Source organism: Geotrypetes seraphini, chromosome 15, assembly GCF_902459505.1.
Source record: "Geotrypetes seraphini chromosome 15, aGeoSer1.1, whole genome shotgun sequence".
NCBI lineage: Eukaryota > Metazoa > Chordata > Amphibia > Gymnophiona > Dermophiidae > Geotrypetes > Geotrypetes seraphini.
Window position 1 is genome coordinate 72,031,105 of NC_047098.1, and position 72,089 is coordinate 72,103,193.

The 72,089-nt window shown below is 44.7% G+C and overlaps 1 protein-coding gene across 1 annotated transcript; it reads left to right on the forward strand.

The window, feature by feature from the left end:
* Positions 1–15,332: 15,332 nt before the first annotated feature.
* LOC117348859 (scavenger receptor cysteine-rich domain-containing group B protein-like) lies at positions 15,333–46,905 on the forward strand. Its single transcript, XM_033921419.1, has 5 exons — positions 15,333–15,583; positions 16,451–16,768; positions 31,186–31,228; positions 44,612–44,634; positions 46,589–46,905. Exons 1-5 carry the CDS (start codon positions 15,463–15,465, stop codon positions 46,903–46,905), a joined length of 822 nt encoding a protein of 273 aa, XP_033777310.1. The 5' UTR covers positions 15,333–15,462.
* The last annotated feature ends 25,184 nt before the right edge of the window (positions 46,906–72,089 follow it).

Consider the following 72,089-nt stretch of genomic DNA (forward strand, 5'->3'; position numbering starts at 1 on the left):
ATCAGGCGTCAGATACTTATCTTAAAATAAGCCCTGACAAGATAGGTACTGGTGATGAGAAAAGCTGGTTGACATCTGCCCAAAATCCTACTTGTGATGAATGGTATCCATTTTCCATAAAATGAGAAGTTCATAGCTTCAGGGCTCATAATCAAAACTTAAACATGTCTATAAACCTGCCCAAATCAGCACTTGGATAACCTAAAAGACTGATAACACCAGTCTGCATTTTAAAACTTTTACTCAGATGATTTCTTAAAAGTAGTTGTTCTTGAATCAATTTTGTATGCTGATTCTAGAAATGACTTCCATTTTTGCCTATCACATCAGGTTGTTACACAAAATAAGAAGTTATGTTTTCACGATTTTAACTGTTGTAAGCACAAATGCATTCGAACACCATTTCACACAAGGTCAATTTTTATTACAAACACATTTTTAAAATACTGTAAAGAACTGCCCTAATTTATTTTGTGACTATTCTTTAACAAAACAATTTTCTCCTCTTTGACATCCTTGCAGATCCTTGAAGATCTTGACTGTCTCTCTTCAACCCCCAACAGTAGTTGGCCATCATAGTTTCATTCCATCTTCCCTGGTACCTCCTCTCCATCTCCTTAATATCTTCGTGAAAACGGTTACCTTGCTCTTCACTATAATGTCCCAGATTTTCCAGAAAGTATGGAAAAGTCGATATGGGAATGTAGAAAGTGAACTTTTACACCCAACTTCTTGAAATTTTCTACAATGCAAAAAAATTCGATCACGTCTCCCCATTATTAATTGACGCACATTGGTTACCAGTTAACCATAGGATCCTCTACAAGCTGATGTTCCTAATTTTTAAGACCCTCACATTCAGCGAACCACAATTTATTTTAAAATCACTTATCCCATACAAACCCCAAAGATCTTTGCGCTCATCTAATCAAAACTTATTAACTGTGCCATCATTAAAAGTCATCGGAACAAGAAGAGCTGAAATGTTTACTGTTGCAGGGCCACAATGGTGGAACTCCCTTCCCCATTACATCAGAATTGAAAGTGATATCCTAACATTTAAAAAGCTTTTAAAATCTTATTTATTTAAGGACGCCTTTGATTTATAATTTAACTAAAGGACGCCTTTAATCAATTTTTATGCAAGAAAAACTTTGAAAATTTTACCCTACCTTTCGTTCTTTCCTGGTTTTTTGTTTTTTTCTTCTCCCACATTGTAACTTTACCCTCCTTCTCTATCTTTCATGTGAGTCTTAATTGATTTTATTGTAATTAGGTTAAAGTTTCTATATTATATTATTATGTACATCGCCTAGAATTTCGAAATAGGCGATTCATCAAATGTGAAATAAAACTTGAAACTTGAAACATTGTTTCAACAATGACCCTACAATTTAGGATCTTTGTTATTCCCTAGAAAGTTTTCAGTAACAGATCGGAAGGCAGTCCATGCGTCTTTTTCTCTCTCATTCATCCTTCATCAGTTTCTTTATTTGAGGACCAAAAAAATTCCAGCTTTCAAATTTTCTTGTGTGATGAAGGTACTTTAAGCAGGGCCCATCCTGTGGCAGCACCTTCCAAACTGTTTCATCAAGCCCAATTTGATGTATAGTAGGATTTTTGGGGAGTCTACCAGTGGTTCATGCAGGAAGTTTTTAGTTCCAGATAGATGATTTAAAAAAAAAAAATTCTAGACATATTTTTTGAAAATGGGTATTTTTTCACTGCCGACTTTGGGCGTCTAGCACCATACGTCCAAATTGGACATAGACATATGTTTTGATTATGCCCCTCCTCATGTTTATCATTTAATTTGCACCCCCATATAGCCAAAGTTGCTTGAAATTCTTTCTGGCAACACCAGATTATTAGAAAATTTAAGCAATTTTTTGACAGATCTAGCTGTCCCAATACAAAAAGCCCTGTTACCTAAGAAAGTATTAGAGTGTTTCAGTTTGTCCAGAATGCAGTAGCCTAGATTTCAGGATACATAATCATACATATGTATGAGATGTATGTATCTTTGATATGTATTGAGATTTGCATATATAATTTGGGGGCCACAATGGGGTTCAGGACAGTTCTGTGGGGAGTCACTGTTCTTGTAAAAGGTGGTCCCTGGTGGGAGAAGGCACGTTGCAAGACCCTCACTGCCTAACTTACAAAACCAGTTTCCAAAAATCTGCTTCACACCATTAAGGAAACAAATCAGTCTACAAACTGAGGACTTGTAATAACAATCACCATTATTATTAAAATAGCACACAAAACCACAAAACTCTTGATAGAGAACAAATACTTCAGTAACTCTATTACATTTTCATAGTTCAACTTGAAGTGATCTATTCACCTTTCTCTATTTGCTGTAGTTGGGTAGACCAGCTCCTGGATTCTCATATGACCAGCCTCTACCCAGACTGGCCATCTTTTGGAAGACCAGGGTTTGTTTTCCCAAGCTCTTCCTCTTTTCTCTGAAAACACTCAAAAGATACATTTGAATAGCAATCTCAAATTCTCCTCACAATATCTAGATTAAGTACCCTGGACCTTTTCTCAAAAATCCCCACAATGCATTGTCTCAGGTCCATGTCATAGGGAAAATCCTAAACTTCCAGAACACAAAAATATCATGAAACAGCTCAATAAGATTGTCATACTGGACAGACCGAAGGTCGATTAAGCCCAGTATCCTGTTTCCAACAGTGGCCAACCCAAGTCCCAAGCTAGATTCCAAGTAGTAAAACAAATTTTATGCTGCTTATCCTAGGAATAAGCAGTGGATTTCCCCAAGCCATCTCAATAATGGCCTTTTAAGAAATTATCCAAGCTTTTTAAAAATCTGCTAAACTAACTGATTTCATCACATTCTCTGGCAACAACTTCCAGAGTTTAATTACACGTGTGAAGAAATATTTTCTCCAGTTTGTTTTAAATCTCCTACTTAATAGCTTCATCACATGCCCCCCTAGTCCTAATATTTTTAGAAAGAGTGAACCAGCAATTCATATCTACCCTTTCCACTCCATTCAGTATTTTATAGACCTCTATCATATCACCCCTTAGCCGTCTCTTCTCCAAGCTAAAGAGCCCTACCCACTTTAACCTCTTTTCTTAGGGAAGTCATCCCAAACCTTTTATCATTTTCATCACCCTTCTCTGTACCTTTTCTGAAGTATTTAGGTAACTGACCTGTAGTTTATCAAGTTTATTTAAAATATTTGATTTAATCACAAAATCCAAATCCAATGCGATTTACATTTAGTTAAAAATTAGATTAAAATAAAAATAAAAAAAACAGGACAATTAGTACTAATTATCTAATATAATAAAAGGCTAAGCCACGCATGCGCACGCCCATCGCGTGTTCCGTTTTCCGTGCGCTTTAGGACACTGCAGATAGGAGTGCGCATGTGCGCGAAACACTCTCTCTCCTCCCCCGAGGCGGATGTTGGACACGGCGGCTGTCGGCAGTGCTGTTCTTCGGTCTGCCCTGCTCCTTGCCTGAAGTCCTCTCTCCTCCCCCGAGGCGGATGTCGGACGCGGCGGCTGTCGGCAGTGCTGTTCTTCGGTCTGCCCTGCTCCTTGCCTGAAGTCCTCTCTCCTCCCCCGAGGCGGATGTTGGACGCGGCGGCTGTCGGCCATGCTGCTCGGTCTGCCCTGCTCCTTGCCTGAAGTCCTCTCTCCTCCCCCGAGGCGGATGTCGGACGCGGCGGCTGTCGGCAGTGCTGTTCTTCGGTCTGCCCTGCTCCTTGCCTGAAGTCCTCTCTCCTCCCCCGAGGCGGATATCGGACGCGGCGGCTGTCGGCAGTGCTGTTCTTCGGTCTGCCCTGCTCCTTGCCTGAAGTCCTCTCTCCTCCCCCGAGGCGGATGTCGGACACGGCGGCTGTCAGCAGTGCTGTTCTTCGGTCTGCCCTGCTCCTTGCCTGAAGTCCTCTCTCCTCCCCCGAGGCGGATGTCGGACACGGCGGCTGTCGGCAGTGCTGTTCTTCGGTCTGCCCTGCTCCTTGCCTGAAGTCCTCTCTCCTCCCCCGAGGCGGATGTCGGACGCGGCGGCTGTCGGTAGTGCTGTTCTTCGGTCTGCCCTGCTCCTTGCCTGAAGTCCTCTCTCCTCCCCCGAGGCGGATGTCGGACACGGCGGCTGTCGGCAGTGCTGTTCTTCGGTCTGCCCTGCTCCTTGCCTGAAGTCCTCTCTCCTCCCCCGAGGCGGAAGTCGGACGCGGCGGCTGTCAGCCATGCTGTTCGGTCTGCCCTGCTCCTTGCCTTACTATATTTTTAAGTTGAAAGACGAGGCAGCGGCTCCTCTCAGGATCCCCACCTGCGTCGGAAGTCCGATGTAGTCGTGGATCTTGAGAGGAGCCGCTGTCACCGCGTCTTTCAACTTAAAAATATACTAAGGCAAGGAGCAGGGCAGACCGATCTTCAAAATGGCCACAACTACAAAGTTAACATCCTGCTGTCGCGGACTATACCTTCCCTCTCTGCACATACTAACAACAAACATTCCACTTCAGAACTTCCCCCGGGGTCTTTTTAAAGTTCCAACCACTCTCCTTTTCCCTCTCAGGAGGTGAGATGGAAAAGGAAGAGTTATAAGACTATCTGGAGCATTCCCAATGTAGCCGAGGCTGAAAGGGTTCACGAGGCACGTTGCCATTTGCGATGCAATACAGGAGAGGATAAGCAGTGATGCGGTAGGTTGGTTATGGTTTGATATTTTGTATTTTGCTTATGAGGATATGCTAAGGGTTATTTTACAGCTGCTTTAAATTGTTCATGAGGCCAGTGACTAGACCGTGCAGGGGGAGCAGGAAGGAGGTGATGATGGACAGGGGGAGGTAAAACAAAGGGAGAAGGGCTGCTGCTGGATAAGGTGAGCAGTGATAGGGTGGTGGAGGACACAGGGGAGGTAAAAGGAAGGGATAATGGACGGGGAGCAGGCAAGGGGTGGTTGTGGACAGCCAAGGAAAAAAAAAAAAAGAAAACACAGAAAGCGGCTAAGGAGAGAGAAAAAGAAATAAAGACAGACACACACACATATATTCTAGCACCCGTTAATGTAACGGGCTATAAGACTAAAATAATATGATTAAAAAAGGGAGGCAAAAAAAGTGGCTTAAATACAATTCAAAAACAAATAAAAAGGGATAGGTAAAGAAACAAGAGGTTGGGGAACGTTACCCACTTAATTTTCACTTGGCAGTGTTCCTAGTCCAATGTAAAATCATAAAATTTAAATAAATAAGTTAAAAGCGTCCTTAAAAAGCCAACTTTTTAGGAGGCTTTTAAACTTGCTGAGTATTTTTTATTCTCTTAAGTTGATCGGGAGCGAGTTCCAAATTTGAGGGGCTCTAACAGAAAAAATCACATCCCTCCTTGAAGAAATGAATTTTAACGAGGGGACTACTAGCAAAGATTTATCTTCAGATCTTAAGGATTTTGTGGGAATATATGGTATTAGAAATCTTTCTAAGAATGCAGGAGCTTTGTTTACTAATATTTTATGTGTGAGTAATGCTATTTTATATGTGATTCTGTGATTTACAGATAACCAATGCTTTTCCTTTAAAAGTGGAGTTACATGATCAAATTTTTTTCTTTTCGTAATTATTTTTATTGCGGTATTTTGAAGAATTTGCAGTCTACGTATTTCTTTTAAGGTAGATCCCTTGTACAGGGTGTTGCATTAGTCAATTTTTGATATGACTAGTGAATGTATTAGAATATTCAACAATGATTCATCAAGAAAAGCGGATAGTGATCTGATCAACCTTAACCTATAGAAGCAGGTTCTTCCAAGTGAGCTTATTTTATCATGATAACTAAGCTTTTGGTCTAATATGACCCCGAGTATCTTCATCTTAGTAACTACCTTAAGTGTAGTTGTATTTATGGTTATATTGGCTCCTAATTCCTGACCCTCCCTACATGGAAATCTCTGATTTAAATGTGTTGAGCGCCAACTTATTGTCATGTAACCATTTAGAGGACCTACAAAGGGACCTAAACAAACTGGAGGAGTGGGCGAATAAATGGCAGATGAAATTCAATGTAGGGAAATGCAAGGTCATGCATATAGGGAGAAAAAACCCGATATTCAGCTACCAAATGGAGGGATTAGTATTAGAGGGAAGTAACCTTGAAAGAGATTTGGGTGTACTGGTGGATACAACAATGAAGTCAACGGCGCAATGCGCAGCAGCCGCGAAGAAGGCAAACAGAATGTTGGGTATTATTAAAAATGGTATTACGAACAGAACAAAAGAAGTCATCCTGCCGTTGTATCGGGCAATGGTGCGCCCGCACCTGGAGTACTGTGTTCAGTATTGGTCACCGTACCTTAAGAAGGATATGGCAATACTTGAGAGGGTCCAGAGGAGAGCGACACGAATGATTAAGGGCATGGAAAACCTTTCATACACTGAAAGATTGGAGAGGCTGGAGCTCTTCTCCCTGGAAAAGCGGAGACTCAGAGGAGACATGATAGAAACCTACAAGATCATGAAGGGCATAGAGAAAGTAGAGAGAGATAGATTCTTCAAATTTTCAAAACATAAAAGAACAAGAGGGCATTCGGAAAAATTGGAAGGGGATAGATTCAAAACAAATGCTAGGAAGTTTTTCTTTACTCAGCGGGTGGTGGATACCTGGAATGCGCTTCCAGAGGACGTAATAGGGCAGAGTACGGTACTGGGGTTTAAGAAAGGATTGGACAATTTCCTGTTGGAAAAGGGGATAAAGGGGTATAGATAGAGGATTACTGCACAGGTCCTGGACCTGTTGGGCCGCCGCGTGAGCGGACTGCTGGGTGCGATGGACCTCGGGTCTGACCCGGCAGAGGCATTGCTTATGTTCTTATGTAGATATTTTAGATAGTTTGTCATTAATTGCTACAATTTCTACAATAACTGATCTCTTATAGGTTACCTGATTTTAACTATTTGTGAACCGAGTCGAGCTGTACCACAAGATGACCCAGTATATAAACTGAAGATTAGATTAGATTAACTTCTTCCTATGCCCTCTTATTCCAGAGCTTCCTTTCAAATGAAAGAGACTCGACTCATGCGCAATTATATCACATAGGTATTTAAACATCTCTATCATATCTCCCCTCTCCTACCTTTCCTCCAAAGTATACAGATTGAGATCTTTAAGTCTGTCCCTATATGCCTTATGACGAAGACCACACATCAAGAAAAGGATCTGGGTATCATCGTAGACAATATGATGAAACCTTCAGCCCAATGTGTGACAGTGGGTAAAAAAAGCAAGCAGGATACTAGGAATTATTTTAAAAGGGATGGTTAAGAAGACTAAGAATATTATAATGCCTCTGTGTCGCTCCATGGTGCAACCTCATCTGGAGTATTGCGTTCAATTCTGGTCTCCTTATCTCAAGAAAGACATAATTGCACTAGAAAAGGTTCAAAGAAGAGCGACCAAGATAGTAAAGGGGATGGAACTCCTCTTGTATGAGGAAAGACTAAAATGGTTAGGGCTCTTTAACTTGGAAAAGAGACAGCTGAGGGGAGATATGATTGAAGTCTACAAAATCCTGAATGGAGTAGAACAGGTACAAGTGGATCAATTTTTCACTCCATCAAAAATTAAAAAGACTAGGGGACACTCAATGAAGTTACAGGGAATTACTTTTAAAACCAATAGGAAATTTTTTAACTCGGAGAATAGTTAAGCTCTGGAACGTGTTGACAGAGGATGTGGTAAGAGCAGATAGCTTAGCTGGTTTTAAGAAAGGTTTGGACAAGTCCCTGGAAGAAAAGTCCATAGTCTGTTATTGAGAAAGAAACGGGGGAAGCCACTGCTTGCCCTGTATTGGTAGCATGGAATATTGCTACTCCTTGGGTTTTGGCCAGGTACTAGTATCCTAGGTTGTCCACCGTGAGAACGTGCTGCTGGGCTTGATGGACCATTGGTCTGACCCAGTAATATTCTTATTTTAGTAGCCTTCCTTAGGACTAATTCCATCCGTTTTATATCTTTTTGAAGGTGTAGCATCCAGAATTGTATATGCAGTAACACTTGCACTCTGATTGATGCATAAATGTCAAGTTCAATGATAGCAAAACAGCACAGGCCCTGCAATAAATCCAAACTGAAGGAAAAAGCCTCAGACAAGGGCCCTCCCACCTCCACTAAAGAGTGGTGTTACTTAAAGGTGGTTGAAAAAGACTCTGTGCTATATTGTTGAGGACATGAAACAAGATAGATGAAAATAATATCTATCGTGTTTCATGGCCTCAACAATACATGGATGGAGGGATTTAAAAGGGAGATATCTTAGATCCATGGTGGGAATAATAATAATAATAACAGTTTATATACCGCAGTACCGTGAAGTTCTATGCGGTTTACAAAAGAGTAAAAGAAGGTACAAATTGATTGAACTTAAAAGAGGTGAAAGCAAGTGGTTGATAGGTCAGGAGAACCGATATTGAGGAGAGAGAGAGATGAATGTGTCAGCTGTCTAGATACTTTAGGAATAGATGTGTTTTTAGGCTCTTCCTGAATTCCTCATAAGTAGTGGGCGAAAGCAATTGTTCTAGGAAGAGAGAGAGAGAGAGATACTAGAGAGAAGGAGGGAGTCAGGGCCAGATTAAAGGGTAGACCCAGTAGGCATGGGCCTAGGGCCCAAAATGGTCAGGGGGTCCCGCAGAATTGCACACAGTTTTCCAGATGGGGTCTCACCATAGATCTGTACAATGACATAATAACCTGGGGCTTACGGCTGATGAAACTTCTACAGATACAACCCATGATTTGCCTAGCCTTGGAGGAAGCTTTCTCCACTTGATTGTCAGTCTTCATGTCTTCACTAATGATCACGCCCAAGTCGCGTTCTGCTACAGTCCTTGCTAGGATCTCGCCATTTAGGGTGTAAGTCCTGCATGGATTTTTGCCACCAAGGTGCATGACCTTGCATTTTTTTGGCATTGAAACTTAGTTGCCAAGTCTTTGACCAATGTTCAAGCAGGAGTAGGTCATGCGTCATACTGTCAGGCATTTTGTCGGGCATTGTGCTGACGACCGATGAGCTTTTGCCTACAATGTTGCATAGTTTGGTGTCATCGGCGAATAATGTAATTTTACCTCGAAGCCCCTCAGCCATGTCACTTACGTAGATGTTAAATAGGATCGGGCCTAAGACCGAGCCCTGCGGCACTCCGCTGGTCACCTCCATCGTATCGGAGAGGGTACCGTTAACCACTACCCTCTGTCGTCTAACCCCAAGCCAGTCCCTAACCCATGCGATTAATGTTACACCCAATCCCATCGAAGTCATCTTGCTCAGTAACCTGCGGTGTGGGACGCTATCAAATGCTTTGCTGAAATCCAAGTACACGATGTCCAGGGATTCCCCTATATCCAACTTCCTTGTTACCCAGTCAAAGAAGCTGATGAGATTTGACTGACAAGACCTTCCTTTTGTAAAACCATGTTGATGGGGATCCCGTAGTTTCTCCTCTTTCAGGATTGTATCCAATTTGCATTTGATTAGCATTTCCATAAGTTTACTTATTATCGATGTGAGGCTCACCGGTCTGTAATTCTCAGCCTCTGTCCTGTTTCTCTTTTTGTGGAGTGGAATGATGTTAGCTGTCTTCCAATCCAACAGAACTCTTCCTGTACTTAGGGAAAGATTAAAGAGCGCGGATAACGGTTCCGCCAGGACGTCACTCAGTTCCCTGATCACCCTGGGGTGTAGTTTGTTCGGCCCCATGGCTTTGTTCACCTTGAGTCTAGATAGCTCATCATAGACACTACTGGGCGTAAACTCAAAATTTTGAAATGGGTCTTCTGAGCTTTCCCTTGTCGGCAGCTGAGGGCCGGATCCTGGCGCCTCGCAAGTGAAGACCAAGCAGAAGTATTCATTTAACAGTTTGTTTTTTTTGGAATCTGAGCCCACAAAGTTCCCGTCGGGTTTCCTAAGGTGTACTATCCCATCTCTGTTTCTTTTTCTTTCACTAATGTACCTGAAGAAGGATTTATCGCCCTTCTTGACGTTCTTCGCAAGGTCTTCCTCCATTCAGAGTTTGGATTCCCTGACTGCCATTTTGACCGCTTTAGACTTGGCCAGATAGTCTTCCTTGGTGTCTGGCTTCCCTGATTGTTTGTGGAGGATGAACGCCCTTTTCTTCTTTTTTATGAGTCTGAGATCTCCGTAGAGAACCATTGTGGTCTATTGTTTCTTCGCCGTTTACTTACTGATTTGACGTAGCGGTTGGTTGCCTCTTGTATGGTTGATTTGAGAGTTGACCACATCACCTCTACATTATTTGTTTCAGCTTGGTTTGCAGTGCCCTCTGGATGAAATCACCCATGCTTTTGAAGTTTGTGCCCTTAAAGTTAAGGACCTTGGTTGATGTATATGACTTTATGAAACCTTTCCTGAGGTTGAACCGTATCATGTTGTGGTCACTGGAGGCTAGCTTATTGCCTACCGAGACCTCAGTGACACTTTCTCCATTGGTAAGTATTAGGTCTAGTATCGCGTGGTCCCTCTAGTATCGCACGATCCCTTGCTCGTCTCTTCTGAGAGCTGTAAGAAATAATCTCCCCCCTGAGAACCGCTTATGCAGCCTCCCAAAACAAAAGAGGCTGCGAAACGTGGGCGCTATTATTCACCTGATAATAATTCTATTTACCAAGAATAAACATGTGTAACTTAATATCATAGTATAAAGCCCTAGAGCAGGGCTACCCAAGTCCGGTACTCGAGATCTACTGGCAGGCCAGGTTTTCAGGATATCCACAATGAACATGCATGAGAGAGATTTACATACCAAGAAGGCAGTGCAGGCAAATCTCTCTCATGCATATTCATTGTGGATATCCTGAAAACCTGGTCTGCCAGTAGATCTCGAGGACTGGACTTGGGCAGCCCTGCCCTAGAGAATCTCCATAGTCTAGCCCTGGGGATACTACCTGGCATCCGGAGGTCCAACCATACAAACGCATGGTCAGAGATACAATAATAATAATTTTATTTTTTTATATACCGCCAAAGCCACGATTGTTCGAGGCGGTTTACAACAAGAGGTGCTGGAGAATCAGCGAAATGGTTACAATACAAAGTCATCGAATATAAGGTACAGGTTGGGAGAAGTGATACACTATAAGATTCTTAGGTTACAATCGATTAAACAAATTCATTTTTATTGATTTTCTAAAATTGAAGTAGGATGAGAAATGCATGATAATGTTACCCAGCCAGTTGTTCCATTTACCTGCCTGGGAGGCAAGAGTTCTGTCCAGGAATATTTTGTAGCGGCAGTCCTTTAAAGATGGATAGGTGAACATATGAATTCTGCGTGTGGGCCTAATAGAACTGTCCAGATTAAATTGAGAAACCAGGTACATAGGGGCCAGGCCAAAAATTGATTTATAACAAAGGCAAAAAAATTTAAACAAAACTCATGCTTCCAGGGACAGCCAGTGAAGTTTTTGATAATAGGGACTAATGTGTTCCTATTTTCTCAACCCAAAAATCATTCGAACTGCCGAATTTTGAATGACTCAGAGTCTTTGGAGGTTTTATTTTTAAGAACATAAGAACATAAGAATTGCCCCTGTCAGGTCAGACCGGAGGTCCATCGTGCCCGGCAGTCCGCTCACGCGTCGGCCCCTCAGGTCCAAGACCTGATAGTGCTCATACCTTAAAACTGTCATACGCTTTTAAGGTTCCCAAATAAATGATGTTACAGTAGTCAAGTATGCCTAGAATGGAAGATTGAACCATAAACGGAATGATACTGCGTCAAAATATTTTCTGATGGTTCTGAGTTTCCATAATATCGAGAAGCATTTCCTAACCAATAAATCCGTGTGTACATTTAGGGTAAGGTGTCTGTCCAAAGTCACTCCCAGAAATCTTCAATAGGGAAGGCCTGACCATTCACAAAAAATGTTGTCTTTAATTTTGTCATTTGGGCTTGCTAAGAAAAATTTGGTTTTGTCTGAGTTGAGTTTTAATTTGAATTCGGTCATCCATAATTCGATCTGTCTTAAAATGAATGACAGAAGGGTCTTTGTTTCAGAGACGACAGGGTTGTAAGGGGGATGACTATAGTGATATTGTCTGCATAGATATAGAATTTGACTTTTAAGCTTTGCAATAAGTTCCCCAGTGAGGCAAAGTAAATGTTAAACAATGTTGGGGATAGGGGAGAGCCCTGCGGCACTCCGCAAGAGTTTACCCAGCTGCTGGATTGTATAATCACTATAGACTTAACATAACATAACTTTATTTTTCTATACCACCTTAATCAAAAGAATTCTAGGCGGTTTCCACAAAAGAGAAAAAACTGGACAATTAGTGAACTACAAAATAGTAAAAAGTGAATACAACCTATTGATACGATCGTTTCGTCAAAAAACCCTAAGAGGGACCAATCCCCGCCACATGCAAACAAGAGGACAAAGAGGAAGAAAATAGTAAATAATCTATACGAGATTGGGTCCCATGAGCTCTGAAAACATGGGTATAGTCCCACTCAGGTAGAGAAATCTCCAGGAGTCTCAACAGTTCTAAGGAATCACAGAGCAAAGGAACTCCCCTAGAGTAGTCTATGGGTGAAGCTCCAGCAGTATTAGATTTGTCTAGTAAGGGATCAAAACAGTGTTAAAGCTCCCCCCATAATACTTGCATGGGCAGGTAAATGTGTATGATGAATTAACTCCTTGAAAAAAGAGGTATCATAATTATTTGGAGCGCACACATTGACCAGCACCATTTTCTGGTTATTCAAAAATATATGAGCTATAATATATCTGCCCTGAGAATCCTTGTGTATATGATGTTTTTCCACAACTAAACCCTTTCAAAACAAGGTGAGAACCCCAGCCTTTTTGGAGTGAGTAGGATTCTTGATAAGATCCCCCACCCACCAGCTGCAGAGTTTAGCATGTTCCTTTGAGCTCAAATGGGTCTCCTGAAGCAGGGTGATACTAGTCTTGTGGTGTTGCAAGGCCTGCAAGATCTTAATGCGCTTAATTGGTGAGTGGATACCCCCCATATTCCAGGAAAAAATCTTAAGGCACATCAGCCAGTATAGCCGGGCTCACATACAGTGAAAGCGGGCAGGGCACCCCAGCCTATGCCCCCACCACCATACACATGCAACACACATACATCCTCCCCATCCTCACACAGTCAGCCAATTGAAGCCCTTCCACTGCATCAACCAAACCCCCCTCCCGTCCCCCACCCCCTACCCTCAAAGCTATAAGGTCTTCCTCCATTTTCCCACTCTCGTTCCCCACAATGAGCTAACCAAATTCAAACAGACGTCCACTTGCCCCCTTCAATGGCAATGTAACCAAGGAGCATCCTATAATAATCGCAGTCCAAGAACAGGATCTCCATGGGAGCAGGCACAAGAGAGCACTCATGTCCCATAGGTCCAGAACCAGAAAAAGGTCCCTGACCCTGGCTGTTACAGAAAAAACAGTACAAAAAGAGCACTACTCCTATACAATTGGAGTAGACCAAAGTTCAAGCCATGGGCATTCCAGATCCCATGGAATTCAAAAAGTCCAGAGCCTGACGTGGGGTCTCAAAAAACTGGTCACGGCCCTCGTAGTGAATTCACAGCCTGGCAGGGAATAGCAGAGAAAAACAGATTTTCTTATCCACCATCGTGGAACAGATAGGTACAAATTCCTGCCTGGCCACTGCCAGTTTGGCGGAATAGTCCTGAAAGCAAAGGATCTTGTGGTTCTCATAAGTGAGATCATTGCCCAACCGTAGGGCCCACAGTAAGACTTGTTTATGGGCAAAATGTAGAATACACAGGATAACTGCTCGTGGTTTAGTACCAGCTGGGTGAACAAGTCAACAGAGGGCCCAGGTGCGAGTCAAACTACACTTTCTCTGACAGCCAAGATTCCAAAAGGCGTGGCAATTCTCCCTATCTGGAGCTCTCAGGGATGCCCAGCAGCCGAATGTTGTTCCTCCTCAATCAATTTTCCAGATCATTGACTTTGTTTTCTAGCGCGAGGATCCGCTGCTGCAAAGCCACACTGGGCCCCTCCGAGGACGAGGCATGATCCTCCAGCATGCTCACCCAGGTTTGAATATCACCGATCTCCAGCCCAGACTGTCCAGGCGCTCGTGGGCAGCCTCTGCGTGATCATAGATTTTCTGTAGCTTCTTGTCCAGTGCTGCTTCCACAGCTACCGTCACCTCTGCAGTCCATGCGGCATAGACAGGGGTGGGCAGCACGGTATTAGGATCCGCCACCTTAGGCGCTCCCTTCTCTGAGTTTTGGCGGTCATACAACTGCAAACTGAGGATTGCAGCACAGAGACGTATGCAGGAGTGCAGCCGCATCCCGGGTAGGTGAAAGAGCAATAAAAAACTAGTTACCAAGCCGATTGATTGCTGATTATCAGGTGACAGTGCGGAGTTCAGTGTCCTTCCTACTGCATGACACTACGTGACCTCCCTGAAAACTTATCTTTAGAAAAGCTTTTAATATTCCTTCGGGATCGACTGAGTAGACTTGCAGGTACATAAACACATATATTATATAAAGGTATTTTACGGTTTTATTGTACTTGTTTGACTGTATTTCTTTACTTTTAATTTTTTTAATGTTCCTTTCTGTAAGCTGCTATGACCTATTTCACTAGCAGGAGATCAAATGAATAATAAACATAAACATACTTGTTTCTGACCTCTTCAGATACTGAATTTGAATGTCAACATATGCCAACCATTCTCAGCTCCTGATTTTTTGTTACAATGCATATTCTCAAAACTGGATAGGAATTTTGGTCAGAGCGGTTAATGTAGCTGGTTTAAAAAAAGGTTTGGACAAGTTCCTGGAGGAAAAGTCCATAAACTGCTGTTGAGACAAACATAGGGAAAGCCACTGCTTGTCTTGGATCGGTGGCATGGAATGCTGCTACTATTTAGGGTTTTGCCAGATTCTTGTGACTTGGATTGGCCTCCGTGAAGACGGGATACTGGTTTGATCCAATAAGGCTATTCTTGTGTTCTTATTAACTATTAGTATTTACTATTTTACTATACTATACAGTGTTTATGTTTTGGTGGGCATTTTCAGACTGTCTGCTGTGGGTTAAAGTTCATGTGTATTTTTAAATCAGACTTTGCACAAATTTGTCACAGATAGAAAGTGCCATTTACATGGAAACAAACTAAGTGCAACCCTTGGTCAGATAGCAAGAGAAATCTATCATAGCAAAAAGACAATTCCTTGCATTAAGTGGGAGAATTCCAAGCAATATGGACCTTTATAGACAGGGGATATGAATATTGTTTGCAACCTTACAGGATTGGTGGAGAAAGAGAGAAATCTGTCTTGGTGTCTTGGACAAGACCTATTTCTGCTCTGAGGACAGACTAATTACAACTGCTGAGGAAAGGCCAACTCAGGGTGATCTGGAAAGACAGAGAGAACTCAGCCAATGTAGAACATGTCTGATTCTGCCCCATTGCCACAGCTGGGATTTCTCTTTCTAGATAAAGATGCCAAGGACCTGTCTTTGCTGGAAAATGAAGGAATTACAGCACCCCATTTTCCTCATGGAATGAAAAGTAAGTGCAGACCAAAGATTTATGTAAATCTCTTCATAAAGGCACTTAAGAATCCAAATAAATATGTGAACTACGTCATGTTAATGCCTGTTATTTTGTTGCAGGTTCCATTTTTTTTCACTAATCACACATTAACAAAGTAGTATCCAAATAGCCTAAACACACTGTTTAAAAGTTATAAACAGGGCCCTAAAGGTAAAAAAAAAATTGTGTACAATTCTGGAGGCTGCACCTTCATAAAGATATAAAAAGGATGGAGTCAGTCCAGATGAAGGTTACTAAAATGGTGTGTAGTCTTTGTGATAAGGCGTATGGGGACAGACTTAAAGATCTCAATCTGTATGCTTTGGTAGGAAAGGCAGGAGAAGAAAGAGATGCTAGAGATGTTTAAATACCTACGTAATGTAAATGCGCATGAGTCGAGTCTCTTTCATTTGAAAGGAAACTCTGCAATGCGAGGGCATAGGATGAAGTTAAGAGGTGATAGGCTCCAGAGTAATCTGAGGAAATACTTTTTTACAGAAAGGATGGTAGATGCTTGGAACAGTCTCCAGGAAGAGGTGGTGGAGACAGAGATGTGTCTGAATTCAGGAGGGCCTAGGATAGGCACATGGGATCTCTCAGCGAAAGAGATCATGGTTACTGCGGATGGGCCGACTAGCTGTGCCATTTGGCCTTTATCTGCCATCATGTTTCTATGTTTCCTTGCATGCAGTAAGGAAAATATAGGACAGGATTACCTCCTTAAGTTGACCTGGGAGAGGTGGCAACCTTACATAGAGCCATCTTCGAAAGTCTTGCATTACCAGGCCTTCTGTGTCTGTAAATAATTAACAGTTGTACTTTCTGTTTTTGTTTGTAAATCAGGTGGCAGCGTCAGGCTGGTGAATGGAAATAGCAGTTGCCAAGGAAGAGTGGAGGTCCTTTACCAAAGCCTCTGGGGAACAGTTTGCGATGATGACTGGGATCACACAAATGCCCAGGTGGTATGCAAGCAGGTGGGCTGTGGGGAAGCCATCATGGCTACTAGCCTCAGTTACTTTGGCTATGGCACTGGGCCCATCTTCCTGGACAATGTGGACTGTGATGGGACAGAGATGGACTTGGCAGATTGCTTCAACCTAGGCTGGGGCCAACACAACTGTGGGCACCATGAGGATGCCGGTGTCATATGCCAAGGTGAATGTCTGATCGGTAATGCAGAAAGGAAACCTCTAGCCAATAGAATGGTTCAAATTCCCCACTCCTGATTATAAGCATGACCCTCGGTTCAATCATTGCTTTATGCTTTTTTCAACTTGATATTTATTTATTTTCATTTCTATCCTGTCCTCCAGGAAGCTCAGAATGGGTTACAAACAATAATATTCAACAGTAAGTCAGGGACATATTATAGATAAGAGGAGTGATATGATGAGGTGTTTGTCTGCTGATGTCCATTGAGTTGAAGAGGAGGGTCTTTACTGCTCTACAAAATGCCATCAGTGAGTTCTGAGATCTTAGCTGTTTAGGCAGCTGTTTCCATATGGAGGGACCTTCCTGATGCATAGTCGTCTCTCTGTTTCAGAGCACAGTGGGCAGTTGAGGATGGCTGTTATGTTGTGGAATATTTCACACACTTTCTTGTAAGGACATACAAAAAACACCAGCCATTAAGCTTTCTTAATTTCTTACCACTCCTTGTCCTCTTGTTTGTTATTAAAATGGAGACTTGTTCAGCTCTGCATTAAGACCTTGAGAATTCTGAAGGCAAGCAGGACAGCAATACTCACAAGTAGGTGATGTAATTCACAAAGCCCAAGGCAAAGCTCTGATATAGCTCAGACTAGTGCTGCCCGATTTCCATATCAAATCAGATGACTCTTTTTTTTTTTTTTTTAAATCAGCCTCGCTAATTCAGTTACCAATCCTCCCCCCTCGCCCCCTAAAGCAGGAGCGGCAGTGCTGCCTCTTACTAGCTTGCCGCTGCTGCTTTAGGGGGCGAGGGTCAGTCTGGAAGTGCTGCCTTGGCCCTTTGCGGCGTTCTTCGGCTTCCCCCCTGGCCTGCCCACTCTTACCTTAAGATAATCAGCAGCCTGCAGAGAGGATTGCAGTGCTGTAACAATCTTTGAAGGCTGCCGTCGACCTCAGCACCACGTTGGCTCTGCCACGATCCTGCCCCTGATGTCAGAGCGGGACTGCGGTAGAGCGAATGTGGTGCTGAGGACGACGGCAGCCTGCAAAGATTGCTACAGCACCGCGATCCTCTCTGTAGGCTGTCGATTATCTTAAGGTAAGAGCAGGAGGCCAGGGGAGAACATGCAGGCCTTTTGGGGAAGGGTCCTGGTGTAGAAGTACACAGAGGGAGGGAGGGAAGGGGGGTTCAAAGATACATGCATATACCAGACTGGGAGGGGGAAGAAATAATGGGTCTAAAAACAGAGGAGAGGGAGAGAGATGGTGGACAATGGGATTTAGGGAGGAAGGGAAGGAACAGAAAGGGAGAGAAGTTGGACTCAAGGGATGGTGTAGAGGGGTAGGAGATAAAGATACTGGATAGGAGGGTAGCTGGGAAGAGAAAGGGAGAGCTGGTGGACCCTGGGTGGTGGGGAAGGAGGGAGAGATGATGGATGAAAGGGTAGTTGAGAAAAGGAGAGATGGTAGATCTGGGGATGGTGGGGTCCATCACTGCAGCTGCGGGGATGGAGACAAAAAAAAGGAAAGATGCCAGAGGGGGAGGGAAGGGAAACAGAAGGGAAGGTCAGAGATGGAAGATGGATGGTTAGCACGAAGAAATAAGGAGACCCTGGCAAGAGAGTTATCAGAAGACAACCAGAGCCTGGGATCAACATGATTTGAATAATGACCAGACAACAAAAGGTAGAAAAAGATAATTTTATTTTCTGTTTTGTGATTACAAAATGTCAGATTTGAAATGTGTATCTTGCCATAGCTGGTGTTAGACCGCGAACATGAGCCAGGATTTAAGTGAGAGAGGAAAAGTCTTTTTTGTTTGTTTTTATTTTGTTTACAGTACAGTACCAGTGTGGGTAAGAGAGGGCAAAGGGCTATAAAATAAACCCACCAAGATGTTTGGGAAAAAAACACCCAATTGGGCAGGCAAATCGGACTGAATAGAAAAATTGAAATTTTTTTTCCTGAATCGGGCAGCACTAGCTCAGACCTTTCAAGAATGCTGTACTGAGCGTGTAGGGCAGTTCCCAGTCCCAAGCAGGCCCACTTCAGTTTCACTTGTTATAGGGAGCCCATATGACATTCTTTTTTTCTGTGGGTTATAACTTTATTGTAAACTATTAGACTCAAGCGTGACAATTTTCAGAAGTATGTTCATCAGGAACTACCTAAAACAATAGAATAGATAAAGTGATGCTGCTGGATGGGATACATACAATGAAGGAAGCTGGTAAGTTCTGGTGGCTCTGTTGTCTGACCTTGCCAATGCCTCTTCAGAACTGGGGAAATGGCTGGATGTGGCTCTTCTCCATAAAGGAAGGGGAAGGCTAGGAACGGTACAAGGGGAAACCAACTTTCTAAATTCTGAGCATTATTTTGCCACTGTAGCTGAAGAGTGTTATCTTATTTTGTTAAGTGCCAATTTGCAGAAATTAAATCCTATGTTTTGACACTGTTTCAGATATCCATATCTGAGAACTTTTCAGCACCCTCTCATAGGCCAATTAATTTACTCATCAAAGTCAAACTAATGGAAATGCTACTGAAAGAGAGGACAGTGTAGTTTCTATAATCCAATAGATCATGATTCCCAAATCTATCATGGGGGAATCCAGCCAGTTAGGTTTTCTCCGATATCCACGCTGAATATGCATGAGATTGAGTTGCATGCACTGCTTCTACTGCATGGAAATGTATCTCATTAATATTCATTACAGATATCCAGAAAATCTGACTGGCTGGAACATCCAGTGAGATCATCAAGTTTGCAGACGATACAAAACTATGCCGGGCGATCAGATCGCATGAGGATAGAGAGAAACTCCAGAGCGACTTGTGTCGGTTAGAAACATGGGCGGAGAAATGGCAGATGAAGTTCAATGTGGAGAAATGCAAGGTAATGCATTTAGGCAATAAGAATAAGGAATACGAGTACACAATGTCAGGTGCAACTCTGGGGAAGAGTGAACAAGAAAAGGACCTGGGTGTACTGATAGATAGGACCCTGAAGCCGTCGGCACAATGCGCGGCAGCGGCAAAGAAGGCAAATAGAATGTTGGGCATGATAAAGAAAGGAATCTCGAGTAGATCGGAGAAAGTTATAATGCCGCTTTATAGGGCAATGGTCAGACCCCACTTGGAATACTGCGTCCAACATTGGTCTCCCTACCTAAAGAAGGATATAAAACTGCTGGAGAGGGTGCAGAGACGAGCAACAAAACTGGTGAAGGGTATGGAGAAACTGGAATACGAGGATAGACTTATAACACTAGGATTGTTCTCCCTTGAGAAAAGGAGATTGCGTGGGGATATGATCGAGACCTTCAAAATACTGAAAGGAATCGACAAAATAGAGCAGAGAAGATTATTTACATTGTCCAATTTGACACGGACTAGAGGACATGTAATGAAGCTAAGGGGGGACAGGTTCAGGACTAATGTCAGGAAGTTCTGCTTCACTCAGAGAGTGGTTGACACCTGGAATGCCCTCCCAGATGAGATTATTGCGGAATCGACCGTCCTAGGCTTCAAGAGCAAACTAGATGCATATCTCCTTAAGAGAGGCATGTAAGGATATGGTGGACTATAAATTACAACAGGTGTACACCTGGCAGGGCCTCCGCGTGTGCGGATCGCCGGACTTGATGGACCGAAGGTCTGATCCGGTGATGGCATTTCTTATGTTCTTATGTTCTTAGGCCCCCCCACTCCCACCAGAACCCCACCCGGACCCCCCCAACCTGGTTTAGTTGGCTGGCCAGACAGCTTCTGTTTGCGTCTGGCCGGCAGGCCCGCTTTCAAAAGAATGGCGAGCCTGCTCCCTTCCCGGTGCATCTTGGGATGCACTGGGGAGGCCTGATTGACCCAGGTGCTTAAGGCCCCTCCTGTAGGAGGAGCCTTAAGCACCTGGGCAACCAGAATGTTAGGCCAATCTCACAGTGCATTCTGGGATGCAATGAGAGTGGCCTAAGGTTCCGATTGGCCAGATTCCTTAGGTCACCTCCCACAGGATTCTGGAAGGTTTGTTATCCCTTCCCCCCACCTCAAAGTGACAAAAGCTTCTCTTCAATTTCAATAGATTTCTTTATCACTTTTAAGCACTCAAAAAAACAGCTACAGTTTCTTACAGTTCCTCCTTTGCCAAACAATTGGCCCTTGCATAAGGTGACCATATGTCCTGTTTTGAACGGGACAGTCCCTTTTTCAGATACCCGTCCCGTTGTTCCCACTCACAGCTTCGGGACGCCGAAATGTCCCATTTTCAGAGAGGATGTCCCGAAGCTGTGAGTGGGGACAAAGGGACAGGGGATCGCAGCCTGGATTTGGCAGTGGCATCATCATCACTCGGGCCCCGCTGACCCTCCTATCTCTCCCTCCCATGCGAGCCCTGCCGACCCTCCCAGCAAGATGACCGAGCAGCAAATCTCCCTCCAATAGCGTCAGCAGCCGCAGCACACTAAACAGGCTGCTTCGTGGCTTTCTCCTGCCGGTGAGTCCCTCTGCTGCATCACTGATGACATCACAGTGACGCTTCACCAGCAGGAGAAAGCCGCGAAGCAGCTTAGCATGCTGTGGCTGCCGATGCTATTGGAGGGAGATTTGCTGCTCGGTCATCTCGCTGGGAGGATTGGAAGGGTTCGCTTGTGGGGGGGAGAGATATTAGGGTCAGCGGGGGTTACATAAGAATTGCCCCTGTCGGGTCAGACCGGAGGTCCATCGTGCCCGGCAGTCCGCTCACGCGTCGGCCCCTCAGGTCCAGGACCTGATAGTGCTCATACCCTAAAACTGTCATACGCTTTTCGCTTATGTCCTGTAGAGTAACCTTCTATCTATACCCTGTAATCCCCTTCATTTCCAGGAAGTCATCCAGTCCCATTTTGAAACCCAGTATTGTACTCTGTCCTATTACCTCATTTGGAAGCGTGTTCCAGGTGTCCACCACCCTCTAAGTGAAGAAAAACTTCCTTGCATTTGTTTTGAATCTGTCCCCTCTCAGTTTTTCCAAATGACCTCTTGTTTTTGTTGTCCCCGCTAGCCTGAAGAATCTGCCCCTCTCCACCTTCTCTATGCCTTTCATGATTTTATACGTCTGTATCATGTCTCCTCTCAGTCTCCGCTTTTCCAGGGTAAAGAGCCCCAGTTTGTCTAACCTTTCGGAATATGAAAGGTTCTCCATTCCTTTTATCATCTTAGTTGCTCTCCTCTGGACCCTCTCAAGCATGGCTATGTCTTTCTTAAGGTACGGTGACCAGTATTGGACACAGTATTCCAGATGTGGTCGCACCATTGCTCGATACAATGGCAGGATAACTTTCTTCGTTCTGGTAGTGATACCTTTTTTGATAATGCCCAGCATTCTGTTTGCTTTCTTTGAGGCCGCTGCACATTGCGCCGCTGGCTTCATTGTTGTATCCACCAATACCCCCAGGTCTTTTTCTAGGGTGCCTTTCCCCAGCACCCTTCCTCCCATCGTATAGCTGTACATGGGGTTCCCTTTCCCCATGTGCAAGACCTTACATTTCTCCACATTGAAGCTCATCTGCCATCTTTTTGCCCATTCACACAGTTTGTTCAGGTCGCTCTGTAATTCTTTGCATTCCTCAACAGTTTCGACTCTGTTGGAGAGTTTTGTATCGTCCGCGAACTTGATAACTTCACACTTCGTGCCCGTTTCCAGATCGTTAATGAATATATTGAACAGCAGCGGTCCCAGCACAGACCCCTGTGGGACACCACTCGTGACCCCTTTCCAGTCAGAGTACCCCTTTTACTACTACCCTCTGCTTCCTATCCGCCAGCCAATTTTGGATCCATCTGTGGATGTCCCCTTCCACCCCATGGTTCCACAGTTTCTTCAGCAGGCGCTCATGGGGTACCTTGTCAAAGGCTTTTTGGAAATCCAGATATACTATGTCAATGGGGTTACCTTCGTCCAAATGTTTGCTTATCCCCTCAAAGAAATGCAGTAGATTCGTTTGGCATGATCGTCCTTTACAGAAACCATGCTGGCTTGTTCTCATCAGTTTGTTTTTTTCTATATGCTCATTGATACCTTCCCTGATCAGTGATTCGACCATCTTCCCCAAAACTGAGGTCAAGCTCACTGGTCTATAGTTCCCCGGGTCGCCTCTCGATCCTTTTTTGAAGATTGGTGTAACATTTGCTATCCTCCAGTCTTCCGGGATTATCCCTGTTCTCAAGGATGGGGAGAAGCGGTCTGCCTCGGGTCCTCCAAGTCCTAGTGCCATTACCTTCTTCGAGCAGCAACGTTTACAATTTGCTGCTATTGCTGGCTTCAGGCCTTCCTCTCTGCCGGGTCCTGCCTACTTCCTATTTTCATGAAGACAGGACCTGACAGAGAGGAAGGCCTGAAGCCAGCAACAGCAGTGAATTGTGAATGCTGCTGCTGCCCGATGAAGTTCAGGACACCAGGCCTTGGGTGACAGAAGGAGGAAAGGGAGCAGAGGGGGAGAGAATTGGGGAGAGCGTTGCTGTACCCAACTAGAAGGAATGAAAGGAGATACCAGGGTTTGGAGGGAAGAAGAGACGCCAGGGCATGGAGGGAAGGAGGAAGGTATGCCAGACCAAGGGAAAAGAAAGGAGGAGATGTCAGAGCATGGAGGGGGGAGGTAGAGATGGAAGAAAAGGGGAGAGATGCCAGGGAATCAGGGAAGGGATGATGCCAGACCGTGGGGTGGGAAGGAAAGAAAGGAGAAGAGAGAGATGCCAGAGCATAGGGGAGGGGGTGGTGACAGAGAGAAAAATGGAGAGGTGACAGAGCTGAAATCAATCATGTACAAAGGAGAGAAGGCACAGGATAGTTTATGGAAGGAGCATAGGAGGAAAAATGCCATATGGAAGAGAGAGAGAGAGGGTGGACACTGGGTGGAAAGAGAAGAGAGGGCAGTGAATGGAGGGGGCGAGACAGAGGGTGAACAGTTGATGGAAGGGGTAGAGAGAGGGAAACAGACACTGAATAGAAGTGTGAGGGACAGGGGGAGCAGACGCTGGAAGGAAGTGGGGAGCAGAAAGAAAAAAGGGCACATGCAGGATTGAGGGAAGAGGATAGAGTTAGTTACTGGAAGGGGTGAGGGAAAGAGGTGGCAAGCTATAGGTAGACACAATGAAAGAGGGAAATTGAGGACTGAATAGTAAAAATGAATTTAGACAGAAGCAGAAAATAAATTAAGAAGACCAGGGAAGAACAGGAGGAAGGGAGCGGAGAGATGCCAGAGCAGGGGGGAAGGAGAGGAGACAGATAACAGACCTGGGAGGAGGAAAAGATGACGGAGACAGATACTAGATCTGAGGGGGAAAAAGGAGGAGATATGCTAAAATCTGCTGGGAGGGAAGGAGGGAGGGAGGAAGGAAAGGAGTGAAAGAGGCAGAGAAAGGGGGGGGTTGTAAGCACATTAGAAAGACTATAGAGAAAAAGGCTTGGATGAAAGGGGAAAGACAGGAGGCAGATGCAGGACTATGGGAGGTTCAGACAGAGAGGGAGACCTGGAACAAAGGTAGAAAGGAGAACTGACACTGGATCTGGGGAGGGTAACAGAGGGAAAAGAGAGAGAGACCTGGACCCAAAGGGGATGAGGCTGGATTGTGAAAGAAAGAAAGATTGGATGCACAGTCAGAAGGAAGTGCAACCAGAGACTCATTAAATCACCAAACAAAGGTAGGAAAAATGATTTTAGTATCAATTTAGTGATCAAAATGTGTCTGTTTTGAGAATTTATATCTGCTGTCTATATTTTGCACTTTATTTGTCTATTTTTCTATAGTTACTGAGGTGACATTGGATATTTTAAAGTAATCTCACTTGACATCTTTGAAAAAAACCTGAAACTCGTAAATGATAATTAACATTTTCTCTGCGTAGTGTGCTTTGTGGGTTTTTTAAATATTTTGTTTACCATTATGAATTAATAAGATATTGTGTGTACATGAAAATGAATGGAAGAAATTGGGGGCGGGGCTAGGCGGGATTGAATATTAATAAATGTTCCGTTTTGATGAAAAAATAAATGGTCACATTACCCTTGTACTGCTTTGTGGCACCAGGGCCGGATTAATCACTAGGCAAACTAGGCACGTGCCTAGGGCCCGAAACTGTGAGGTGGGTCTGGTGAAGGAGGGTGACTCACTCCGCAGTAACAACAACAGACCGCCCACTCGCAGCAACGGCAATGTGGCCAGATATGTTACTGGAAGATCCCGCGATGACTGCTTCTGCCGGTCCAGCCCCCTCCGACGTCACTTACTTGCTCTGGACGTCGGAGGGAGCTGGACCGGCAGAAGCAGTCATCGCGGGACTTTCCTGTAACACATTCGGCCGCGTTGGTGTTGCTGTGGGTGGGGAGAACCCGTTGCCGTTACTGCGGGGGGGGGGAGGGCATTGCCATTGCTGCGGGGGGGGGGGCGTTGCTGGGGGGGTGATGCTGTTGATGCGGGGGAGAAGCGTTGCCATGGGGGAGAGAGAAAGGATGTTAGGGTAGTGGAGGGAAAGAAAGGGAGCAAGGCGGTATAGCAGGGTGGTGGAAGGAGAGAAAGGGGCTGATGGAATTGGTGTGTAGGGGAAGGGGAGAGATATAAGGGGAAGGATACTGGGATGGAATTGGGTTGAAGGGAGAGAAAGGGGGCAGATGCTGATGGAAGTGGGAGAAAGGGAAAGAATAGAGTGAAATGCCCGACCATGGGGATGTGGGAGAGGGAAGGAGAGGAGAGATGCCAGACCATTGAAGAAGGGAAGAGAAGATGATGGATGCCACACCAATGGGGGGGGGGAAGAAGAGATGGAAGGGAGAGGCAGACAATTTCTGGAAGAGGCACAGAAAGACAGAAGATGAAAAGAAGATGAGAGCAGAAACCAGAGAAGACAAAGGTAGAAAAAAAATTTCTATTTATTTTTTTGCTTTAGGGTACATCGCTGTTTCTATGGTGTTGCATTGTATGCAGAGTCCAGTTTCTTGGTGGTTTTATTTTTTATTTTTTTTAGTTCAATCATATTTTATCCCCCCTTTTACAAAACTGTAGAGCATTTTTTAGCGCTGGCCGTGGCTAAAAACCATATTACAGTTTTGTAAAAGGGGGAGAGGTTAGTTTGTGATTACATATTCCATACTAGGCAAAGGTGTTTTCTGTGTGTGTTGACTAGCCTTGTTTGGCAAAATGCATCAGGCATAGTTCTTGGGAGCACCTTGAATTAACCTGATTTGAATCTCCTTATTTTTCTGCCAGTTTTCTTTTGTTTCATGTTGTATTCTTTGGTTGACTGCTTGCCTTGTTGTTTCGTTGCAAGTTAACATACATGGAGTGGAACGTGCTAGAGGAGTTACAGATTTGGTTGTTTATACATAGTAACATAGTAGATGACGACAGATGAAGACCTGAATGGTCCATCCAATCTGCCCAACCTGATTCAGTTAAAATTTTTTCTTTTTAGTTTTTCTGGGCAAGAATCCAAAGCTCTGCCCGGTACTGTGCTTGGGTTCCAACTGCCGAAATCTCCGTCAAAACCTACTGCAGCCCATCTACACCCTCCCAGCCATTGAAGCCCTCTCCAGCCCATCCTCCCCCAAACTGCCATATACAGACCGTGCAAGTCTGCCCAGTACTGGCCTTAGTTCAATATTTAATATTTTCTGATTCTAGATCCTCTGTGTTCATCCCACGCTTCTTTAAACATATGGGTTACAATTGGTTGATGTAGAGTGAAGCAGTTGAGAGGCATTGTAAACTTGGTTATTAATATAGACATAGTATTACTGTATTCGGATAGTATTACTGCTTTACAAATAGGGGTGGGGCAGGGCCAGGGGCAGGGCCAGGGGGGGGCCCAGCGTACTTGGGAGCCTAGGGGCCCTTGAATAATTAATCCTGCTCTGTGTGGCACCTGGGCCTTTGCACCACTAGCCCTTATACTTTCTTCACTGGGAAAAAAAAACCTTACAGGCTTTTCAGAGAGAAGAGGGGAAAACCCCCAGAATAATTGTCCCAGTCCAAAAAGCCAAACATTTACTTCTGATATGGCTCTCTCTCTCTCTTTCAAGGAGCCCCTCCCAACAGGGCAAAACATTCAGCCCTGGGCTCACACTACTATAGTGAAACAAACTAAACAAGGCAACAGGCTTTGCAAACTTTCAGAGAGAAAAGAAACCCTCTGACCTGCTCCACTAAAACTCCATCAATTCAGGGCGGCAAACATTCTTCACTCTCAGCTGGATTCAGTTCCTCCATGCAGACATCTCCTGCTCTCAGCTCTCGTGTTTTCACCCAGCAAATCCTCCTTTGCCTGAGCTCTGCTGCTGGAAAAGGGCTCTCTCAATTTCTGCTCCATCCCCTTGATTAACTCAGCCGCAGGTTTGCTAAGCTGGCTGATTCCTGCCTTTTCTTAAAGGGCCAGACTTAAAAGGAGCAGCACAGAAAGCACAGTTACTTACCATAACAGGTGTTATCCAGGGACAGCAGACAGCTATTCTCACATATGGGTGACGTCATCCAACGGAGCCTCACAAGCAGACAGTGCACAGGGCTCGTCTCCTCAGTTCAGATAGCTAGCAGAGAAGCCAACCAGGGAAGGTGGGTGGGTTGTGAGAATAGCTGCCTGCTGTCCCTGGATAACACCTGTTACAGTGAGTAACTGTGTTTTATCCCAGGACAAGCAGGCAGGTACTTTCACATATGGGTGACCTCCAAGCTAACCAGAATGGGATGGTGGGAGTGTTGGCAACTTAGGAGAATACATTTTGTAATACTGTTTGGCCAAACTGACCATCCCGTCTGGAGAAAGTATCCAGACAATAATGAGAAGTAAAGGTATGAACCGAGGACCAGGTAGCAGCCTTGCAAATCTCAATCGGTGTCGATCTGAGGAAAGCAACAGAAGCTGCCATTGCTCTGACTTTATGGGCTGTGACTTTACTGTGAAGTGGTAATCCAGCTTGGGCATAGCAGAAAGAGATACAAGCCACCATCCAATCGGAGATGGTGCGTTTAGAAATTGGATGCCCCAACTTATTTGGATCAAAAGAGACAAAAAGTTGAGGAGCAGTTCTGTGTGGTTTGGTGCGTTCCAAGTAGAAGGCCAAGCACGTTTACAGTCCAGAGTATGAAGAGCTGATTCTCCAGGGTGAGAATGAGGCTTTGGAAAAAACACTGGAAGTACGATAGATTGGTTGAGATGAAATTCTGAGACCACTTTAGGTAGGAATTTCGGATGAGTACGAAGAACCACCTTGTCATGATGGAACACAGTGAATGGTGGATCAGTAACTAAAGCTTGTAGCTCACTGACTCGTCGAGCAGAAGTGAGGGCAATAAGAAACACCACTTTCCAAGTGAGATACTTCAAATGAGCCTTATCAATTGGTTCAAATGGAGGCTTCATGAGGTGAGAAAGGACAATATTAAGGTCCCAAACACAGGAGGCGGTTTGAGAGGAGATTTAACATTGAAAAGTCCTTTCATGAATCTGGAAACCACCGGATGAGCAGAGAGGGGTTTCCCCTCAATAGGCTGATGAAAAGTTGCAATTGCACTCAGATGGACTCAAATGGATGTATACTTGAGTCCAGAGTTGGATAGGTGCAAAAGATAATCCAACACAGATGATAAGGAGGAATGTTGAGGCTCCTTATGATGAGAGAAACACCATGTAGAAAATCTAGTCCATTTTTGGTGGTAGCATTGGCTAGTTGTAAGCTTTCGAGAAGATTCTAAAATATCTCTTACAGATTGAGAAAATTGAAGAGGAGTTATGTTGAGAGGTACCAGGCTGTCAGGTGTAGAGACTGCAGGTTGGGATGAAGGAGAGAACCTTGACTCTGTGTAAGCAGAGAAGGAAAAACTGGTAGAAGGTAAGGCTCCCTGCTGCTGAGTTGAAGTAGAAGGGAGTACCGTGGTTGTCTCGGCCACCAAGGAGCAATGAGAATCATGGTGGCATGATCGTTCTTCAATTTGATTAGTCTTGAGAATGAGAGGGAATGGAGGAAATGCGTAGAGGAATAGAATCGTCCATTGTAGGAGGAAAGCATCTGCCTTGAGGCGGTGAGGAGAGTATATCCTGGAGCAAAACTGAGGCAGTTTGAAGTTTGAGGAGCTGCAAAGAGGTCTATCTGAGGCGTTCCCCACTGTGAGAAAATGTGATGAAGAGACGAGGAATGGTGAGTCCATTCGTGAGGTTGTAGAAGATGACTCAAGTTGTCCGCTAAGCAATTCTGAGTTCCCTGAATGTAAACAGTTTTGAGGAAGGTGTTGTGACGGATCGCCCAGTCCCACACCTCCAGAGCTTCCTGACAAAGGGAGGCAGATCCTTTCCCTCCTTGTTTGTTGACATAATACATGGTGACTTGGTTGTCCGTCCGAACGAGGATTATTGTGTCGTGAAGCAGATGTTGAAAAGCATGGAGAGCTTTGAGGATCGCTCTGAGTTCCAACTGATTGATATGACACTGACAATCCGTACTGGTCCAGAGGCCTTGAGTACGGAGACCATCGAGATGAGCGCCCCAAGCGTAGGTGGAAGAGTCTGTCGTAAGGACTTTCTGATGAGGGTGGGAAGAAACAATGGACAAATTACAGGAGTCGACTAACCCAGAAGAGGAGGTTAGAAGGATTGTAACAAAAGAGAAGAAACTAAAGACCGAAGCACTGGGAAAGGGAATGAAGACAAGAAAATACCAGGACCTAAATTGCATATATACTAATGCAAGGAGCCTAAGAAACAAAATGGGGGAATTAGAAGCCATGGCCAATGCCGAGGACATAGACATCATTGGAGTCTCTGAAACGTGGTGGAATGAAGAAAACAAATGGGATACAGCATTGCTGGGGTACAAGCTCTATCGCCAGGACAGGTCAGGACAGAAAGGAGGTGGAATAGCCCTATACATAAAAGAAAGTATACAATCGACAAAAATGGACACAGCAGAGACAACCAACAAGCTGGTATCGCTATGGGTTAAAATACCGGGATGGAAAGGGCCTGAAATAAAGATGGGCCTATACTATCGTCCACCCGGGCAAACCGGAGATATCGATGAAGAAATGGAGGCCGAGATGAAGCAAGAATGCAAAAGTGATTGCACGGTTATTATGGGAGACTTCAACTACCCCGGGATAGACTGGAGTCTTGGAAGCTCAAAATGCGCTAGGGAGACAGAATTCCTGGAGGCTATACAAGATTGTTTCATGGAGCAGCTTGTTAGAGAACCAACGAGAGGAAATGTCACTCTCAATCTAATCCTTTTTTTTTTTTTTTTAATTTCTTTATTCATTTTTTCATATTACAACAAGTGTATCAGAAAAATACATATAATCTTATAAACACACACTTGATTTTCCTTCATGAATACTTTAAGTGCAATATATCATATTTATATTCAAATTTTTATAATGTTTTAGATAATATGTAAATCATTTAATATGTATGACAAATATAAATAAAATTTTTTTAAAAAACCCCAAGCCCTCCCTTCCTATTTCAGAAACTCTAACCTAATACTTCAAAATGCATCTAATCTCGATCTAATCCTAAATGGGTTAAGGGGACCTGCAAAGGAAGTAGAGGTAGTGGGACCTTTGGGAAACAGCGATCATAACATGATCAAATTCAAGGTTGAGGTAGGAATACCAAAAGGAAAGAGAACCATAGCGACAACTTTCAACTTCAGGAAAGGAAACTACGAAGCAATGAGGGAAATGGTAAGGAAGAAACTTAGGAACACTTCCAAAAAAATGGCAAATGGTAGAACATTCCTGGTCTTTTCTCAAGAACACGGTGAGCGAGGCGCAAAATCTGTATATCCCCAGATTCAGAAAGGGGTGCAAAAAGAGTCGAACAAAAGACCCGGCGTGGATAACTAAAATAGTGAAGGATGCGATAGGCAATAAGAAAAATTCATTCAGGAAATGGAAAAAGGACAAAACTGAGGGGAACTGGAAAGAGCACAGGAAGTATCAAAAAGAATGTCACCGAGTGGTTCAAAAAGCCAAAAGAGAATATGAAGAGAGGCTAGTCAGGGAAGCACGAAATTTCAATCCATTCTTTAGATATGTTAAAGGGAAGCATCCGGCTAGGGAGGAGGTGGGACCGCTGGACGACGGAGACAGGAAGGGAGTGGTGAAGGAGGAGAAAGAAGTGGCAGAAAGACTTAACATGTTCTTTTCATCTGTATTTACAAACGAAGACACATCCAACGTACTGGAACCTGAGCAATTCTTCAATGGAAATCAAGCAGAAAAATTAACATCCATGGAAGTGAGCCTTGAAGATGCAGTGCGCAGCGGCCGCTAAGAAGGCAAACAGAATGCTAGGCATAATCAAGAAGGGTATTACAACCAGAACGAAATAAGTTATCCTGCCATTGTATCGGGCGATGGTGCGTCCGCATCTGGAGTACTGTGTCCAATATTGGTTGCCTTACCTTAAGTAGGACATGGCGTTACTCAAGAGGGTTCAGAGGAGAGCGACGCGTCTGATAAAGGGGATGGGAAACCTTTCATACGCTGAGAGATTGGAGAAACTGGGTCTCTTTTCCCTGGAGAAGAGGAGACTTAGAGGGGATATGATAGAGACTTATAAGATCATGAAGGGCATAGAGAGAGTAGAGAGGGACAGATTCTTCAAACTTTCAAAAACTAAAAGAACAAGAGGGCATTCAGAAAAGTTGAAAGGGGACAGATTCAAAACGAATGCTAGGAAGTTCTTCTTTACCCAAAGTGTGGTGGACACCTGGAATGCGCTTCCAGAGAGCGTAATAGGGCAGAGTACGTTACTGGGGTTCAAGAAAGGATTGGACAATTTCCTGCTGGAAAAGGGGATAGAGGGGTATAGATAGAGGATTACTGCACAGGTCCTGGCCTGTTGGGCCGCCACGTGAGCGGACTGCTGGGCACAATGGACCTCAGGTCTGACCCAGCAGAGGCATTGCTTATGTTCTTATGCTTATGTATGCATTTTGGATTTGTAGGTACTTGGAGGGCCTCAGAAAAAAATAGTGAATGTCTTATTAAAGAAATGACAATTTTGCATGAGGTAAAACTCTTTATAGTTTATAAATCTTTCCTTTGGCTAAGTCTTAATAATAATATTGTAATTTATAGCTAAAGAGACATTTGATCAAGAAATTGTTTTATTTTACTTTTGTGATTATGATGAACATACCGAGGGCCTCAAAATAGTAACTGGCGGGCCGCGAGTTTGAGACCACTGTTGTAAACCATCCCAGGTGAATTCTTTCAAAATGTCATTTTGGGGTACACTTGTCCTTTACACTTTTGGATAATCACAGAATCACACTCTTATTGGTATAAGAGGGCTACAACTTCATGGACTTCTGTATTGGACGGCGAGATATTCATCTCATTTTCATCTGGAAAACAAGATTTTCTTTCTTGACCATATAGATGCCCACTTTACAGAATTTCTCACCAAATACAAGAAGTCACCTTCTGATTCAGTTACGGACAATAGCTAGGATCGTGATACCTGGGTATTGTAGAGCTCAAGGGGGAGGGAAGGGAGGGTTGGGATGAAGGGAAGTTTCTCGGAGAGGAAGTATGATACATACATATGTTGGGCAGTTGATGTTGTATTTGGTACTTTGAAAGTCGGGATCATAAGAGTACACGCCTCGGTTCCTTTATATTACTGTTATTTTGAGTTCCATTTCTTCTGAAACAGTTGATGTTTTCTTTACTTGCTTAAATTCATTAAACCAGGGGTGTCCAATGTCAGTCCTCGAGGGCCGCAATCCAGTCGGGTTTTCAGGATTTCCCCAATGAATATGCATTGAAAGCAGTGCATGCAAATAGATCTCATGCATATTCATTGGGGAAATCCTGAAAACCCGACTGGATTGCGGCCCTCGAGGACCGACATTGGACACCCCTGCATTAAACGATTTGAACTATGAAAGAGGTTGTGTTGGATGAGGGACAAAAAATAGAAATGTGCTGTTGAACCTTAAATCAAAATAGATAAAATTATGTGTGTTTAATTATCAAATTCTCAGGATAGGGAGGACAATGTACCTGAAAGCTAATTGAGGGGGGGGGGGCAAGGATGAAGGTTCACCTAGGGCAGGGGTAGGCAATTCCGGTCCTCAAGAGCCGGAGCCAGGTCAGGTTTTAAGGATATCCACAATGAATATGTATGAGATGGATTTGCATGCACTGCCTCCTTGAGATGCAAATCTATCTCATGCATATTTATTGTGGATATCCTGAAAATCTGACCTGACTGGCTCTCGAGGACTGGAATTGCCTACCTCTGCACTAGCACTACAGTTTAACAATGTCACTGTGACATTATTTTCTGTTTCCTCCTGCACCAGGGCTGGAAGATTGGAGAAGCCATTCCAGAGAGGACACATTTAAGACTATGATCACAACCATCTCCATGTCCAGCACTCCACCAAAAGATGGTATGTAGCTTATAAATGAGACTTCATGCATAGTTGATCTCATGAGGGGCAGGTCTTGGTACCCATCCTTTTTCTAAAGCACTGGTAATCGGAGATTGATTTTTAACATAAAAGAGTGGAAATACATGGCATAGGTAAGCTTTAGGCACCAAGTTACTTAGCACACGTTGATTTCTGAGTGGAATTGAGAACTTCCCCCTAAACATTTTAACCATTTGCATGAGCCATCTATATACCACAATCAAAAGCTAAGTACTGTTGCATTGCTCTGATGTCTAGCTAAAGAACACTGTGAATCTCTCTCACTATAGGCTAGATTTGAACTATGCACGCTGATTAGTGCTGAATAACCAGAAGCCAATTTATAGTTGTTTTTTTAATTTTCACGATATTTCACTTAGCATGTTTATGTACTTGCAAAAGCACCATTGGAGAGAGTCCAGGGATGTCTGCCGTCATTTTCTATGTTTCTATCTAACCCCGTGTGGGTATAAACAGTGACAACTTTCGCTTTGATGTTCCAGCATTTAGTTGTGTTAACTGAGGACTCCTTCATTTCACAATTTAGTTTCATATTTATTAACACAAATTGGCTCCTGCTATTCCCACATTATCTAGGAAGGATTTTTTGAATATAACTAGTTTGCTTATGCCATGATTGAGACCTGCACCTCCTTTCAAAAAAATCCAACTTTCCAATTACATATGTGCTTTAGTTACAGCAAGCCTAAAACCTAAAACTGTGTAAGATGATGATCTTAATTATTATAGGCATCGCAAGCACTATACTTATTATTTCACATTCTGGAAATTCATTGTTCATGTTCTATGAAATTTTCTTTTTACATAGATTGGAAAGTATTTTCCCTTCACTCCCAAATCTAATTGCTATGTCCTACTAGCAGCCATTATAAAGGGATGGCCCTGCTACTAGGCAGATAAGACATCTGCCTGGGGTGGTAACACAGGAGAGCAGCATTTCCCTTCCCCCTTTCCTCCCCTATCTCTTCCCAAATCTAAGTTGAAGTTGTAAGCAAACTCAGCACTGGTATGGGACCTGTTAACACATCCTGCCCATCTCCGACACAGGAAATGCTGTTGGGGAGAAGGCAGCACTGCTCGAGTATGGGCCTGTTTAAAGGCTTTGCACTGGTGGTGAGCCTGTTTGCAGCTTTGGCCTGGATCTAAGAAGGTGGGTCAGGAAGAAGGTGGTGAGGGGTAAGGAAGGAGGATATTGAACTGAAGGTAGGGGGTGCTAGTCACCTGGAGGGGGGAAAGGGTAAGGTTACCATATGGCTCCACAAAAAGGAGCCATATGGTTTTTAATGCAAATTTTTGAGAATCTAGCCCTATGTCCACAAAAAGGAGAACAGATTAAGCCAATCTGGGGTTTACAGTACTTAAAACCCAGACTGGCTCAATCTGTCCTCTTTTTTATGGAAGATCCCAAAATCCAGATGGGCAAGTGTTCATCTAGTCTCAGAAGAATGAAAGATGAAGAAGCAGACACACCTGTAATCAGTTAAAATCTTTTATTTCAGAGGTCATGTATAAAGGTGCTCGACATGGCCCTTGAAGTAGAATATTGGTCTTTTCCTTTGTGGAAAGCCTTGAAAATATGAAGCCTATAACATGAATATTGGCCTAGAAATTTCTATTATTATATCTATATGTACTCACATATAATAGTTGATTTTAGATACAAACTTTTATGATTTTTTAATGTTTATTTATCTCTTATTAGTTAACTTGTATTTATTATTATATATAGTTCATCCTAATTTAGGTTTTTATGTCCTTACCTTGATAATATCTTTCCTGTAGATAGGTGTGTCATTCTAGACAAACGGGTTACCTCCCCATGGCCACGAGCCATCTGCAGAAGGAATCGACTCCAGATTTTTTCTGTGACCCTCCTACTTAGCTATACTACCACCTGCAGTTAGTACCCAAGCATGTAAGAGCTCCATCTAATTATAGGAAGGACAAAAAAATGGAACATTCCCAAATTAACTGTTCTGCTTGAACATAAAAACACTCGAACACTCAATGAACTAGCAACAGCCAACAGAAGCATCAAAGGAGCTCAGGAAGTACTCCTGTAGACGCTAAAACATATTTTACAGTATTCTTCAGGGCCCAAAGGGCTGACTGGCATCCAAACAGCAACTTGGAGAAGCATGAACAGAATGAGACAGTAGGCAGGCTCAGGAAGAACAGGGCGGGAGTCTAGAATGACATAGGGCTAGATTCTCAAAAATTTGCATTAAAAACCAATGGGCCACTGTCGCAGCCATTATTGTAGTGATTTAAATAAAGCAAGTCCAAAAAACACTCATGCAAGCGAGGTTGGCAGAGAGTAGCGAAGATTTGCTAAATTTCCATGTGCCCATCGCTAGTGATAGTGAGGGGCACATATGCAGAATAAACATACCAAAAAAAAAAACCCCAAACCCGAACAAATTGAGCCACGCGCTGAAGTCAAGCAACCCTCAATCCGACACCCCTAGCAGTAGAAGAGATGCTCATTCTCTGCCGACAAACAATGCCACTTCCGTCAGCAAGAGAATTGCCCACTCTCTCCTGCCGTGTCGCACAATCATCCAACACTTCTAACCCCCCTCCTCCAGCAGCGGGAGAGATGCCCCCTCTTGCCGCCAAGCAATGCCCAACAACCCACCCATAGTAGAGGTAGAAATACCCACTCCCTCCTGCTGCCAACATCAAGCGACCCCTACCCGACATCCCCACCCCTAAAGTGAGAGATATACCCACTTCCTCCTGCTGCCCGACCCCCCCCCCCCACCACCACCCGTGCCTCAGATGACTCCCCGGCCCCTCCCTGTACCTTGCTTACAAAATGGCTGGCCAGAGGGATGCCTACTCCCTCCACCCAGAAGACATGCCTCTTCAAAATGGCGGGCCTTTCTCTCCCCGGTACTTCCTAGGTTAGGATTAGGGTGGGAGGGAATGGAAACTAAGCCAGACCCTGCTCTGCCTGCCAGAAACTCTCTAGGAGAAGGTTCAAGCTTACAAAACTGTAGAACTATCCTATGGAGACTAGCTAAGTTTCAAGTTTATTTTAAATTTTTTATACCGCCTTATCAGACTTCTAGGCGGTGTACAATTTCAGTAAAAACACATATATTGACAATAGTACAAATGTAAAATAGACATCTTTAGGAGTAGTTAGTACATCCAAGAACGCTTTAACCAAGGACAAACAGGGACACAAGGAAAAAAGGTTGGAACTACAGTATTATAGAAAAGAAGAGGACATTTAAGGAAAGTACACTGGGAAGGGTTGCTGCGTTAGAGAACATCCTGCTTTGCCCTTACAAGGACACTTAGGTTTCAAAGGCATCGACAAATAGAAATGTTTTTAACTTTGTTTTAAATTGATTCAAAGAAGATTCCACACGTAAATAGTTAGGAATAGAATTCCAAAGGGAGGGAGCAGTTACTGTAAAAATACTCGACCTCATTGTATTAATAAGTTTGAGGGATGGAACCGAGAGCAGATTCTGGGTCATGGAGCGAGGAGTTATGAGGGATAAGGGATAAGTAAAATTTGCTCTCGCTACTTTGAAAGCCCCCTCCAGAGAATCCTCCGAGATCAGTTTGTTATTATCAGGATGTCAGGGAAAGGCCAAGGACTGAGCTATCACTCTACACATAAAAATGGAGGAAGTAGAAGAAGCTGCCTGAGTGACTAAATTCAACTCGTGCAGATAGTCCGAAATAAGATATTGTTTGTTATCTTGTTTGTGTTAATTGTGATTATTTCAAGTCTTTCAAAGAAGAGCAACCAAGATGGTAAAGGGGATGGAACTCCTCTCGTATGAGGAAAGACTAAAAAGGTTAGGGCTCTTCAGCTTGGAAAAGAGACAGGTGAGGGGAGATAGGATTGAAGTCTACAAAATCCTGAGTGGAGTAGAACGGGTACAAGTGGATCAATTTTTTACTCTGTCAAAAATTACAGAGACTAGGGGGCACTCAATGAAGTTACAGGGCAATACTCTTAAAACCAATAGGAGGAAAAAAATTTTCACTCGGAGAATAGTTAAGCTCTGGAACGTGTTGCCAGAGGATGTGGTAAGAGCGGATAGTGTAGCTGGTTTTAAGAAAGGTTTGGACAAGTTCCTGGAGGAAAAGTCCATAGACTGTTATTGAGAAAGACATGGGGGAAGCCACTGCTTACCACTGAGAACCGTTATAAGCTTCGGCGGTATATCAAATTATAATAATCATAAACTTAAAATAAACATAGAACCATGGAATCGTCCTCTGGTTCTAAAGCCAAAGCAGGATCTACAGAGCCAGCATATGTTCTTGGGTCCCCAGCCACAGGAAAAGCACCCCCTGAAAATAAGGGATCTGCAAAATAGTCATCATCATCATCAATATCTCCTGGAAAGAGATCTCCTATAGTGACAGACTGTGAAGAGGTGCCTTACGAGACAAAGCCACAAGGAGACAGGTCTGAGGCGCAGTGGGACTGCAGAGAAGGACAGCTCTCATGAAAGACTTTCCACAAAAATTTCATAAAGACTGAGAAGTCCTCTGGACCTTGGAGCATGGAGTCACCCTTTCATGATTTTAGCTTACGTTTCTTGGGCTGTCCTGTCATGCGAAACGATTAGGATTGCCAGGCCCCAAAAATAGAAAAGGCTGCCACAACAGGTGTCCTTTGGGCACCTGCTTAATCAGAGGAGAGGCCTCTCTGGTTAACGCCATGCAGTGCAAGGACACCCCCTAAGGTGCAAATTGTACACAATCCTGTCATGAATTTGGGTTAGAAGAGCCCAAGAACTCCATCCCAACCAGTTTTGAGGCAAAAATTGCAGTTTTGGAACTTCTGAAAAAAAGATCACTAAATCCCTGTTGGCCACCGTCAAGAACACACTAAATAAAAAAAACAAGGCAAAATTAGGATTTTTCAGGTGAGGGATACAGGAAAATATTCAGAAACTCCCCAAAACCTATATTTCAGACTGCCCCCGATTCACCTCATGGGCCTTACACACTGTGACCTGTGCTGAACATGTGCTGCAGCCTGTCTCAGCCTGGAAAGAATCACTGCCTCAAGGTAGAAATGCCTCTTTAATGCTGATCTTTGGCTGCCAGTCAGACACGGAGCCTGAATGTTGCCCCACTCCCAAGAACCGACAAACATGCTTCAAGAAGGGGGGAGGCCTAAATGCAAAGGATGTCTAACAGCCTGCTCTTGAGGATTAAACGCGGGGACAGCCCTGAGCTCCAAAGATACTAGTGCAGGCAGGTCAACAGATACCACAAGGGATTGGCCTGTCAGCAGCAGACTGCAGTCTGCTCCTTTTCTATGTAGGCAGATGAAAGTGAAAACACCGAAAATGGAGAAAAAATACCAAAAAAAGAGCAGAACAGAGACACTCCTTCCGGCTTGCATGCAGAAAGGGAAAAGTGCAGGTGGCAGGTAGAACTCACAGTGAATCTGGAGTGGATTCCTTCTTTAGATGGCTCGCGGCCATGGGGAGATAACCTGCTTGTCTGAAACAGCCCTGCTGGGAAAAACACGGCTGTGTTGAGCACCTTTTATGTCACCTCTGATATAAAGGATTTTAACCAATTACCAACATGTCTGCTTCTTCATCTTCCATTCTCCTTTTTGTGGAGCCATACGATAAGGAAAAGGCGATACTAGACTAGTAAGATTAGGAAAGAGAAGGGTAAATATTGAACTACATTTGCCAAAGGTTGACCTAGGGCATTAGATATCCTGTCAGCACAGAGACAAGCTGCGTTAGGGGTTTTGATCGTGGGTTGCTGCAGGACAAGCTCTGATGCTCATAGGAATTTTGTGCAATCCTTCAAAAATATACTCTAAGATAACTTCTCATTTACTCTCCTTCATATCACATTTATCACAGTCATATTAGCCGATTTGCCATAGATAACGTTACCATTTATTTTTTTCATCAAAATTGTCAGCTCCGCCCCTAATCCCACCCTAGTACCGCCCCAATCCCACCTCAACCATGCCCTAGCCCCGCCCCCAATCCCGACCCAAATTTCTTCCATTCATTAATTCATAATGGTAACCTTAAAATAAAAAAACTACAAAGCACACTATAGCAGAGAAAATGTTAATTATCATTTGGGGTTTTCAAAGATGTCAAGGCAAATGACTTTAAAATATGCAATGTCACCTAAGAACATAAGAAGTTGCCTCCGCTGAGGCAGACCAGAGGTCCATCCTGCCCAGCGGTCTGCTCCCGCGGCGGCCCATCAGGCCTAATTGCCTGAACAGTGTCCCTGACTAATTTTGTAACTGCCTCTAATCCTATCCCTATTACCTACCTCTACTCCTATCTGTACCCCTCAATCCCTTTGTCCTCCAGGTACCTGACCAGACCCTCTTTGAAGCCCTGTAGTGTGCTTCTGCTTATTATATCCTCCGGTAGCGCGTTCCATGTATCTACCACCCTCTGAGTGAAAAAGAACTTCCTGGCGTTTGTTCTAAACCTTTCCCCTTTCAATTTCTCTGAGTGCCCCCTTGTACTTGTGGTTCCCCGTAATTTGAAAAATCTGTCCCTGTTTACTCTTTCTATGCCCTTCATGATTTTGAAGGTTTCTATCATGTCTCCTCTAAGTCTCCGCTTTTCCAGGGAGAAAAGCCCCAGCTTCTTCAGTCTGTCAGTATATGAGAGGTCTTCCATACCCTTTATTAGCTTAGTTGCTCTTCTCTGGACTCTCTCAAGTACCGCCATGTCCTTCTTGAGGTACGGCGACCAATACTGGACACAGTACTTCAGATGCGGGCGCACCATTGCACGATACAGTGGCAGGATGACTTCCTTCGTCCTGGTCGTGATACCCTTTTTAATGATGCCCAACATTCTGTTTGCCTTCCTTGAGGCTGTGGCGCACTGCGCCGACGCCTTCAATGATGTGTCTACCATCACTCCCAGGTCTCTTTCAAGGTTACTCACCCCTAGCGGTGATCCTCCCCATTTTGTAAGTGAACATCGGGTTCTTTTTCCCTACATGCATGACCTTGCATTTCCCTATGTTGAAGCTCATTTGCTACTTTTTGGCCCACTCTTCCAGCGCTGTCAGATCTTTTTGGAGATTTTTGCAGTCCTCCTTGCTTTCAACCCTGCTGTATAATTTGGTGTCATCCGCAAATTTAATAACCTCACATTTTGTTCCTGCCTCCAGGTCGTTAATAAATATATTGAACAGGAGCGGTCCCAGCACCGACCCCTGCGGAACTCCGCTCGTGACCCATTGCCAGTCTGAGTAATGGCCCTTTACTCCAACCCTCTGTTTCCTGTCCGCCAGCCAATTTTTGATCCATCGGTGGACCTCCCCTTGCACCCCGTGGTTCCATAGCTTCCTTAGCAGTCTTTCATGTGGTACCTTGTCAAAGGCTTTTTGGAAGTCAAGGTAAATGATGTCTATAGATTCCCCTTTATCCTCACCTCAGTAACTATAGAAAAATTGACAAATATAGTGCTAAATATAGACAACAGATATAAATTCTCAAAACTGACAGGTTTTGATCACTAAATTGAAAATAAACTCATTTTCCTACCTTTGCTGTCTGGTGATTTCATGAGTCTCTGGTTGTGTTTCCTTCTTACTGTGTATCCTTTCTTTCATTTCTTTCTTTACTCAGGTCCAACAATTGACCCTTTCTATTCCCTCCCTCCTTCCTTCCTATGTCCTTAGTGCCCCAGTGCCTCCTTCCCATGTCCTTAGTGCCCCCCAGTGCTTCTGTCCTGTGTCCTTAGCAGTGGCGTACCTAGGGTATGTGGCACCCGGGGCCCATCATTTTTTGACACCCCCCCCCCCCCTCATGTAAAATTTTTTTTTTTTTTTTTTTTTGCAATAACCATGAAATGGAATAAATGGTCAGAATAGAAACAGGCAGTGAAAATTTTCTTTTTTTTTTTTTTTTTTTTTTCCAAAGTATTTTTATTGAGAATGGCAAAAGGTCCAGACAAGCAACCATGGTCTGTACAGAAACTTATACATTATCAAAAAGAACACAGAATGAGAGTAACAGCAACAACAAGCATGAACAAGCCTCTCCCAAGAGAAAATTGCCAATGAGAGGCATAGCAATACACAACAAAAGGCCAAAACTTGGGGCAAGCAAACAAATCCCACCCCAGAACCCACAAGAATAATAAGCCGGACTAGACCCTCAGCCATATTTTATAATGAAAAAAAACCCCACAAGCAACAACACCCAGACCGCTCACCAGACACACCAATCCGCACAACAAGCACCCAAGAAACACCCAGCCACCACCCAGACAAAACTACCAGACACACCTACCCCACCAAGCCCAGACCCAACCCCCCCTCCCCAGAGAGTGCAAGCGCAAAGTGGACCGTGAAAAGGGCAGCTGCAGAAGTGGAAAGCCCCAGATAAGTAGGTTAGCTAAAGAAAGCCCACAGATAGAAGAAATCAGGATAACAGAAGTTCCAACAAATGCTCCCACAGAAAATTTTCTTTTATTGAACCTCATTTATGTAACCATTATTCCAAACATAACATAACATAAATTATGTCTGAATTGTCATGACATCAGAAGTACATATGGAGTAGTTGCAGGTGATGCTTGGGACAGTTCTGATTATGTTAGTTTGGTTTTATGTGTTTTTTTAATAGAAGGGTTTTTATTTCTTTTTTTAAGGTTTTGTAGTTTGTGGTCGAGGTCAATAGGTTGTAGAGTTGGGGGTCAAGTGTTGCAGCTCGAATGGCTAGGAGGTTGTCGAACAGTTTTTTTCTTTTGACGTTTTTGGTTGGAGGGTGTGTGAATGGTGCGTGAGTTCTCCTATGTCTGTTTGAAGTGGATTGAATTATTTAGCTGAAGAAATTAGTTACCCCCCCCCCCATTCCACACACATTAATTCTCTTCCATTTTTGTTCCCATTATAAAAAAACACTGATAAGTTCCCAGGAAAAAAATACATTAAAATAAGAAGTGAAAACAAAGGCCCCTACAGATGAGAACATAACATAAGAATAGCCTAACTGGGTCACACCAATGGTCCATCATGCCCAGTAGCCCATTCTCATGGTAGCCAATAGTGCTGCCCGATTCAGAGAAAAATATTTCATTCGATCCGATTCACCCTGTTGAATCGATTTTTCGATTAGATTCACTGTTAATGACACCGCTTTTTAAGTTTAAACAAAGTATAACAATAAATTTCACAACAACAATAAATTTCACAAAGTACTTAAAAAAAAAAAATCACATTTTTCCATTAAAGCAGTTCTGGAGACATTTGCTTTAACAGTCTTTTTTCCCAGTCCATAAGCAAGCAATATGAAAAAGATTTCCTTAATTATCTACTCAAACATTTTTGCTATTTACTTTCATTGTACCTATACTATTATTCAGTAGAAAAAATGGACTTAACTGTGCAGGAAATGAATCTCCTCATACACCCACCATATAGTGCAAAAATGTGCAAAGGTCTGTTTTTTTCTTTCGATCACTACATAGCCTAATGCCACACAAGCAGCGCTGTTACAAACATATTCTGAAGGTCAATGCTAAGGTTGACAAAGTTTCCTTCCTTGGACCAGAAGGAGATACTGACAAACCACTGGAAGAGATTCTAAAACAACTACCCAGAAATAACACCCAAAGACCCACTCAGTGTGTGAACCAGTTGAGTGGAGTGGACTAACTGGGGGTGGAAATGGGCCCAGAGTTTGCTCAGCAGAATTTCCCAGACTACCTCTTCCTCTCAACACACTGACATGCTACCACCACCACCAACACTAGGAACACCTCACCGAGTATGCCAGCAATGCTTATAAACTTTATAAAACACATTATTATATTTTCTTATAAAGCATATATTTTAACTGAACTCACCCTTGCCATTCACAAAAATAGAAAAGTTCCCATTTCAAGCTGTCTCATGTACACTTTTCAAATCTAACATATTGTAATCACAAAACAGAAAATAAAATTATTTTTTCTACCTTTTGTTCTCTGATCAATATTCAAATCTTGTTGGTCCCAGGCTCTTGTTGTCTTGCTTGCCAGGGTCTCCTTTCTCCGTGCTAACCATCCGTCTGCCATCTCTGTTCTCCCCTTCCGTTTCCCTTCCCTCTCCCGGAGATCTGGCATCTTTCCTTTTTTTTGTCTCCATCCACAGATTCACCTTTTCTCAACTCCCCACCACCCCAGGATCCACCATCTCTCCCTTTCTGTTCCCAACTATCCTCCTATCCAGTATCTCTATCCCCCCTCCACACCATCCCCTGTTTCCAAGTTCTCTCCCTTTCTGTTCCTTCCCTCCCTAAATCCCATTATGCACCATCTCTCTCCCACTCCTCTGTTTTTAGACCCATTATTTCTAGCCCCCAAAGTCTGGCATATGCATGTATCTTTGAACCCCCCCTTCCCTCTCTCCCTCTGTGTACTTTTACACCAGGACCCCCCTCCCCCGAAGGTCTGTCCCCCCTCCGAAGGGCTACACCCCACCCCTGAAGACCTGCACCCCCCGAAGGACTTTACCTCCCACCCGAAGGTCTGTCCCCCTCTGAAGGCCTAAACCCCACCCCTGAAGGACTGCACCCCCCCCCGAAGGCCTGCACTCCCTTGAAGGTCTGCACCCCCCCGAAGGCCTGTCCCCCCCTTGAAGGCCTGTCCCACCCCCTTGTAGGCCTGTCCCCCCTTTAAGGCCTGCCTGCCTGCCTTTCCCCCCCTTGAAGGCCTGTCTCCCCCTTGAAGGCCTGCACCCCCCTTGAAGGCCTGCACCCCCCCTTGAAGGCCTGCACCCCCCCTTGAAGGCCTGTCCCCCCCCTTGTAGGCCTGTCCCCCCCCTTGTAGGCCTGTCCCCCCCCCCTTGTAGGCCTGTCCCCCCCTTGAAGGCCTGCCTGCCTTGCCCCCCTTGAAGGCCTGCACCCCCCTTGAAGGCCTGCACCCCCCCTTGAAGGCCTGCACCCCCCCTTGGAAGGCCTGCCCCCCCCCCCCTTGTAGGCCTGTCCCCCCCCCTTGTAGGCCTGTCCCCCCCCTTGAAGGCCTGCCTGCCTTTCCCCCCTTGAAGGCCTGCACCCCCTTGAAGGTCTGCACCCCCCCAAAGGCCTACACCCCCCCACCGAAGGTCTTGCACCCCCCTGAAGGCCTGCCTGCCCCCCTTGAAGGCCTGCACCCCTTGAATGTCTGCACCCCCCCCCCCGAAGGCCCTGTCCCCCCTTGAAGGCCTGCCTTGCCTGCCTGTCACCCCCCTCCCCCTTGAAAGCCTGCTTGCCTGCCCGCCCGCCCCACCCTGAAGGCCTGATGCCCCGACCCACCCCGAAGGACCCGCTCGCCCCCCTGGCCTCCCCGCGACCACCTATGAACAGCCGCAGCAGGATCGCGAAGTCAGCGTCGGGTACCAGCCCTAAGGGGGTGTTCCCGGCCTTGCCGTTCAGTCCCCCGCCACCCCCGAAGGACCGCTCGCCCCCCCTGGCCTCCGGCACCACCTATGAACAGCCGCAGCAGGATCGCGAAGTCAGCGTCAGCGATCCCTGCTGCTTCCTGCGCCACGGTCCCCGCCCCTCCTCTGACGTCAGAGGAGGGGCGGGATCGCGTCGTAGGAAGCAGCGCAGGGATGCTGACGCTGACTTCGCGATCCTGCTGCGGCTGTTCATAGGTGGTGGCGGGGAGGCCAGGGGGGCGAGCGGTCCCTTCGGTGGGTGGCGGGGGACTGAACGGCAAGGCCGGAACACCCCCTTAGGGCTGGTACCCGGGGCGCCCGCACCCCCCCGCCCCCCCCTAGGTACGCCACTGGTCCTTAGTGCCCCAGTGCCTCCTTCTCATGTCCCTAGTGCCCTCAATGCCTCCTTCCCATGTCCATAGTGCCCCCAGTGCCTGTCCTGTGTCCCTAGTGCCCCTTCCCATGTACATAGTGCCCCCAATGCCTCCTTCCCATGTCCATATTGCCCCCAGTGCCTGTCCTGTATCCTTAGTGCCCCCAGTGCCTCCTTCCCATGTCCATAGGTGCCCCCATGCCTGTCCTGTGTCCCCTAGGTGCCCCCAGTGCCTCCTTCCTATGTCTTCTCTTGCCTTTGTCCCTCCCCCGAAGCCTAATCTGCCTGCCTACTTCCTTCCCTCTTTCAATGCTTGATTCAACCCCCCCCCGCAGATTCAACCTCCCCCCCCCCCCCCCGCAGATTCAACCTCCCCCACGGATTCAAACCCCCTACCCGCCCGTCCGTGTACCGCCACTTGCCTGCCTGTCTGCCTCCCTGCCGCGCCGATTGAAACGCTGGGGCGCCGCCGCTGCTGCTTCTTGGCTTCTTCCTGACGTCAATTTTGATGTCGGAGAGGAAGTTCGGGCCAGTCAGGCAGCGATTGGCTGGCCCCGAACTTCCTCTCCGACGTCAAAATTGACGTCGGGAAAGAAGCCAAGAAGCAGCGGCAGCGGCCCAGCATTTCAATCGGCGCGGCAGGGAGGGGAAAGTGATCGTGGCCGTTCCTAGGTGCCCCGCGCACAGTTTCGGGACGCTGTCCCTGAAAACGGGACATTTTGGTGTCCCGAAGCGGTGGGTCGGGACAACGGGACGGTCAGCCCATAAACGGGACTGTCCCGTTGAAAACAGGACGTATGGTCACCTTAGCCATAGACCTCAGAACCACCACTCCTCCATCCATATAATATATTTCACTGGGAGCTTACTGTGCCAATCCTCACTGGTCAAAGGCTTAACAGCTTTTTACATTTATGTGACTTTCCACGTAAAGTTCTCAATTTACTATACTTATTTTAATCTTTAAATTTTAGTTTTTAATTAAAACTTTCACTTATTTTATGGTAGTGTATCTTTCTCTTTTTTATTTAGAGTTTTGCGGTTGGACCCGACATGTTTCGCCTCAGCTTTTTAGAGGGATCCACTCTAAAATGAAATATTAAATATGTATGCAGCAACTCAAGATAAAAAAAAAAACCCTAATGCAGGTTAATAAAGGGGGCCAATAAGAGGTAGAAGGCATCAACTACTTATACATGAGCACACTGATTGATAGAATAGCTCCATATTTTTTGGAACAGACATGGACATATAGTTCAGCTTTTAGGTATGTTGGAACTGCAGGTGCATTCACAGAAATGCCAAGTTACTCTGTTCCAAGCGGGAGAGTTTAGGATAGTCCTGGTTTTAAACTTACACCCCCAAAGCAGCATGAGATTTGTAGTGCCTGATCCTGCCAATTGAAATCAATCCTGCAAGTCCCATAATGAACCAGGACGGAGATGGCCAGAAATCTATCCCCAAATCTCTAAACTGGAACGTGCTAACTTGGCATTTCTGCATGCATGCCATGGTATGAAACCCAGGTCTGGATCAGCCTGTCCAGTCAGCGTAATCTGAAAATTGGGTAGCAGCTTTTTTCATTTCTGTACTCCACAGGATCACTTCGTCTGGTGAACGGCAGCCACAGGTGTGAAGGTCGGTTGGAGATCTTTTTCCTACTGCAGTGGGGGACAGTATGTGATGATGCGTGGGACCTCAAGGATGCCAGGGTTGTTTGCAGGCAAATGGGCTGTGGCACTGCCCTGGAAGCTTGGGAAGAGGCACACTATGGTCCAGGCAATGGCTATATCTTCTTTGACAATGTGAAATGTCGTGGCAATGAAACTTCCCTACTGCAGTGTTCCCACATCCTCTGGAACTTCCATAACTGTGACCACTCGGAGGATGCAGGAGTCGCATGCAGACCCTTGTGATCAAGCCTGCAGACCTGAAAACATGTACATCTATACATGTTGTGCATATTTTCAGCTCTGTATTTTCTTTCTAATCTGCAATTAAAAAATCCAGTATAATAGCATTTTTATGTTGAATGACATAATTGAGAGACATCATTTGGGACTTTTCCTCTTCTCTATTGAATTGTATGGATGTACTTTTAGGTGTTTCAATGCCACATGGTGAGAGCCTATTCTATCGACGTGCCTTACAGACCTGGCGTAACTGCAGTTCTGTAAATACAGAATGGGCATACATGACTTACACAATGTTGTAAGCAGGGCAGGATTAATTGTTCGAAGGCCCTTAGGCACACAAGTACACTGGGCCCCCCTGCCCCACCCCACCCCCATTTATCTTTTTTTGTATTTACTTCTTTATTTCCATTTGTATTTCTTTTCTTTTTTTAAATTCAAAACAAAGATCAGCATACCAGTACACAATTTTTCTTCTATGCAATCCCCAAACATCTCGGAACAAATCCCTCTTCCTTCCCACCTACTTACCCAGGACTTTAACTGTGAACCCTTTCCATACATATATACAAGTATTCAAATACAGTGGTACCTTGGATTACGAGCATAGTCCGTTCCAGGAGCATGCTCGTAATCCAAAATGCTCGTATATCAAAGCAAGTTTCCCCATAGGAAGCAAGGGAAACTTGCTTTGATATGTTCCCACCCCCCACCTTCCCCCCCCCCGAGGCCAGCAGCGCTGTTCCACCCCCCCCCACGAGAACCGGCATTGCTCCCCCCAAAGGCCCCCCCCCGCGAACCGGCACCCCCTCACCGCGATCCGGCACCCCCTCGCCGCCATCGGGCACTCCCCCCCGCCACCACCGGCACCCCCCGCCGCGACCTGAGATCCCCCAACCCACCTGAACCCTCTTCTTACTTCCAGTGTAGCCTCCGCATCGGCATTGGCACCGGCACCAGCATGTCCTGTGCGTTGGTGCCGGTGCCCCGAAAATTTGCTTCCTGTGCCGGGCCTTCAGCATGATTTTCGGGCACCGGCACCAACGCACAGGAAATGCTGGTGCCGATGCGGAGGCTACACCGGAAGTAAGAAGAGGGTTCGGGTGGGTTGGGGGACCTCAGGTTGCGGCGGGGGGTGCCGGATCGCGGGGGGGAAGGTGCCGGTTCGCAGGGGGGGAAGGTGCCGGTTCGCAGGGGGGGAAGGTGCCGGTTCGCAGGGGGGAAGGTGCCGGTTCGCAGGGGGGGAAGGTGCCGGTTCGCAGGGGGGGGAAGGTGCCGGTTCGCAGGGGGGGAAGGTGCCGGTTCGCAGGGGGGGGAAGGTGTCGGTTCGCAGGGGGGGAAGGTGCCGGTTCGCGGGGGGGGGGGGGGGCGCTCGTACAGCGAAGCAAGCTCGGTTTACAAGGCACCAAGTTTGCGAATGTTTTACTCGTCTTGCAAAACACTTGCAAACCGGTGCACTCATAAACCGAGGTACCACTGTATATTGTAAAGCAGTAATTCTCCAAAATACTGTGTAAATCTATATTAATAACCAAGTTTTCAATGCCTCTAAACTGCCTCATTCTATGTCAACCAACTGTAACCCATATGTATGTATAAGAACATAAGAATTAATGACTGGTCTGACTGCTGGTCTGACTGCTGGTCTGACTGCTGGGTCAGACCAGTGGTCCATCGTGCCCAGCAGTCTGTTCACGTGGCAGCCCTTAAGTTAAAGACCAGTGCCCTAACTGAGACTAGCCTTTCCTGCGTACGATCTGGTTCAGCAGGAACTTGTCTAACTTTGTCTTGAATCCATGGAGGGTGTTTTCCCCTATAACAGCCTCCGGAAGAGCGTTCCAGTTTTCTACCACTCTCTGTGTGAAGAAGAACTTCCTTACGTTTGTACGGAATCTATCCCTTTTTAACTTTAGAGAGTGCCCTCTCGTTCTCTCTACCTTGGAGAGGGTGAACAACCTGTCTTTATCTACTAAGTCTATTCCCTTCATTATCTTGAATGTTTCGATCATGTCCCCTCTCAGTCAGAAGAGGCCCAGTTTCTTTAATCTCTTACTGTACGGCAATTCTTCTAGCCCCTTAACCATTTTAGTCACTCTTCTCTGGACCCTTTCGAGTAGTACCGTGTCGTTCTTCATGTACTGCTGGATGCAGTATTCCAGGTGAGGGTCTACCATGGCCCGGTACATCGGCATGATAACCTTCTCTGATCTATTTGTGATCCCCTTCTTAATCATTCCTAGCATTCTGTTCGCCCTTTTCGCCACCGCCACGCTTTGCACAGACGGCTTAATTGACTTGTCGACCAGTACTAAAGTCTATTTCCTGGGGGTTCTCTCCAAGTACTCGTGTATTCGTGTATAAGATTTTTGTTACCGACATTCATCACCTTATCTTGGAAAGAAGACTAACATGGCCACCACACCATTTCACTCAAGATGGAACTTTAAATAGCCTAAACTGATTTCCTTTAATGGTAGCACAAACGTATAACTAGGTTTTAAAAGTTAGAGCTCAAAGATAAAGGGAGGGGGTAAAACAATTTGTCATATAAATTGTCAGTGAGCTTACCTCTCTAGAAGAGGAAGGTAGGGGAGCTGTGGAGGCCACAATCTCCTCATCCTGATCCCCCCACTAAAATCCAGCTTATAAAATGAGGCGGTAGGTCACGTGATGTGGCGAGCTGAGATGGACGTGTTTGTGCGGAGCTCCTGTCCCCCGGACCTTTGCCGCTCTAACCTGAATATTCTTTTGGAGATTTTCTTGTCTTTTCTGCTTTCTGGAGCTTGTTTGGACAAATACTTATTTCGACCCTCCACCGCAATGAGCTCCAAAACTCTCAAAAAAGATAAAGACTGTGAAAAGTTGAACCAGCTGGCGGGCCTCCTGGGGACTCATCCACTTCCTCGGGACATGGCTCGGCTTGTGAAATCACCGCTGTGGTTGTCCAAGCCTTGGAGCCCCGCCTTAGCCAGCTCTCTGGGCAGCTTTCTAGTTTGGAAGCTCTCTTTTCCGAGGTTTCTCGTCGCACCAGAGAATTAGAGGTGAGAGTGGCCGAGATTGAGGAAACGGCGGTTACTCACACGGAAGGCTTCTATTCTCTGCGTTAGCAACGGAGAAGCTGGACGATTTGGAAAATTTCTCCCGCAGGGACAACATCCGTATCATCAGGCTGCCCGAGTCTATATCTGACTCCCGCCTGGCCTCTACTCTAGAACAGTGGCTCCAAGCCTCTTTGTCTCTTCCAGCCAGCGTGGGCCCAGTTCGAATGGAAAGGGTGCACCGGCTTGGACAGAGAACGGATGATCGTCAACGACCTCGTGTAGTTATTGCTAAGATCCATAACTACGCATGTAAGGTGGCTCTAATGCAGTGCTACCGGCAGCATCGCGACGATTTGCAGTATGATGGCCAACACATTCGCCTGTTTCAAGACTATTCTTCGTCCTTGCTGGAAAAACGACGTTCCTTTTCACTAATTTGTGCTTCACTATCTCAGAAGAAACTCCGCTTTACTTTGGCCTACCCGGTTTTGCTGCGAGTTTTTACATCATCTGGGTGGCACACTTTTGAAACCGTGGTGGTGGCTGGTGCTTATTGCAACTCTTTACCATCTGAAGCTGTAGAATCCACTTCGGCTGATTGACTGGTGGACTTTCGGGCTCTTTCTTTTCTTGGTGGTTTGGGTCTAGGCACCCTTATTGTGCGATTCCTAGTATTCATGGCTGGGCTTTTCTGATGGGGAGAGTGTTGATTTGATCTGGGGGATTGCATGGCGGATGGGTTATGTCTCGGGTTCTTGAGTGTTTGTGGGTCTCTATTCTGTTTGATCTTTCTTGTTGCTTGGGGTTTTCTGGATGGCTGGGTATGAGTGTTTTGGGGGGAGTTTCTTTTGCAACCAGTGTGTATGGGGGGGTGTTTGTGATGTATGGATGAGTTTGGTGCTAGTCTGACTTGGAGCGGTTGAAGTCCGGGGGCGGAACACATGTGCACGTGGCCTCGACTTCCTTTGCTCCTGGTTCGGGAGTGAGAGAAGTGGGTGTTCTGTTGGGGTTTGGGGGGTGGGGGAGGGGGGAGGGGTGATGGGGGCTGGGGGATGGGTGGAGGGTTTGGTGGAGAATTCTCTATTGCTATATTGGGACTTCTACTGATGGCAGGTGTGTTATTTGTGGGATGGTTGTTTGGAGGATTGGGATTACTCTCTTCTGTTGTCATGGCATCTATTTTTTTCTATGCTTTGTTACTGGACTGTGTTCCTACGGTTCCCTTTCTGTGCTATCTCTGTGTATACATTATCTGCCTCACAGATACTCCGGGGGTAGGGGCTGGGCTCCTGGAGTGTGTATCTGTAGTTCCCTGCCAGGATTTATCCTCTTTTCCCCTTTTTCTTCTTCTGTATGAGTTCTGCTTTTAGGATTGCCTCCTGGAATGTCAGAAGCATTACCTCACCCATTAAAAGAACTAAGATCTTAGCAAATTTACAACGTCATAAAATTGATGTCGCATGCCTTCAAGAGACCTGCTTAACTGACGCTGAACATCTTAAACTGTGCCGCTCTTGGGTGGATGAGGTGCATTTTGCTTCCTTCTCTGGCAGACATAGGGGTATAGCGGTTTTAATCTGGAAATCATCTCCACTCGGGGTCCAGGTTTTGGATAAGGCCGCTGATGGTCATCTCCTACTTCGTATTTCTTTGGGTGCTAAATTGTATTTGCTTTTAGGGGTTTACGGGCCTAATGTTGCTAAATATTCTTTTCTTCAACGCCTCCTTATTCTTCGTTCTCGCTATTTGTCCGACCCTTTGTTAATACTTGGAGACTTTAATCTTGTTTCTGATCCTGATATGGATAAATCGTCTAGGCCGGTTACACCCTTGGGGACTCGGGGACAGCTTCTGGCAGACTTTTGTTCTTTACTGCCGGTGGTTGATCCCTGGCGTCTCTTGTACCCTGAAGTTCGAGATTTTACCCATCTCTCCAGAGCCCATAATACGTGGTTGAGAATAGATTACTTGTTCTCCTCTTCAGAACTTTTTCCTCATGTGCTGGCTACCCAGATTGGCCCTCTGCATTTCAGATCACACTCCAATTTGGATAGATATTCACTTGGACCCTACTTACACTAGAACTTTCAATTGGTGATTTCCTCAATATTTAGCTCAGGATTCTGATTTTTAAAAATTTTTGTTAGACCAATGAGATGATTTTTTACATCATAATTCTCAACATCAGGCGGATCCCATTTTGTTTTGGGAAACAGCTAAATCGGTCTTGAGGGGGCATATACTTTCGTATACTTGTTCTCGGACCCGCCAATTAAATAGGGGCATCATTGTGCTGGAAAGAGCTTTGAGGGTGGCCAAGTGGGCACATACTTCTAAGCCTTCGCCTATAACTAGAGAACAGTATTTGACGACCAAGGCATCCTTTAACTCGCTCCTTCATTCTCGTATCCAGAAATGGACCTCTTATCATACTTATCGATTTCAACATTTTGGTTATAAGACTGGCCGTTTATTGGCTCGCATGATTGATACACAACATTGTCACAAACCGATTTTGGCCCTTCGCAATGACGGAGGAGAAATGGTTTCCCAGACGACTGCTGTAGCAAAGATTCTATATGATTATTTTGTTAAGTTATATGTTTCGCCTTCTGATGTGCCTTTGGCTCTTATAGAAGATTATTTACAATCGTCAGGGATGTTTCGTCTGCTAGAGGGTGCGATTGATTGCCTGAATCAACCATTTCGGGCTGTTGAACTTCAGAAAGCTATTAAAGCACAAAAATCGGGAAAGGTAGCGGGTTCCGACGGCTTCTCGGGAGAATTTTACCAGATGCTGTTGCCTCAGCTCTGTGGTCCCCTACTGTGTTATTTTAATGAGGCTGTACAAAGGGGCTCTTTTCCCCGTTTCGCTAATGAAACCCTTATTACTTTACTTGAGAAACCGGGAAAGAAAGGGGATGATCCTGGATCTTACCGCCCTATTTCTTTGTTAAATGTGGACCTTAAACTTTTCTCGTGTTTGTTGGCTGAGCATTTGGCTTCCTTTCTTCCCTCTCTGATTCATGATGATCAGGTTGGGTTTGTTCGTGGACGCCAATCGGTGTGTAATGTGCGTAAGGTTTTACTTGCTATGTCTCATTGTCAATATCATCGTATTCCTGCTCTTTTTGTTAGTCTGGACACCTCTAAAGCCTTTGATAGTGTTCATTGGTCCTTTCTATTTTCTACTTTGGAATATGTTGGTATCCGAGGCCTTTATTTTGATGTGATTTGGGCTCTTCATGCTAACCCCCGGGCCTCTTTGTTGGTAAATGGCACCTGCTCTGATTCTTTTCCTATTCTATGGGGCACTTGCCAAGGTTTCCCCCTCTCTCCACTCTTATTCCTTCTTACTTTAGAGCTTCTTCTTTTTACTTTGCGTCTATTTGATCAGGTGAGTGGGTTGCATATTGGGGATAGGGAAATTAAAACTTTGGCCTTTGCAGATGATATTTTCTTAGTTCTCACCAATCCTGTGAGGTACTTATCGACGGCCTTAGATTTGATCTCCGAGTTTGGATTTTATTCTGGCTTGTCCCTTAATTTGGAGAAATCTTTGGTGCTACCATCTTTCTTGGAGATTCGTACTAACTGGCCTGGGCTCTTTCCGTTGCAATGGGCTGATTCTCACCTTAAATATCTTGATTTTCTTTTACCTATGGATTTGTCGCATTTATATGCCTTAAATGTTGGACTCTTATTGCGCGACTTGTCTACTCAACTGTGGCTTTGGCAGGGATACCTGCTTTCTCTCATAGGTCGAGTTAGTCTCTACAATATGGTGGTAGTTTCTCGTTGGCTTTATGTCTTTCAGGTGTTACCGCTTTATCTGACGCATAGGGACGAGCAACGCCTCATTCGGTTGGTACAACGTTTGCTGTGGTCTGGTAAGCGGGCATGTCTTTCGTATCGGCGAGTGGCACTGCCATGGTATAAGGGAGGCTTAGGTTTGTTGAATCTCCATTTTTTAACTTTTGGTTGTGGTATGCTTCATATTAATGATCTGTTTCGTGGTACTACTTACTTTACTAATACACCTTTGGAACTTTCCTTTTTTCAGACCTTACACTTTAGCGCATATCTCCACGGCGTCTCCTCTGAACCTAAGGGGCATCTCCCTCGTACTATTTTACATGGTGCTTTGAGGTGAGTTTGGACTTGGATATGCCACTTTCACGGTGTCTCGTCTTGACCTTCTCCTTTTTTACCTGTTTGTCTCAACCCTTCCTTTCTTCCTGGTATGGATTCTGCAGCTTTTCTCCGTTGGGAAGCAAATGGGATTCGTTACTTGTTTCAATTGGTGGCGGATGATGGGACTATTAAATCTTTTGCCCAATTACAAACTGAATTTGGTTTACTGCCTACTGATGAGTTTGCCTATTTCCAAATCCGACATTACATTCGATCTTTGCCTTTGGAAGATCGAGCTGCGGGTCGGCATAAATTGTTGTCCACCGCTTATACGATTGGTGCTCAACAATTGGTTCCACTTAAATTTCACCACCAACATTTGAAGGATGAATCCCCTTTGCTTGATTAAATTCAGCTCCGGGATGCTTGAGCCCGTGATCTGCAAACTTTGCTACCTGAAGATGTGGTCTCAATTGCTGTCAAGAAATTATTTGTTTATCGGAAATATATGACATTTTGGGAGCAACACTACAAAGTGGTGCTGCGTCTCTATATTTCTCCTAAAAGAGCATTTTTGGCTCGTTTTCAGGCATTGGCTCAGTGCCCTCGTTGTTCCTTTCCAGAAGCGAGTTTAGAACATATGTTGTGGTCTTGCCCTTTGGTTGTGGCTTTTTGGGACTGCATCTTCATCTTTATAGAACGCATTTGGAAGATAAAACTACGTCGCTCTCCTTTACTACTTTTTCGTATTATTCCCAGTTACCATCCCCAACAGAGGGGTACTGCTACGTTTCTTAAATGGTCCTTGGCACTCGCGTTGAAGTGCATTCTTCTAAAGTGGTTTGATGCAGAAGCTCCGTATTTATCACTGTGGAGGACTTCAGTGATTTCCTTTCTGATGTGGGAGCACAGAGACATTGCAGAGTTCTCCTCCTCTCGGGGGCGCTTCTTTCAACAAGTGTGGGAACCATTCTGGAACATTATGAGTCCTTTGGCAAGGATCTGCATTTTGAATCTTTGATGCCAGCTTTGTATTTGTTAGTTCTGTTCTGTCATGTACTGAGTGACCCTGATAGGGAAGGTAGGCGGGGGAGTTTGGGGGGTGGGGGGAATTGTTGTCTTTCCCTGAAAATTCTTGGAAGTGTTTGTAAGGTTTTTCTTTTTACTTCATCTTTAATAAAAATTATTTGAATATAAAATGAGGCAGTGCTTATTTAATTTCTTTTTCCATCCTTTGAGTTGTAGCTTATGAAATTTGGCCTCAAGTCTCTGAGCACATTGTGCCTGAAATTCATGGTAATAAATAGAAGAGTTGAAATTCCAGCAGATATCTTGGGCATAAGCCATGTCTTCAAGACTTGTGGTTGGCTACCTTGTACCAGATGCACTACCACCATGGGATATGGTATTTCATTTCTATGTGAGGGTGGCTAATCCATGGTGTTTTCTTCAAACTTCATGTATCTTATCTGTCTAGCTGCTAAGTAGGAAGACAAGGGAAATGATGAGGTGTTTTCTGCTTGGCCTTGTGGATCTCCAATAGGAGGACATGAAAAGCACTTGGACTGTATCCTTTAATGCGTCTTGATCGGTATGGAATGTAGGAAGGATAAAGGCCTTTGTGAATGTTACTGTGCCTGTTGGTGAGTAAGGGCTAGATTCACCAATCTGAGATCTGTGCCCGATTGCATGCAGGCCGACCAATTCACTAAAGGCCTGCATGAAAATGGAGGCGATCTTTGGTATGCCTCCCTCAGACCACACGGATCGCTAGAGAACGATCCTTGAGCATGCGCAGACCATCTTCTTTGACTGTAGATGGTCTGTGCATACACTGGCCCTTCGTGCCCAAGTTTTTTTCTTTTTTTACTTTTATTGGTTTTTTTTTTACTTTGCGAGCCTGTGGTTTTAACATGCTTTAAACCCGTGGGTTAAAACCACAGGCTTGCACTGTGGGGAAGGGCAGGAGAGTCGGGGCAGAGAGCAGGGTTTTAGCACAAGTGACTGGTCCTCACCAGTCGCTAGTTGTATGATCGGCCAGCCAGTTGGTGTGCCAGAAGAACATAAGAATTGCAGCTGCTGGGTCAGACCAGTGACCATCTTGCCCAGCAGTCCGCTCACACGGTGGCCCTTAGGTCAAAGACCAGTGCTCTAAATGAGTCCAGCCTCACCTGCGTACGTTCCAGTTTAGCAGGAACTTGTCCAATTTTGTCTTGAATCCCTGGAGGGTGTTTTCCCCTATAACAGACTCTGGAAGAGTGTTCCAGTTGTCTACCTCTCTCTGGGTGAAGAAGAACTTCCTTAGGTTTGTACGGAGTCTATCCCCTTTTAACTTTAGAGAGTGTGTCACGGGGTAGGCCCTGCGACTGAGCCGGGTAGTGAAAGGACGCCGATGCCTAGGGCTAGGCAGGAGAAACTACTCTCCCAAAGAGATAAAACACTACCCACACCAACACCTCAGCCCAGAACTACGGCCAGACAAGGAAGGTTCAGTGAAGAGCAAGGAAGTACCTATTTGTTTTCACCGGAATTAGAGAAGGGAGAACAAGGGGTAAGGGGAACTAAAAGTACTCAGGATATTGTTCCTAGGGGGAGGATGCCCCACACATCTCCTAACATTCATGGGGGACACAATTCCAGGCAACACCAGGAACATTCCAGTCATCAATTTAGCCAGGAACAAATCACACCTGTTGCTTATTATCCTGAGGCTTATAAGGACCAGCAGCAGTGCTCAGAGGGGAGCAGCCACTGAACCAACCCATACTGGAGAGGAAGCAGAATGGAGACAGGAGACTGGTTCCAAGGACACGCAGCAGCAGACCTCAGCCTAACCCCCAGGTCAGAACTAACTTTATGGAAGCTGAAATGTTAGATGAATGCATGAGGGAAGCTTCAGATAGTGAAGATTTTTTGGACCAGGAAAAAGCCATGGATTTTAAAGAGGGAAATGGTGTTTTTGACCAGTGGGATATGGAAACCGATGGGATTTAAGGGAAGTTAGGCTGAGACTGGTGGTGCTAGTTAATGGGCTGGTTATCTTGTAACCTTAAGGCAAAAGAAAGGTTACTGGAAGCCTTAGCGGCTTGTGCAGGCTCCTTGCATTTCTTTTGAGTACGAACCACAGAGTTTCTAGGCTATGGCAGTTTCGAGACCTTTTCCTTTTGGGGTTTTGCCATAGACTGGATTGTGGGTCCTAGTTGGGAGGGACCACAGCCAACAGTCATTGTGGAAGGAGGTCCCTTCGGACCTGAGCTCTGCATCCAAAGAGTTCAGAGGCGGATCCAGTCTAAAGCTGCCAGAAGTGATTGCCAGCAAGAGACTGTATCCAACTGCTTGAAAGTATTTTAAAAGTAGTTTGGAATCTATGGACCAATGCATTGATGTAAAGAGTTATTTTTGGACTATAACTGGGAAATACAAGTTTATTTTTCTTTTTGAACCTCTACTCTTTCCCCCTCCCCCATACGAACTGGCTCTTCTGTAGTTAATAACCCTATACACATAAGGGTACCTCACCATTTAAAGTGACTCTTGCTAGTGCTCAGAACCTTGAATAAGGTGGAAGAGCCACAAACCTGGGGTAAGCCCCTAAATGTGACCTCCTTAGTCTTTCATAGCACTGCTGCAAGTCTTGAAATAGGATTCCATACAATAGCTGTTGCTTCCGTTAGTCGTGAATCTGCAGAAGTGTGTCACTCTTCAGTTTTTCCTTCTGCAAACAAACTCAGAAGGTGTGTGTTCTGGTCTGCTCTGCTTCTTTATATTATTTTCAGATATTTTTGCCATCTGTCTTCAAATTTTCCTCATGGCTTTGGTGTTCGGAGGTCCCCTTCTTGGGCTTACTCCGCTGAGGAAAGGACACAGTCCTACGTAGTTGGGAAACAGTTTGCTCGGTGTCTCTTCAGGAGCTCAGGATCCGTTCCCCTGGAAGCTGGCTTGCCTGCTGATTGATCAGAGGCTTGAGCCCTCAGGGTATCAGGGAGCCGACTGCAAAGTTTCTCCCCCCTGGTGCAAAGGTTAAAGCAATGGTCTAATATCTGGCAACTAAAATTCAATGCAAAGAAATGCAGAGTAATGCATTTGAGGTTTAGAAATCGGAAGGAGCCATATGTGCTGGGAGGTGAGAGGCTAATATGCACGGATGGGGAGAGGGACTTTGGAGCGACAAGGCGGTGGCTGTTGCCAGAAGGATGCTAAGCTGTGTGTATATGTATGTGTGTATATATATATATATACACATACATAGAGAGAGAGGAGCAGAAGCGTATCCAGTAGATTAAAAGCGATCCAGAGAAAGGCGACAAAAATGTTAGGAAGTTTGCACCAAAAGACTATGAGGAGAGACTTGAAGCCCTGAATATGTGTACCCTAGAGGAAAAGAGGGATAGGGGAGATATGATTCAGATGTTCAAAATACTTGAAAGGTATTAACATAGAGCAGGGGTGTCCAACTTGCGGCCCTGTGAAATATTTTGTGTGGCTCCGGTTGAGGGCGATGCAGTGTTTTCCTCTGCTGCCCCCGGGTGTTTATCGTCTTGCCCGCACGTAGAGCAAAATATTTTCCAGAGAATGGAAAATGGTAAAACTAGAGGATATAATTTGAAGTTGAGGGGTGGTAGACTCAAGAGTAATGTTAGGAAATTTTTCTTTACAGAAAGTGTGGTTGATGCCTGGAATACGCTCCCGGGGGAGACGGTGGAGAGAGAAATGGTGACAGTTCAAACAAGCATGGGATGAACACAGAGGATCTCTAATCAGAAAATAATGGGTATATATTGCAGGAAGGCCAGTACCGGGCAGACAGTTGAGGACAGGCTGCGGAGGGCTTCGAAGGCTGGGATGGTTTAGTGAGCTTTGACAGAGACTCTAGAAGATAGAACCTAAACACACTACCGGACAGAGCTCTGGGTTTCTTGCCCAGAAATTAAACTGTTAATTTATAGAGCGTGTATGGTTGGGCAGACTGGATTGTTCTTTTATTTATAAAAAAAAACTCAGAACAAAATACAAATCACAGCAGTACAAAAATAAAAGCAGTCAGAAATACATATAATAAAGCTTAACCCCCCTCTTACCAACCCCTCCCTAACCCCAGATCCTACTTTTCCCTCTCTTGGAAACCTTCTCTGATCTAACGTTGTAACCCTTCTTCCATAACTCTTTTTGTAATCCGCTTTGAACCGAAAGGTAATGGCGGAATAGAAATCTGTAATGTAATGTAATGTAATATACAGAAAACCATAACCTATTCTATCCCCTACCTTCTGACTGCTAACAATCCCTCCTCAGCATAAACTGACCAATGAAAACCAAACTGTAACTAATCTCGAGATAACAAGCTGACTTAACATGAATCTGGTTAGTCCAAGCATCAATATAGCACCTTATTCATGGGGGCCAAAGGCGCACCCCCTTCCATAGAGTCCGCCACTGAGCATCAGCACACCTGGCTCGCTCATTCTCTGCAACTTTGTAAATACCCTCAATGTCACTGCAAACAGTCTCGGGCATCAGGAACTGCTGTCGAATGGATACTTGGCAACGTGCCATCCATAAATAAAACTTCATGACAGCCAAAATCAAGAACCCCCCCCCCCAAAAGACCTCTCTCCATAGACCCAATCAGCATAAGACAGGTGCCCAAAGCACTCATACCTAAACCCCAGCCTGCGTGCCACCCTTCTCCCCACCTCCAAAGTGAATGGACAAGAACACAGAAAATGATCCATGGTTTCCAGTTTTCCTTGGCATTACCCCTTGGGCAGTTACTATCTGACAACGACCTGTACTTCAAATTAGCACGCACGTATAGCCTACTCTGAAAAGCCAACCAGACAATGTCAAAAAATTGCGGGGGGGAGAGGGAAGACGCCAGAGCACCTGCTGCCTCAAGGTCCCCGGACAATCTCTTAAGCTCGGAGCCACGATGAAGAATTGCTGCAGCACCCTTGTTACCCAGGTAGAACGGCCCTCCCTAACCTCCCCTGGAGTCACCCCCCACTTTTTGACCAGCCTTACTAATCCTATAAGAACATAAGAAATGCCTTCACCGGATCAGACCGAGGTCCATCTAGTCCGGTGCTCTGCACACGCGGCGGCCCATTTAGGTACTCCTTTTTGGAGACCCGACTTTACTGTATCCCTCAATATGATATGCAAGAAGGTGTGCGTCCAACTTGCGTTTGAATCCCAGTACAGTAGTCTCTGCCACAACTTCCTCCGGGAGTGCATTCCAAGCACTCACCACCCGCTGTGTGAAACAGAACTTCCTGACATTTGTCCTGAACCTGCTGCCACTCAGTTTCAGGCTATGACCTCTTGTCCGTGTCACATCCGAAAATGTTAGCAATGCTGCTTCTTGGTCTATTTTATCAAATCCTTTTAATATTTTAAAAGTCTCTATCAAATCCCCTCTCAGTCTTCTCTTCTTGAGGGTAAACAGTCCCAGTTTCCACAGTCGTTCTTTGTAGCTCAAATGCTCCATTCCTTTGACAAGTTTCGTGGCTCGCCTCTGCACTTTCTCCAACAGAGTTATATCTCTCTTGAGGTATGGAGACCAGTGTTGGACACAATATTCTAAGTGCGGTCTAACCATTGTTCTATAAAGTGGCATTATGACTTCTTCCGATCTACTCGTGATCCCCTTCTTAATTATGCCTAGCATCCTGTTTGCTTTTTTCGCCGCTGCCACACATTGTGCCGATGGCTTTAGGGTACTATCAATCAGATATTCCCTATACTTTTTCCCTTCCCAGAATTTCCTATTTCTTCAATCACTCAAATTTTCAATAAACTTTACAACAGATATTCTCAGAAACAGGTTTCCAAAGCTGTTTACAAAACTTCCTTTCACCAATATTCTCTTACAACATTTCACAGGAATCTGTCACAGGATTTCTCATAAAATCTCCAAAAATCAGCACTGCTCAAACATTTCCCAGAACATCACAAAAAAATCTCTTCAGACTCTTAAACATTACCAGCATCAATACCAAACTTCAGACCTTAACCAGAATTTCACAATCCTTCACAAACTCAAATAAAAACCACCATAATTACCTTCTCACAAGGCACAGAAACCAAAACATCTCCACACAGATCCAAGTCACCCTCCCAACTATCAAATCTGACAGACTGTTCATACAGCCGATGCTGATCTCTGCGTGACGACAGCAAACCTGTGCAGGAAATCAGCAACATAATACCAAAACTGCACCAATACAAAAGACACACAAACCAAACCTCTCAAAATAGGAAAAAAACACAGTTCACTTTTAACCCTGGTTGCATTTTCTTAAAACCAGCTACCACAACCTCTGGCAACACGTTCCAGAGCTTAACTATTCTTCGAGTGAAAAATTATTTCCTCGTATGTGTTTTAAAAGTATTTCCCTGTAACTTTATCGAGTGTCCCCTAGTCTTTGTAATTTTTGACGGAGTGAAAAATCGATCCACTTGTACCCGATCTACTCCACTCAGCCATTGTGCCCAAGACAGCGTTCTTCAGCCACCAGTTTACGGTGCGATCAACGCGGCGTCTTCGGGCCAGCTCCCTGAGTGCTGCAGTTACAAAGCCGTGAGCAGCGACTCCTCACGCATGTCCCGTGCCTTATCTGGAAGCCCTTCTATTATCCAGAGAGAAGGCTTCCGGTTCAGGCGCAGGAGCCTTTTCCCATAGCTTTCTGCACTGCAGCACTCAGGTAGCTGGCCCGAAGACACTGCATCGATCGCACCATAGACCAGCGGCTGAAGAACGCTGTCTTGGGCTCGATGGACGTGCCGGCCCTGCGGACCGGCAGAAAATTCTTCTGCGGACTGGCAGTTGAAGAACTGTGCCTAAGACCATTGGAAATATGTGTTTTCCGATGGTCTTAGGTGACCCCTGTGAAAGGGTCGTTTGACCCCCAGGTTGAGAACCACTGCTCTAAAGGCTACACTATTGCCTAACTGGTTGCATATTGAAGATGGATGAAAATGTTCAGGTTATAGTTTCCTTGCTTGTGACATCATTAAGCAATTTCTGGCCCATTGCTTCATGATCTCTTGAGCAGGAAAACTACAACTTGAGCTTTAGCATCCATGTTCATTGTGCATTACTTTGAAAAATCACCTTTATTTTGCTTATATCATATTTTATAAACCTGGAGCTGTATTTCGGCCCTGCTGGCCTCAATACACCTCTAGAGTATGCACGTCTATGTGCCTGTTTGTATGACTGTATATGCATGTGTGCACTAGTGTATGTAAAAATGTGACGGTGCCTACTTCTCTCACCGTGGTGTCTCAGTATAAAAGGCAATTTCAGTATGGCAGAGGAAGGAGACTAGGTGCCTCCAGTTATAAATGTGTATGAATGCCAACAGACATGGGAATGGACCTTGACTTGGTTCTGTTGCTCACATTTAAGGAAAATGTGCTAACGCATTCGGGGCCAGATTAATCAATAGGCCCAGGAGGCACGTGCCTAGGGCCTGAAATTTCAGGGGGGCCTGCTACAGGAGGACAAACAGAGCAGCTGCTGTACCATCTCCCTTCACCTCGCCTTTTTTTTTTTTTTTTTTTAAATGGCTACGGCTCCCCCGGGCAGTTAAGATTGGCTACGTTCCCCCCTCCTGCATCAACAGCACTTAAAAGATCGGCAACTGGCTCCCCAGCATCAACAACAAGTAAGATCGGCAATGCGGTGCTCAGCCCAAAGCTTTCCCTCTGACGCGAACTGCTCGGGCGGAAACAGGAAGCTGCGTCAGAAGCTTTGGGCTGAGCACTGCATTGCCAATCTTACTTGTTGATACCAGGGGGCCGATCTATTAAATGCCGTTGATGCCGGAGGGAGGGGGGCCGTAGCCGATCTTACTTGCCGTAGCCATTTGAAGGAAGACGGTAGGGCCGTTGCTGATGCTGATCTTAAGTGTCATTGATGCTGGAGGGATAGGGTATTGCCACTCTTGGGGAGAGGGGTATTTCTAATCTTACTTATCGCTGTCTGAAAAAAAAAAAAAGCAGAAAGATAGGTAGTGGTGACCCGCAAAGGTGAGCAGAAGGGGGGGGGGAGGGAGATGGGCGTGGGGTAGAGAGAGAAGGGGGCAGACAGATATCAGTTCAGAGGAGAGAGAAAATGCTGAATAGAAGTGGAGAAAGAACACATTCTGGCCGTGGGTAGGGGGCGTGCTAACGATCGTCCCCCATTTGCATGCAGTCCTTTACTTAATTCATCAGCCGGCATGCAAACGGATCATGTACAATTTGGAGGTTTAGTGAATTTGGGCCAATAAGATGCTAATCCCCTATTGTTCTGCACGCTCTCTCAGATCTTCTTCCCAAAACCTATTAGTAATCCCTTCTTTGAAAATTATAGGCACCCGTAGATTGGAAATGTTTTCGGTCGTTGGCCCTCAATGGTGGAATTCTTTGCCCGAATATATAAAAAATGAAAAAGATGTTCCTTCTTTTAAGAAATCTCTTAAAACTTATCTTTTTAAAAAAATTTTTAATACATAAATAATAAAATACAAATTCGCCTATTTTTTTTTAATTTTTCGTTTCAAGTATTTTAATACCTCCCTGATGTTCTTTCCTTAAATGTATTTCTTTTTTTTACGATATGTAACTTTAACCTCCCTTTCCTCCCAATTGATGTTGGTCCTGTCTAAAATCTATCGTTTTTATTGTATGTTATCATTATTATTTTAATGAACTGTATGTTTTTATTATCTTATCTGATTGTATTTTAATGTACATCGCTTTGTATAACGATATAGCGATCCATCAAATATTTAATAAACCTTGAAACCTTGAAACCTTGATAGTAAGGAACAGATAACGGATAACAGATTCTAACAAGATGGCAGCCGATTAAGTCACCATTTATGCTGTCTCCCTTTATTCTCTTTTATTTTTGGGTTTTCCTGCTGTTTTTGTTTATTTTTTTTAATTGTTATTTTTATCTGTGTTATTTTTTAATCTTCTTTGATTTTTTATTCTGGTTGGGACTTCACTTGTGAACTTTGAACTGACGGTTCTGATTTGACCGTTGTTCTTGGTCTATCAGAAAGGCTTCGTTCTTACTGACATTCCTGCACCTTTGGCGATCCTGAGCTGTGCCTGACAGCTGGCCTCTTTCTCACCTGATATTTCCTGCACTTTGGCGATCCAGAGCTGTGCCTAGCGACCGACCTATGGCAAGTGGAGCTGATGGTAGAGAGTCGGAGGGGGAGCGTTGCCGAGGTCGACAGAGGGTGACTGAGTCGTCAAGTGGAGGCGGTTGTCGAGGCGGATGCGCCAAGTCTGAGGTGATCAGCATGGACTCTGGCTCCCTGCAGCGATGCAGCTTCGGATTTCCTACTGGCAGTGCGACATCAGCAGGATGGGAGGTCCGGAGAATGGCTTTTCATCATGCCTGATGTCCCGCAGTCGACTTGGAGTGCTGTTATGAGGGACGGTGCCATCAAGAATGAGGGCTGGCTGAGTGAATTGCATGCTCCGGACCAGGGAGCGGAGAATTGAAGCCGGAGTGATCTGAGAGCTGTTAAGTGTGGTGGACAGTGGACCTGAAATTGAGAGATGTTTTCACTGCTTTGAAAAAGCGGACCCATGGCTGATGTGTAGAGGTCGATGATGACATTTGATGATTGATGGAAATGAAATTAAGTCTTTCCTGTCTTTTATTCCATCGTGCATATTATATCTTTTTCTTTTTTTTCTATTTGTTTAGTTTTTATTTAAATTTCCTTAGTATTCTATTGTTTAACGATTTCTCATTCCATTCTATTCATATTCCTTCCTTTACCTTTCTTTTTACATTTCTATATTTTATTTAATTCTTAAAATTAGATTTTTATTTTATTTAGTGTTTTCCATTATATTATTTTTTAGAATGTACATTTTGCTTTAAAAGTGTGGCATTGAGAGTTCAATGTATTCTCGTTAGGATGCTTCATATCTCATTTTTTTTCCTCTATCTTTATTTACCTCTCTATTATTTGCTAATTTGTTTGTTCTCAGGTACTTTAGTTAGATTGTGAGCCTTCGGGACAGTAAGGGAATTTCAAAGTACCTATCTTTACCTATCTTATCTTATTGTATCCTTAACCCTTTCAGGACCAAGGGACATATTTATCCCATAACTTTAAAATCCTATAAATTTTGATTGGGATAGTCTACAGTTCTAAATTTGATATGTACGGATTCCATATGATACTGCCTTTATGTAAACAAACTGGTTCCGACATTCATTCATTAGCGTCGTTGCCAGATTGACGAGAAGATTCACTTGCCACACTGTCCATAAGCCAGAAGTGTGATTTTTTAAATAAAAATAATGATATTTCACAAAAAAAATCAATTTTTTGGCATCTGCAAGCCCTTTTTACCATAGAAATGTCGTCAAAACCACAAAAATTGGCCTACGATCCTTATGGTCCTGAAAGGGTTAATGTATATTTTCTGTAAACCGCTTCGAACCTAACGGATTAGTGGTATATAAGAAATAAAATTGCATTACATTACATTACATAACGGGTTTTTTAAATATACGTACTTATGAGATCATAGGATCATCAGGGAACATAGATCTGACGAGGAATTCTCAGAAAAGGAGTTACAAACAAAAGGAACAATGCATTCTGCCCTGAGCGCTGCCTACAAGTCTCCTCATAGCACAGGGTGAGAGGGAATTTTAAACAAGCCAGAAGCAGCAGCATCACGATTTTCCTTTACAATCCTAAATTTACAGAAGCACGGAACTCCTTATTTCCTGGCTGGGGGCCACAGTTTTGTTCTCAGGAGAGATACGATTCCCACATATGTCTCCATCGGGATGGACTTTAACAGTACCAAAGGTCCATTGGCTCTTCCTGGCAGGGGCTTCATCATGTTGGCCCCCCTTACACACTCTACCAAGTGCTCCTTAAAATTTTTCAGCTGTGGAGAAGAGAAAGAGAATTAACTTCAATGAAAAACAGGAAATATTCCACTTTCACTGACCCCCCTGCACCCTGGCTGCATGTAACTAGAGAATGACACGATGGCGGTTTACCCGCAGCTACCGCGTTTAGCCGCGGGTAACCCGCCAAAACGGGGAATGAAAAATAGCAGCCTCTGCGGGAACAGGGACAAGGCCATTCACCACCCCGTGGAGCAGTGAATGGTCTTGTCACTGCAGTGAGACATCAAGGATCGCGCGGTCCCCGCAGCCCCCACCCGCACGCCGGCTCGATCGTTTAACCAGCTTCCTCTCTCCAAAAAAGAAAGCCGGCAAACTAAGGTGAGGTGGAGAGAGGAAGCTGGTTAAACAATTGAGCCGGCGTGCGGGTGGGGGCTGTGGGGACCGCGTGTTCCCGGCTCACACAAGAAAGAAGGGAGTGAAAGGGAAAGTGACCTCATCAAAGAAGACCAGCACCAATGTACAAGAAATCCCTTAAACAATGTCAAAAGAGCCCAAAAGAGAAAACTGCTACTGCCGTGAGACTCCATTATTGAAGGAATCAACTTGAAATCACAGTTCAAGAGACAGGAAAAGGTTAAATGCCTCATGGAATCCTCAGCCACAACACAAACCAAATTGTGAATGAAATCAGAGCAGACAGTAAGAATTATAAAATTGATGTCTAATGCCTCGGCATTAGAAATAATGCCTCAGCAATACAATTTTCAGAAGTTCTATTTGCTCATGGTAAGGGAGAAGAGAGACTGCTAGTGATGGTGGGGGGACTGATAGAAGATATGAAAGAAGGGTGGTAGAAATGAACAGATGGTAAAGGAGGGAGGGAAGGGTGATGGTGGAAAGGAATAGAACAGACATTGAAAGAGGGTAGAGAGGAACAGACCCTGAAGGGAAATGTGGAAGGCAGAGTGGGGAGAAGACGCTGGAAGGGAAGAAGACAGATGCCAGACTATGGGGGAGCGGAGGGAAGAAGATGGGTGCTAGACCAATTGTGGGAGGGGTGAAGGGAGAGGCACAGTAACAGCAAATGGAAGACGCAGAGAGAAGACACACAGTGGATGGAAGGAAGTGAATGAGAAGATGTGGAAAGCAGAAACCAGACAACAAAGGTAGAAAAAAAAATTCTATTTATTTATTTATTTTTTGCTTTAGGATAAAGTAGTATATTAGTTGTGTTGATAAAAATTTATAAACAAAGCCCTACCAGCTGAACATCTCTTTCTCTAGTTCAGCAGCCAGAACTTTGATTTATAAGAAAGGAAAAAGCTAAATATTGCAGTACTAAAGCTTATATGGATGCTGCGGGGACAGTGACGGGGCGGTGAATGAGATGGCAGTGACGGTGGCGGGGCGGTGAAGGGAATGGCGGTGACGGGGCGGTGAAGGGGACAGCGGTGACGGGGCGGTGCAGAGGATGGTGGGCCGGGGACGGTGCAGTGACGGGGACAGATTTTTTCCCCGTGTCATTCTCTACATGGAACCTGTACCCTTTCTATGTGCCCCAGCCTGGCTGCATGGAATGCATAAAAACATAAGAATAGCCTTCCTAGGTCAGACCAATAGGCCATCAAGCCCAGTAGCCCGTAATCACGGTGGCCAATTCAGGTCCCTAGTACCTGGCCAAAACACAAAAGGTAGCAACATTCCATGCTACCGACCTAGGACAAGCAGTGGCTTCCCCCATGTCTTCCCAGCTTAGTGGAGCGGTACCGTTAAACGTTTCTAGAACCCCATTCATTCATTCTGTGTCAGTAGGGCTATCATTTGATCTATTGTACACATATTGTCTCTTTTGATTCATTGACTGACAGGATTTTCATCCATCCTGTCTTTTACATATCCTTAAGATCAACTCACTCCCTGCCAAAATCCCTCTTCCCAGTTTAGTGGAGTGGTACATTTAAAAGTTTCTAGAACCGCATTCATTCATTCTGTTTCATGAAGGCTATCAATTGATCTAATATACACATCTTCTCTCTTTTGATTCATTGACTGACAGGATTTTCACCCAACCCGGCTTAAAGATCCCTGCAATGAACTCACTTCCTGCCAAAATCCCTATTCCCAACTTTGTGGAGCGGAACTTTAAAGGTTTCTAGAACCCCATTCATTCATTCTGTTTCAGTAGGGCTATCATTTGATCTAATATACACTTCTTCTATCTTTTGATTCATTGACTGACAGGGTTATCACCCAAACGGCTTTACACATCCGTGTGATCAATTCACTTCCTGCCAAAATCCCTCTTCTCAGTGGAGCAGAACCTTTAAAGGTTTCTAGAACCCCATTCATTCAATCTGTTTCAGTAGGGCTTTTATTTGATATAATAGACACATCTTCTCTCTTTTGATTCATTGACTGATGTGGTTTTCACCCAACCTGTTTTAAACATCCCTGCATTGACCTCATCTTCCTGCCAATATCCCTCCTCCTAGCTCAGTGGAGCAGTACCTTTAATGGTTTCTATAGCCCCATACATCCATTCTGTTTCAGTAGGGCTTTCAGTTCATCTAATATACACATCTTGACTCTTTTGATTCATTAAATGACAGGATTTTCACCCAACCCCACTTAAACATCCCAGCAATCAACTCACTTCCTGCCAAAATCCCTGAGCCCAGCTTATTGGAGCAGTACCTTGGAGTTCTAGAAACCTTTAATTCATTCATTCTGTTTCAGCAGGTTCATCAACTGATCTAATATACACTTCTTCTCTCTTTTGATTCATTGACTAACAGGATTTTCACCCAACCCGGTTTAAAGATCCCTGCAATCAACTCACTTCTGCCAAAATCTCTCTTCCCAGCTTAGTGGAGCGGTACCTGTAAAGGTTTCTAGAACACCATTCATTCATTCTGTTTTAGTAGGGCTATCATTTGATCTAATATATACATCTTCTCTCTTTTGATTCATTGACTGACAGGATTTTCACCCAACCGGGCTTAAACATCTCTGCGATCAACTTACTCCCTGCAAAAATCTCTCTTCTCAGCTCAGTGGAGCGGTACCTTTAAAGGTTTAAAGAGCCCCATTCATTCATTCTGTTTCAGTAGGGCTATCATTTGATCTAATATACACTTCTCTCTTTTAATTCATTGACTGACAGGGTTTTCACCCAACTCGGCTTTATACCTCCCGGCGATCAACGCACTCCCTGCCAAAATTCCTCCTCCCAGCTCACTGGAGAGGAACCTTTAAAGGTTTATATAGCCCCATTCATCTCTTCTTTTTAATTAGGGCTTTCAACTATTCTACATACATATCTTCTCTCTTTTGATTCATTGACTGATGTGATTTTCACCCAACCTGGCTTAAACATCTCTGCGATCAACTCACTCCCTGCTAAAATCTCTCTTCTCAGCTCAGTGGAGCGGTACCTTTAAGGATTCATTGACTGACAGGACATTCACCCGACCTGTTTTAAACATCCCTGCATTGACCTCAACTTCCTGCCAATATCCCTCCTCCTAGCTCAGTGGAGCAGTACCTTTAATGGTTTCTATAGCCCCATTTATCCATTCTGTTTCAGTAGGGCTTTCAATTCATCTAATATACACTTCTTATCTCTTTTGATTCATTGAGTGACAGGATTTTCACCCAACCTGGTTTAAAGATGCCTGCAATCAACTCACTTCTGCCAAAATCTCTCTTCTCAGCTTAGTAGAGCGGTACCTGTAAAGGTTTCTAGAACACCATTCATTCATTCTGTTTTAGTAGGGGTATCATTTGATCTAATCTACATATGTTATCTCTTTTGATTCATTGTCAGACAGGGGTTTCACCCAATCGGCTTTACACATCCCTGCGATCAACTCACTTCCTGCCAAAATCCCTCCTCCCAGCTCAGTGGAGCTTTAAAGATTTATATATTCCCATTCATCCATTCTGTTTCTGTAGCGCTTTCAATTCATCTATATACACATCTTGTCTCTTTTTTGGTAATATATTCTGTGCTTCATTGAATTGTAATTCTCTCTCTTTCATGTAAAAGTGTTTTCTACTTTTCAAATAGTATTTGGAATTTTGACTATTTTTCATAATGCTGTATTTTTAAAGGTCTCTCTCTCTTCTTTCCTCAGCAGCCCTATCTCCACTGATTCGTTGACTGACGGGATTTTCACTCATCCGGGCTTTACAGATCACTGCAATCAACTCACTTCCTGCCAAAATACCTACTCCCAGCTCAGCGAAGCGGTACCTTTTAAAGGTTTTTAAAAGCCCCATTCATTCATTCTGTTTCAGTAGGGCTATCATTTGATCTAATATACACCTTTTCTCTCTTTTGATTTATTGACTGACAGGGTTTTCACCCAAACAGCTTTACACATCCCTGCGATCAACTAACTTCCTGCCAAAATCCCTCCTCCCACGTCAGTGGAGCGGTACCTTTAAAGGTTTATATAGCCCCATTCATCTCTTCTTTTTAATTAGGGCTTTCAACTACTCTATATACATATCTTCTCTCTTTTGTTTCATTGACTTACAGGATTTTCACCCAACCCGGCTTAAAGATCCCTGCAATCAACTCAGTTCCTGCCAATATCTCTCTTCCCAACTCAGTGGAGTGAAACCTTTAAAGGTTTCTAGAACCCCATTCATTCATTCTGTTTCACTAGGGCTATCATTTGATCTAATATATACATCTTCTCTCTTTTGATTCATTGACTGACAGGATTTTCACCTAACCCAGCTTAAACATCCCTGCGATCAACACACTCCCTGCTAAAATCTCTCTTATCAGCTCAGTGGAGCGGTACCTTTAAAGTTGTAAAGAGCCCCATTCATTCAATCTGTTTCAGTAGGGCTATCATTTGATCTAATATACACTTCTCTCTTTTGATTCATTGACTGACAGGATTTTCACCCAATCCGTCTTAAACAACCCTGCGATCAACTCACTCCCTGCTAAAATCTCTCTTCTCAGCTCAGTGGGGTGGTACCTTTAAAGGTTTATATAGCCCCATTCATCCATTCTGTTTCAGTAGGGCTATCATTTGATCTAATATACACTTCTCTCTTGATTCATTGACTGACAGGATTTTCACCCAATCCGGCTTAAACAACCCTGCGATCAACTCACTCCCTGCTAAAATCTCTCTCAGCTCAGTGGGGAGGTACCTTTAAAGGTTTATATAGCCCCATTCATCCATTCTGTTTCAGTAGGGCTATCATTTGATCTAATATACACTTCTATCTTTTGATTCATTGACTGACAGGGTTTTAACCCAACTCGTCTTTATACCTCCCGGCGATCAACTCACTCCCTGCCAAAATCCCTCCTCCCAGCTCACTGGAGAGGAACCTTTAAAGGTTTATATAGCCCCATTCATCTCTTCTTTTTAATTAGGGCTTTCAACTACTCTACATACATATCTTCTCTCTTTGGATTCATTGACTGATGTCGTTTTCACCCAACCCGGCTTAAAGATCCCTGCAATCAACTCACTTCCTGCCAATATCTCTCTTCCCAACTCAGTGGAGTGAAACCTTTAAAGGTTTCTAGAACCCTATTCATTCATTCTGTTTCACTAGGGCTATCATTTGATCTAACGTCTTAGAACAGTCCAAAATGCGGCCGTCCGCCTCATCTATGATCTCAAAAAATACGACCATGTTAGCCCCTACTACACCAAACTCCATTGGCTTCCAGTAGAGGCAAGGATCATCTTTAAGTTCGCCTGCATCTGTTTCAAAACTCTAACAGGATCTTCCCCAATCTACTTGTCTGAGCACCTTGAAATAGCAGGCCCCTCTCGCACACGAAACGCCCACCTATTCACCTTTCCCTCCCTAAAAGGCTGCCTCTACAAGAGATTCATTGATAGAACCCTAGCATTCCAAGCGGGCAAATGGAACAATTGCCTTACCGCCCTCATCTCCAACTCCCCGCCCTACCACCTGTTCAGGAAGTCACTAAAAACCTACCTCTTTGACAAATTCCGCTAACGCTGCCTTCCCTCCTTCCCTGCACCCTCCTGACCTCGACATGCCTCCATTCCCTCTGACTACGCCCCCCTCCCAAGCCACTATGGCCTCTCTTTCTCAATCTCTGTTTTATCTAATTGCCC

What these genes read in the sequence shown, in the direction of transcription:
- LOC117348859 (XM_033921419.1), top strand. Translation starts at nt 15,463, where the DNA reads ATGTCTGATTCTGCCCCATTGCCACAGCTGGGATTTCTCTTTCTAGAT. An exon ending in TTTTCCTCATGGAATGAAAA is followed by an intron (nt 15,584 to 16,450) that starts GTAAGTGCAGAC and finishes TTTGTAAATCAG; the next exon opens with GTGGCAGCGTCAGGCTGGTG. An exon ending in CCCGCCACCCCCGAAGGACC is followed by an intron (nt 44,635 to 46,588) that starts GCTCGCCCCCCC and finishes TGTACTCCACAG; the next exon opens with GATCACTTCGTCTGGTGAAC.